At 42.8% G+C, this 72089-nt stretch overlaps 1 protein-coding gene across 1 annotated transcript; it reads right to left on the bottom strand.

The window, feature by feature from the left end:
- Positions 1-21936: 21936 nt before the first annotated feature.
- LOC147609323 (putative protein phosphatase 2C 55) lies at positions 21937-68832 on the bottom strand. Its single transcript, XM_086787558.1, has 4 exons — positions 67479-68832; positions 24456-24777; positions 24222-24368; positions 21937-22523 (listed from the first exon to the last, which is right to left on the bottom strand). The coding sequence occupies exons 1-4, from the start codon at positions 68306-68308 to the stop codon at positions 22239-22241; spliced, it is 1584 nt and encodes a 527-aa protein (XP_086643684.1). The 5' UTR covers positions 68309-68832; the 3' UTR covers positions 21937-22238.
- Between the last annotated feature and the right edge of the window lie 3257 nt (positions 68833-72089).

The following is a 72089-nucleotide window of genomic DNA, read 5'->3' as shown; positions in this document are numbered from 1 at the left end:
TGAGTATTAGAGCAAGTCTTGCATTGCGACAACAAGGCTATGGTGCACTATAATTTTTGCTGCAAATGATTATTTGGAGGTAAGTGAGTTGTTTATTTGCAAAGCTAAGAATACTTATGAATTCTTAGTAGAAAAATAAGAGAATGGATGTTGGGAGTACACTCTCCTCTTAGTAGGAGGAGAAAAAGAGAATGGATGTTGGGAGTACACTCTCCCCTCGAAAATGGGAGGCGCAAGAGTCCTTACCCATTTTCCAGTGGGGAGAATGTTGACATTGAGAGGAAGGGATAATTTAAGCTGACAAAATAGCTTTTGGTGTCTAACATTGACATGAAGAGTATGACAAACTAACTTTTACAATAAATGAGGGATGACGGTGACAAGTATGACAAACTACAAGTCATAAGGTTTCAATTCTTATTACAAGCGAAACATTGCTTGATCTTTTCTTTTTGAGAATAAGGAGCATGTGTGTGTGTGTGTGTGTGTGTGTGTGTGTTTTCTAGGTTGCCTATCCTTAGTGTTAAAATAAGAAAAGCTTTAGACTTTAGGTTTTTAGAGCTAAGGATGAGTTAATCATCATTACTAAAAATCAAGTAGTCCTAAGAGCAAGTGAGGAGGGTGTGTGTGTGTGTGTGTTCTCTAGGTTACCTACTCGTAGTGTTAGAACAAGACAAACTATAGACTTTAGTTTTTTAGAGCTAAGTATACGCTAATCATTACTAAAAATCAAGTAAATTCAAGTCTTGAGAGCACGTGACCTCATCATTACATACAATACATCAAATTTCATTCATGTTCACATGGCAAGATTGTCTAAAAACAAGATAAAGCCAAAAGTCTTCTACAAAGAGTACAAATAGAGTGAAGAACAATAGAGCTTTAGTAATGAACCAAGGTTGGACTCACATTGAATCAACACAGGAATGTGAGAGGGCATATTTAGTACATATAAAATAGAGTAAAGCACAACATAGATTTAATAATGAAAAAAGGTTAGCCTTGCACTGAATCAACTAACAAATGTGAGAGGGCATAGCCAGTACACCTACCAACTTCCAAAAACAAATCATAGTTAGAACTCTGTGTTTGTAGTTGGGAAGGCAAGCATCAATGCCATGACCCACATGGTATCATGGTCACCCATTTGATTATTAGTAATAAACTCCGGTTTGGACTCCTCCCCAAGTTCAGGTAAGTCCACCTCTTTGACTTCAACGGGTCTATCATAAGAGAATCCCTCTTGCTCCTCCTTAGACTGAGCTCCAAGGCAGACTACCGTCCATTCTCAACCACTATATATGTTTTGTAGTGGTAAGGGAGACTAGCCTTAAGTTCAATAATTCATCTTCCTTTGGCTTCCCACTATGCCTTAGCCAAAGGCCTTGTTTCGCTTACACCTTTTCGACTTAGAAATTTGTGGCTTAACTTTTGTTGGTGGGGCTTGGGGGCATGGGGTTCCACTCAAGCCTTACCAAAGGTTGTAATCTTCTCAAGCTCTTCACTCTAATTCTCCAAGAATTCTTTGTGCACTTTTGTGGCCTCAACATATCTTAACCATTGTGCATCTATCCATTGGCTTAATAACATGTTGTTACGTCTAGCCTGGTAGCGCTTTTGTCTTAACCATCTTCTTATGTACTTTCCTCTTGGTGATGCCTCACTGTCAAAGCTTGTTGTCAACTAAATTAAGCCTTGAATAAGAGAACTAGATTAATAACGACCCTAGAATAAACCATTTTTTGGTATAAAATAGACCTTAGAATGATCATCTTTATACATAAAGGACCTTAAGCAAAGTTGATTAGATTAGCTTTTGGAATCGAGACTTGGAAATGATCTCAAGAAGGGAAGAATCTTGAGAAAACCTCACAAGGATATGTTGTGGCTCGAGGAATTCAACTTGCTTGGAGTTTCGACTAGAGAGCTGTAATGTCTCATCAAACTTATGCTCACACTACTTCAAATGTGAATATGGTATATTTTTTTATTAAAATTGTGCTAATTATTTGGAATAATGTATTCATGTGTATTACATATGTTTGTTTGTAGAAGCCTGTGAAGGTACCACAGATTTACAGATTATCGCGTGTGGGTGTCATTTGTGGGGTGCACATTACACAAAGGTGGTCATTTGAGACCTTGACCCTTATTGGGAAAACGTGGATATGCTCCTGGCACGATTAGTGTGAGGATAGAAAGCAACTCTGAAGTGAAACGAGCAGGGTAGTGCTTGGTGTCAAAGTATGCATGTTGGTACTAGACATACGTGGCTCTTGACACCAGTACCTAGAGTGTTTATGCTTTTGGAATAGGTGAAAAGTGACTTCTAGGATTGTTTGGCACTTGTCTTGAGGTGGATATGAGACATGTATGTCTCATCCAGTCATCACAGTGGTCCAAGAGTGTTTAGGCTCATTGCTAAGTAATACCATCCTAGTCTAAGGATCACAATCGTGGTGGTGTGAGGAGATTAATGATGATAGGATTGTTTGACACTTGCACATTGAGGTGGATGTGCGACATTGTAGGGCTCATCTGGTCATCACAGTGGTCCAAGAGCCTTTGGGCTCATTCAAAAGTACCATCCTAATCTAAGGATCACAATCGTGGTGCAAGGAGATTAATGATGCATCATAAGGTGACATGGATGTGTTACTTGAATATTTCATATGTGATGTGTGAGATGGACATATGATATATGCATGATTTGAAAAGAACAGTATGACACATGTTTTCTTTTGAAATGATTGTTTTTACAAAGAAGTGTTTTAAGTGATGTGTGTAAATAAAGTGGTAATTTTCAATAATGGGTGTGTGAGTTTACATCGGCTTCATAGTTCCAGTGGTGTGGGCGGGAGGCTAGACCCATGGGATTGGATGGGGATATAGGCTGAGCCTATAGATCTAGTCGAAGTAGAAAAAGGATTGAACACTGGAAAGTGGGTACTCAAATGGACCCGAGAAGCAACAGGTACTTTTTAAACAAAATAAAATTATGTTATTAGAACAAGAAAAACTAGGATGAATAGTTAGTTGGCAAATCATAACAAAGATAGAAGAGTTGTCTTCATAATGAGAAAAACTAAGAATGAATAGTTAGTTGGTAAATCATAACAAGGATTAGAAGAGTTGTCTTCATAATTGAGGAGTCAAGACATTGTTATTGAGCCTCAGGAGCCGCTTCATGTTTCGTGCTTGTGAGAATTATGAAGGAAAAACACCTAGTGAAATCATTCACCTTTCCTATGTAAGGATTGTTCTAGTCAGACTGAGAGGAGCTAACGAAATAGTAAAGTGTTAGGACATTGTGATATGAGGCCTTGAGTGAGTATCTCTACACTTAGTGTGATTCTACTACTATAGATAGACAATATTACAAAAAGGTGTCAAAGGTGTATTAGTAGGTTTTGGTGTTGAAACTAATAAAGTTCGATGACATTCTATTACTTTGTGTGGTCCTTGGAAATGGTAATGCTATAGTAATCAAGTGGCCCATTGGTTGCACAATGCATAATCATTTGTTGAAACACATGCTAGTATATCATTTTGAAATGCATAGTAGGATGGTATCTCACTTTGCTTCCTATATAGCCTAGATAATATAAGTCTAAGTTCCTAACTTCTTGAACTTTTCCCACTTCCACCCAATTTTTTAAGGGTGCAAGCCTAGTTTTAAGGGGTGTTGTGGTGGTAAGACAAGCAATGGTAAGAGTACTTCTACAACACATATTATACCCCTCAGATAAGTGTGTAGCCATGGTTGCTATATTTCTAGCATTAACTTCATCTCTCGGAGGCCATGGTAATTGTTATTTCTATCACTAAATTGAGGTGTCGGAGGTGCTGGTAATGCTAAAGGTTATCTTTGCACATTTTGCAAAGCTAAACAAGATGTTAATCATCCCCACCACTTACATGCTCCTTTGGCTGTAACACCATGTTTCATGATTTTCTATTTGCATACAATATGAATAATATTGAAGCAATGTTTGTCTTGAAGGATGAAATTTTGTGCTTGTGTGATTTTACCTACACACAACACACCAAAACATGCTACATCATGGGAACATATGAGGATTTTCTTACAATCTTCTCGATGGGCTCACTCACCATTCTTGATTCAATTGATTCAATAGTGAAGTGTTTAGCCCCTATACTATCAAAATTTGGATTACTGTACTCTCTTTATTTTGATATAGACTTTGGGCCTAATGGCACTTCTGAGATAATTGGCGGGGTACAAAATGTTGACTTCTTGGCTTCTCTTCCCATCATGTTGTCATCAAAATTAGCAGCCTACCCACCAACAACACTCACCAAATGAATGAAGTCTTTGGGGGGTGATGGAAAGATTATATGCAAGTATGACTCATTGAGAGACCAACAAGAATATCATCTCAGCATATATGTTCATCATTTAACTTTTCTTGTAGCTCACACCTTGAGTTTAAGTATTTCATGCATGCAATGAAATCTCAAATTGTCTCCCAATAATTTAAATCTGCTCAATGGTGTATGGTTGTGTAGCTACACTTCATTTTGCACACTAGTGCAAACTTGGTGTAAAACTAATCTTAAAAGAATTTCAAAGTGTTAGTTAATCAACCTTTTCTTCTAGTTTGAGAGAAAAACTCATGTAAAAATAATAATAAAAGAATTTCAAAGTGTTAGTAAATCAACCTTCTCTTCTAGTTGATTCTTTTATTATTAGTTTTTTACACCAAATTGGTGCAAAACTTATAATAAAAGAATTTCAAAGAGTTAATTAATCAACCTTCTCTTCTAGTTTAAGAGACTGAAAACATTGCCAACTTTCTCATCCACCTTTAATCCTAAGGCTTGAAACTTGTTTATATCATCAACATTGGCTAGCCAATGGTTATATCTTCTAGTTTAAGAGACCAAAACCATTGGCTAGTCTTCTCATCCTAAGGCTTGCAACTTGATTATACAAGAAGCTATGGTTGGTTAAATTATTACTCCTAAGGTAACTTTTAGTTTTTTTTTAAATCACTTATTTCTATTTCTGTAGAAGTCTGAGGAATTTTGTAAGTGATTTCCTCGTATAGACTGTAGTTCGACAATCAAAGAAGAGTACTTTTGCGGCCATAGAAATCTATTTGATTTCTATGATATTGAAATATGTTTGACTTCTACAAGATTGAAGAAGAAAATTATCAAATTTCCTTTAAAAAATAAAAATTCCCATATTTGTAGAAATATTGGCATTTCTACAATTGTAGAAGTCTTTATTTGGTCTTATAGCAGAATTTTAGTTCTATGATCATAGAAATTGATTTCTATGGTCAATTATATTTGGCACATTGAAACCTGTGATTCAAAAATGATAAAAGAAGAATGATATATAATACTCATGGAAGTGACTTCTATGATCCATAGAAGTCACTTGCATAATTATGCATAGGAATCTGAACCAAAATCCTTATAAAGAGCAATTTCTAAGTTTTGATGTCAATTTTTGAGCTTCTCCCTTGTCCTAATGATTCTAAGTTTATACCAATCTTAATCTAAGTTACAAAAACAATAAAATAAACCACAAAAATCAAGAAAATACAACAAACAAAAAAATAATATATTGAGTTCTAAGATTTTTTCCAACACACACACAAACAACAAACAACAAATATTTATTTTGAGTTTTAAGATTTCTTCCAACACACACACACACACCCACACAAAACTAACAACAAATATTCATTTGAATTTTAATTTTTTTCCAACACACATACACACACACACACACACACACACACAAACAGAAAACAACATTCTTTTTTGAATTTTATGCCTTTTTCCAACACACATACACACAAACACAAAAATATCAACAAACTTGACAACCATCACGTTTTCAACATGGAGTTCTCTATTTTACCCAATTCCTTGCACAATATCCTCTCTTGTGCACATTATAACATCAAAAACTAAAAAAATAAACACACAACTCAACAAAAATCAACCAAAACTTATTGCCTTGCACAATATCCTCTCTTGTGCAGATTATAATATAAAAAACTTAAAAAATAAACACACAACTCAATAAAATTTAACCAAAACATGCAAGAAAAAAAGAAATAATATTTTGATTTTTATGCTTTTTTTTCTAACACACGCACAACAAAAACACACAAATTGCAAAAAAACTTGCCAAGCATCAACATTTTTGACATGGAATTCTCTGTTATACTAGCTAATGCATAGCACAATATCCTCCTCTCTTGTGTAGATTAAAACATCAAAAACTTAAAAAAATAAACACACAACTCAAAAAAAGTTAACCAATCACAAGTTTCTCAACTCTGGGCCATAGCTGCTCCAAAAAATAAACATACAAAACTTAAAAAATAAACACAACTCAAAAAAAGTTAACCAATCACAAGTTTCTCAACTCTGGGCCATAGCTGCTCCAAAAAATAAACATACAAAACTTAAAAAATAAATACACAACTCAACAAAAGTTAACTAATCACAAGTTACTCAACTCCGGGCCATGCTCCAAAAAATTAGGCTATAAGACAAGTAAGACAAATAAGAAAATAGGGCCATTCCCTAGTAAAATGGCACCAAAAATGAGTAGCCTTATATATTCAAGGGTCATCAAGGGACTTACATCAATATTGATTGCTAAACCTCCCAATGGACAAATCTACTCGTGCTCAAATATCCACTCTGTTGTCACCACACTACTGTGGGTACAAAGAAATACTTAGATGATAGGCTATGTGGGTGCTACCACCCTCACAACACTACTAATCTCACACACTCTTTTGATAGAGAAGATTAAGAAGAGAACTCTACCACTTAAGCATGTAAGAAACCCCCCTTTTCTATCATGCACAACCACAATTTGCAGCACTCTACCACTTAAACATGTAAGAAACCCTCCACCTCTCGACCCCCAGCAGCCCCCCCTGACCTAGAGTAGAGGCAACTGGCAAGTTCCGTTCGCCGCTTGATTCACCGTTTCTTTGAGCCGGTTGAGATGACCATTGCCGCTTCCCTGATCCCTTTCTATCATGCACATAACCATAATTTGCAACAATGAGAGCATCGATAACAAGAGAGCAAGAGAGCAAGAGAGAGTACACTCAATTTGGATAATAAGATTGTTTTATTTCTTATTATTCAAAAGTGTATTATATTTATGACCACTTTTTTACATGTGAATATGTCTAGGGTTCCTGTGGTCTAAAACCACTACTTACAAGGTGGTTCCAGCTTCTAAATTTATACTTTATAGAGAAAATATTGATTATTGCTTAGTCAACAAGCACTTAGTGTAGGAAAAAAAATTATTGTGCCACCATAAAAAAGGGCATATCATAAAATAATAGGTCATGTTAATCGTGTTGATTAATAAAAAAGAGGAAGAAGTTCTCTAGGTGTGAGCACTAGTTTATAATCCATTTCTCTTCAAGATTTCATAATGTTTTTTTTTTGTATTTTTAGTCTTTATAATACCTTTCCCTATGGTGCATATACACCCATTCTTATCAAAATATTTTTACAAAGCTTTCTTTACGTTGATTCAGAAGCCTTCTTTAAGTTGATTGATCCCATCAAAGTTAATCTTTACGTGCTTGCTTAAAACACAAGTTAATCTTTATGGATTTAAGTTGAATCCATCAAAGTTGATTTTTATGGCTTAAAACACAAGTTCCATTCATTATGAAAAATGAATGGACCTTAATCATATCAATTTTAAAGAATTGAAAATGTGAAAAGTTTGAAGTAGCTTAGGATTAACACCTTACACATTTCACATAATATTGTCGTCTCTATTATGTTTATCATTCCTTCATGTGCTCCTTAATCACACATACCTTAACCCCACTAATAAAGGAGGTCTAAAACTCTTCTAATAAGCTACGATTTTAAAAAAAAGCATGGCTAGCCCAGAATTCCCATAATTTTCTTTCAATGAGGGTAGATGATGGTGGAATGCATATATGAAGCTCTGCACTCGAGCTTGGAAGACAACCTATGGCAAATATCTAAAGTTATTACCTTGAATAATGACATGTTTAATTAATACATGCTTATTTTGCATAGACTAGTCATAAGCATAGACCAATCATAAGAACTTTGTTTTCACTCGAGTTTGGTTGATTCTTGGATAGCCACAGTTGAAGGGCAAATTGCTATGATGATTATGGGCTTATAATTTTTCATAAGCATGTTTTAGATCTACTACCTTCACCAACACATTTGAGTGTTTAATCTAGCTTTGGGTCACTTTGGCTCTATTATATATGGATATTTCATGTGTGCTTGCATGGCGTAAACATGCATGGATTTTCTAACCTGATATCCCAAAAAAACTTTGCTTAGCGTGCTTAATTGACACACATGTTGCTTCCAATGGTTGTGTTAAATGAAGGAGAGATGTGTAATGTCATTGTTTGAATTATTCATAATCCTATACTTCACTTTACAAGAGTTTCTTATTACATGAAAACTTTTATAACTTCCTTAGGTTCCTAGGTGACTTACTTAGGTGAAATGATCCTGTACTAATGGTGCCATGAGGGGTTGCTTGCCATGATGCCCATGGCAAATCTCATTCAATACTCAATTTAAAATTAGGTTTTTCATTGATGGCCACAAGTGAAGAGGGCAAACTACCTTGATAATTATGTTCTTAGTAGTTTTAATGAACAAGGCTTGGCTATTGTATCCTCATGTGTAATTATGTTATAAAACTTGTTTGGAGCATCTACTATAGTAGTTTTAATGAACAAGGCTTGACTATGGTATCCTCATGTGTAATTATGTTATAAAACTTGTCTTGAGCATCTACTATAGTAAAATTTAAATATTTCTTCAATTAATATGGTTAGTTAGGTTGAAAAGGAAAAATAATCTAATGACTATGGGATTAGTATTTGAAGTTTAAATCTTGTACCCTCATGTTATACAGTCTCAAACCACGTTACTATGGCTAATATTAGTTTGTGTATACAAGTTCCCATATAGGATGGCTAGTAATACTTTATGGTTAAATATTGGCATAACCTTGGTCTCATCTCATATCACGCCTTGGTAAAATAGTACATAATGAATATTATAGGATTATGGCTATAGGATTCATGTGACTACTATAATACTAGATACAAAGGTTGGATATGCTCACATCTAAACTATTCCTCCCGTGACACATCTATATTATTAACTTAGATAGTTTGTCATAGCTAGAGAGAAAGCTACAATGTGACTTTTCAATTACCATTAATGTGGTTTTTTTCTTTGGTTTCTTTCTTGCATACATAGTTTGTTTAAAAAAGGCTTCGTCTTTACTTAGGGACTATTATAAACCTATTAAAAATCCCTAAAACTGGATATTTATGTCTATTTTATCATTGCTTTGATAAACCAATAATTGTCATTATTATGAATACCTAGCCCTTGAAGAAGAAAGGAAATTAGTAGAGCTTCTAAAAGAATTTAAGGATTTCTTTGGTTGGAAATACACATATATGAAGAGAGCACCCCCTAGAAGTGGTACAACACATGATTCCTATTATTGAGGGATCAAGGCCAACTAAATAGAGGCTTTATCAAATGAACCCCAAGTATTTTGATATAATGCAGGAGGACATTAAAACACTTATGAAATCAAGAACAATGATTGGGTAACACCTATTGTAATTGTGTCGAAGAAAAATGAAAATCTGCAAGTGTGTGTGGACCCAAAAAAGGTTAATGCAGCCACATGAAAAGATCACTACCATTGTCGTATATACCAAACATGTGTTAGAAAGAGTAGCTACAAACAAGGAAGCTTATAGCTTCTTAGATGGCTTCTCTGGCTACTATAACCATTGTCGTATATACCAAACATGTGTTAGAAAGAGTAGCTACAAACAAGGAAGCTTATAGCTTCTTAGATGGCTTCTCTGGCTACTATAACCAAGTGTTTATTGCACCTAAGAATTAGCGTAAGATTGCATTCACGAGATAATGGGCGACATGCTTGCCTATTGGGTTAGCCCTTTTAGAGCATATAAAAAGCTCACTTGGAGAGACACTTTAGGTAGTTGAGCCTTAAGGTCATTAGGGTTTTAGAGCATCCAAACTTGATGATCAACATGAAACACAAACTCATTCATGATAGCGGCACATAACACAAACACTAGTACTTCTCTTTCAATTATGGAATAGTTTCTCTTTGCTTTGGATAGCATTCTGTAAGCTTATTTTGTATAGTTCATATTCATACCTTATCTTTGCTATCAAATCCTCTTTGCTTTAGATAGAATTATCCTAGATTTACTTATTTTTCATAGTTTGTATTCATCCCATACCTTTGCTATCAAATTGGAACTATTGATTGCTTACTCCAACTAGGTGATGCCTCCAATGAGGAAATCTCAAATTCCACCAACTCCATGCTAGAAATATTTCCATCGGTAAAACCTTGCCATTATCCCACCACGATGTCCATAGATTGCTTTAAAGGGATTCATTCTTATGGTGCAATGATAGGAAGCATTATATGCAAATTATATACATGTACCATATTAGTGTGTCATCCTACTGCATGATGCCATCTTTTACATAGAATCTTGTGTTATCTTGAAAAGCCTTGACAACATATTGCATTATGTGTATGTGTATGTGTATGTGTATGTGTGCTCTACTCCCAATGAAGAGGCATGACCATTCCCGACCCTCCATCAGGACCATTATTGGTACATAGTTTGGATTGCCCTCCAATTACCACCCACCTCTTCAGTCATGAAGGCAACTAAATCCAACGTTGGAAACCCCTTCCTCTCCACCACCTCATTTAGAATTGTCCATAATAGTACTTATGTAGTCGTATCCTCCTCCATCTCCCATGTTCGATGTGAAAAACATAGAAAACTCACGTCGATTTTTTTAAATTTTCCACGACCCAAAATCTTGCCATACCTACATGATCTAGCGGTGGGACTATCATAAACTAGGTGGTGAACACCCGCACTTATTGTGTGGAAAAGAAGGACCTACCTTTTGATACCATACTCAAAGAGAGTCTTCAACAACAATGGGGTGAAGTACACCAACATCTGCCAATAAGGCAGATGGACTGAGAGGCAGGGCCACTTTAATGATTATGTAGATAAAGCCACTGGACACCAAATTGGCCTACATAAGCTTTAAAAAATCCATATAAACTTGAAGGATGATCGGGCATATTATCTACACAAAGTGCTTTACACCTATCTCAACCAACATCAGAAGAAGGTGGCAAACCCATATCTCCTAGCCAAGGTTTTGAGGCATATCACATGTGTACTGCTACCCTCAGAAGCCACCCAAGAAGACCTCTCAGAGGATCTAGAGGAAGTTGGCCAACTCATAGCCAGCACTAAGGAAGTCCTAGCAGGCATGGATGTAGAAAAGAAGAAAGCGACAAGGATGAAATTAACTCTAGTGAAGGCAAGACCATGCAGAACAACCCACACTAGCCAAGAGAATACAAGTGAAGACCCGATGGAGTCACCATTACCTATCATGGTTCTTGGGCCCAATTTTATAATAAAAATAGAATTTGTCTCCTTCACAAAGCCCCCATCATCTCACAGACCTTCACATAGTGTGCAACAACACAAACTAGTTCAAGTTGCCCTTATTCAAGAGATTTCTATTAAAATACAAGAAGAGCCATCTGAACCCCTATAAGAAGAAGAAGTACATGTAGAAGAGGTACAAGTATCTCCACCACTTCCTTCTGGGAAGTAAGAGTGCCAAGTGAAAGTTGTCAGAGGTAGAGGACAAGAAGGCAAGGCTAAAGGTTCACAAGTCAAGGAAGTATAGGCTCCAACAAAAGTCATGCTTGTACCGTAACTTGACAGAGTCTCAACCCCAGCAGTATTAGAAGAGGTAGGCACATCTAGGAAGCACAAGAGAACTGAAGATGCAGAAGCCCAAAGGCCAAAGAGGTTTTTAGTTGAGAGACCTTACACTCCAATTATGTGACCCACAAAGCTCCCAATACATTATAGTTTATGTCTCCACACAATGCAAAATAGAGTTGAGTTTATTGGGAAACATGTCACCTTTAGAGCATTTTTGGGCAAAATGTATAAAGATGAAAATTCTTACATATGTCATCTGTCTCCCCCCTTGCTGCTGCTGCCTGCACAGGGAGATAAGAAAAGTGAATAACTAGTGGTAGATTGCCATATGCTCCAAGTTACAAAGAAGTCATTAAGTTTCCATTTAGTCCCCATATGTCTTTCTAAGCATATGCCCTCACATCAAAGAATCTTCCTTTGGACAAGAAAAAGCGTCGATAAAATAGAAGCATGCAAATAGAAAAATTTCAAAAAATGTTACGTGCTGATAATAGCAGCACATAAAGAGGCTAGCATCCTATGAAGAAGAGCTCCACAAAGCCAAAACAAAATTGCTCGAAGAGGTCACAAAATGATAAGCAGTAGAACAAGATCTTCTGAATAAAAAATGGGTTTATTAAATCACCTTAGTCAAGATAAAGAACCACATTGACACCATGAAAGCTGAGTTGGACAAAAAAAAGTGGGCACACATAGAAGAGTCCAAATGCCTACAACAGAAGAGTCATGGAGCACATTAAGGAGGAGCTGCAAAATGAGAGGGACGAGTATGCCACTACCCGTTTCCCATTAAAAAGAACAAGGAAAAACGTAGTAAAACATGGAAAAGGAGGGAGAAGTATGAAAAAAAGGGGGGCAACAAAAAGCATTGAAGCATGGAAAAGCAAGGAAAACAATGAACCAAAGAAGACCAGTTGTGGCTTGAAGTCTTGATGATAGGCATTCATGTTTTACGGATTCCATGGTTTACAAAGACACCTATATCTTTCGTTTGGGAACCTATAGATAATTTGGTACTGGACACAAGAAGCACCCCAAAGTTGTTTTTTCCTTGACATAAATTCCAAAGGGCAAGAAGGCAGTCCATTCCGATTCCTATGAGGTGTCAAGTTCTCAAGTTGTGCTTGTGATTTAAGTGAATGATTTAAGTGCCTTTAATTTAAATATTTAGTTGCATTTTTTATAAATTCCCTGTGATTACATTGATACCAAAGCAAAACTTTCCTTTAAACCAAGAAAATGATCCTAACCAAAGAATTCACAAGGTTATTAGTGTGGTTAAAGAAAAGGCCTCATAGGGCACTAGATCTCCCAGATTTTGAGATATTTTTGACAAATGATTTAGGATATATATATATACATGTATATACATATATATATATACATATATATACATATATATACATATATATATATTCCAAGTGAATTGATCAAGCAATTTATAAACAAACCCACTTTGACAACCATACAACTACTTGCTCGTGAGAGAGGACTAGCTATGGAGGAAAATCTAGCTTTGGATCTCAAAATATTTGGCAACAAGAGAACCTTCTATTGGTGCTCGAGAGACAAGGAAAATTTGATTCCAACATACATAAAAAGCTAAGTATATTTGGCAATGACAAGAGGACCTTCTCTTTGTGCTTAAGAGACAAGGAAAAGTTGACTGCAACAAACATAAAAAGCTAAGTATAATTTGAGTTCTGTAAGATTGTAATATTTGTTATTTTGTGTATGTAGTCTACAAGATTTTAAAATTGGTTATGTGAATATCCTACCCTTGTAAATTTGCAAGGAGAACGTGGAATATTTTTTAAATATGGTTTAGGGAAACAACATTCAAAATGCGATGAGGATGACCTTAGTCTTAAAAGAAAGAACATAGTTTGAAGGCCCATTAAAATATGAATAAGGTACCCCTCACTTGATGACTCATGGCATACTAGTAGGTTGTAAAAGCACATATGTGGTTTCTGCCATGCTTGGTTTAAAACATGATGTGGTGCTATAGGTGGGGAGAATCCACCTAGTGTGAGAAATCTATTTCCAAGTATGAAAAGCATGTCGCCTACTCAATGGCGATTTTGTACTAGTCACTTTCAGCATCTCCATCCAGTGACCTCTAGATTTTACAATAGCTCTTCTCGCATTTCATTTGAGGAAAAGCTTTGGGAGTGGGAGATTATCCGATGTTAAGAGTCGCAAGCACCGTAGACATCCTTGTTGTTGAAATATACAAGTGAATAGGGTGTGTGTGGGAACACACCCTTAGCAAGAGGCTGTAAAAGAGAATATGTAAATGAGTGAGAAGCTGTGAAAAGGTGAGAAGTATCTACTGGGAGAGAATAAAGGGTAGCATGAGAAGATTTAGGATGTGTGAAGATATTCTGGGAAGAGGTGGAGAGAATCAAGCAAAAGAGGTGGAGTGAATCAAGGAGAGATTAGTGGGATTAGATGCTTCGATGTAAACTCGATAAATTGAGGCATTGGCCTAATGAGAATTTGTTGGTTTTTGATTATCCATGCCTACATTAAGCTATCAGTTAATTGCTCACACTAATCACATCTTAATCATCATCTAATCTCTTTATTAATGATGTTGATTCTAGCATTTGATCCACTATAGTTCATCACATTGCTGCAAATTTAACATGGTATCAGAGCCTAGCTTAGAATCCATCAAATTTATGAGCCCATTATCTTGCTAATCACCTAGTTAATTAGGATTAGGAAAAATTCAAATTTTTTGCTCTTTTTCAATTAACCTCTACACCCCCAACTGGTGGAGGAGCTCTCTCTCCCTTCACACATAACATTGGCCTAAACCATTTTAGCCACACATAGCCATACTCCCCACACATAAGCCCATCAACTCAAAGCATCAAACCGCCGGCTGCAGCTACAGATTTCTGCGTTTTTTCAAGCGTCGCTTTTCTAGGCAAAACTGAGATCCCTTCTGCACCAAATACAATTAGTCTAATTCCTCTTGGCCGCCCCAATGGTTTTCAAGGGTGCTCTACAAGCTAGTGAAGACAGTTTTTTATTTCATCAAGTCTACAGTGAGATCCAAGCTCTGCATCAAATCTGCAAGTGACTTTGGTAAAACAAAGATTAAGCATTCAATGTTTAGTCAAATCTTATGTTTCTTGGCTTAATCCTCTACTACTAGACTAACTGCTATTGATGGCTTAATCCTCTACTAGACTAACTGCTATTGATGGCTTAATCCTCTACTAGACTAACTGCTATTGATGGCTTTGAAAGGAGTTGAACTCATTTGAACTCTAAGGCCCTAGATCTAGACTCCCCACATGCTCTATTTTTTACACACAAAATAGAGGATTATTTTGCTAATCAATGATTAATCAGTACTAATCACTATATTTTGGTACAATTGAGGGTTCAAATTAACCATTGGGTATCTAGTACAGATCCCTATAACTTCATATTACAATTCGGAGATGGTTTGATACTCCAACCATTCAGTACAGATTTGTTACCCTTGGTTTTATGTAATTCTTGGTGAATTTATGCTGATAAATCCGTTGTAATCATCACCTAAACACCAGATTGAGTTGTAAAAGGCTAGACACTGCCCTTGAATCTTGAAATTGGATCAAGAGGTAAGACCCCCTTCACATCATGAGCACGGCACAAGAGATAGCCAAATTTAGGGGAGCAGATTTATACATGGCAAACAAAAACCATGTATTTACTCATGAGGAAAAATCTGTGGTGGGGGCTAGTCGAGGGAAGAGATGAATGCCCAAAGGTGAGTGGGAAAAATGAGTGGAAGAGTAGGAATGAGAAAGCATTAGGACTTATCGCACTCAGTTTAAATGATAAAATTATTCATCACATCACAGGGATACAATGGGTAAAAGATGCATGGGATAAACTCAATAAATTATTTGGCACTCAAGCAAAAAATTCAAAGATAAATCTGTTAATACAATTCTACAAATTGGATATGAAGGAAAGTGAACCTTTAATCACACACTTAAAAAATATAAAAGCATTAAGCAACAAACTGACAGCCATTGGCAAGAAGGTAGAAGATGAGATGAGGCACTAGTAGTGCTGAAGAGTGTGGACAAAGGTGAATATGAAAACATTGTAGCAACCTTAAAGAATGTACCTGAATTGAAGTTGCATGAGATAGAAGGAGCTCTACTAGAGCAAGAGACTAAGGTCAAAGAGAAGAAATGGCTGGACTCAACAACTAAAGAAGAAGCATTCTTCACCCGAGGAGGATTCTCTCGAGGATGAGGACGAGGATGAGGACGAGGATGAGGCAGAGGATGAGGACGAGGATGAGGCAGAGTAGGAGAAAAGACCTTCACTTGCCACAATTGTGGGAAGCCAGGACACATGGCAAGAGACTGCTATAGCAAACCCAATGGAGAAGGAACGACATCAACAAACTTCATGGAGGCTCCTAAGGAAGTGGAGTCAGATCATCTTTTCTGTGAGAGAGAGAGAGAGAGAGAGAGAGAGAGAGAGAGAGAGAGAGAGAGAGAGAGAGAAACCCCACAACCCAATGTAACCCTGCCCCAACTGAGTAAAACCATCTCTGAGCCACCGATGATGTAGGCCATGTGGTAGATGTATGTGTGAGCACTTTAGTCAAGGTCACGGGCACTTGTAGTGGGCACAACAGCCTTTGTTCGTTTTTTTTTTCCTTAAAAAATCTTGGCCGGATGGCGTGCGCTTTAACAACGTTGCTGTTGCTGTCTGTGGTGACTGTGGGCTGTTGTGGCTTGCATGCGGCTATAGGTGCTGGGTGGGCTTGTGCGCGACTAGACAATGGCTAAGAAAACAGCCGTATGATAAAAAGCTGGTGCGACGCTGAGAACCGCGGCTGCAGCAAATCCGTCCAAAAACAGTCGTCGGCTGTGTTGTTTTTGCAAGGAACGACGACTTTGTTCACGCTCGGCGACTGCTTTGACATCCAATAACGTGGCTGTTTTGGTTGCTCGTGGCCGTCCATGCAAAGGCTGAGAACAGCGCGTTTCCACAATTGATGCGAACAAGATGGGCTGTTGCGCGCTCCTTCTTCTCCCACGGTGGCTCAGCCTATTGTGAGATTACACGCAAAGGATGAAGATAGAACAATGCTCTGATACCAGTGCGAGTTCACCAATAGACTTCCATGAAACCTGCTAGAAGAGATTAAGGCAACTCTTCACCCCACCTTAGGATATAGACCCTAGCCGGCTAAAATAGCCTTGGCCATCCATACATGTTCGGACTCCCCTGAACCACCCACTAGTCCTACCCTTGTCCTGACAGTGCCTATTGTTACCAAAACACTCGCGCAAGACACTTTAGATGGCTACCAGCGTTTCTATCACATTACACTGATGCATCCTCAAAGAGCCTAGTGAAATCCCTTGCTGCCCTCGAAAGGTGGGGAAGTTTAGGCAACTTGAATGGGAGGTGCTCTTTGATAATATCCAATCTACGAAGGGTAGAAAAAAAAGGGGGCGATTGGTGAGAGACCGATGAGGAGGGTCGTGGGTGGAGGAGGAGCTGGCAAGGGCGGTAAAAAAAAGGGGGTGATTGGCGAAGGAGATCGATGAGGAGGGTCATGGAGTGGAGGTGTGGGAGCCAATGGGCAAAGTGTCAAAATCCACTGCCTTAGAGGCACGTTGCAAGAAGAAGGCAACAAAACTATGGATGCACTAGAGGCAAGGGCGGGCGACAAGATCCTACAGAGAGGGCCATCTCTATAGGCAGTTCTTTGGGTAGCCTAAGCTGCGTTTTGCATCAGCATGTTTCCAGGAGTGTTTAGGGCTGAAAGAAGACTCCCAGAGCTTCCGCGTGTAGCATTGGTATTTTCTAGCTAAGAAAGGAGGCAAAAAAAGGAGGCAAAAAAAGCGCAAGTGCACAACGTAGTGAAAAAAACAGGTGCACGCTAAAGAAAGCAAAAGAGACAAGTTTAAAAGAAAAGTAGGCGCATGTTAATCTTAACGTTCATCATTGTCTCACAATTACGAGCTTCCCCAAGCTGCTATCATAGCCAAGCACACAAGTAAGCGAGGAGCAAAAGCATGCAAGGTAAACAATGTCTCTCTTCTTTCCACTTGCGTCATATATATAGTGCTTTTAAGTACGTGATTTTATATTTGGATATTCCTTGAAGCATAAGTACGAAGAAGTCTCCATCAATTTTGTTATTATTTAGAATTAAAAAAAGGTAACGAAGTCGACGTGCAACTTTGCAAGGTTTTTTTGGAGGTCTCAACGGAGTTCCAAGACTCGTTCTTTTTACGTAAGAGGCATGTACGTACCTCTATCGGCATTGTAGTAACAACTGGCTACTCATCATCGTACATGGAGTATAAAAGGAGGACTGTCCCGTAGTTCAATCTCACAAATCAGCATTTATACACATTTGTTTGTTTGTTTACAGTTATGGGTTCTTTGAAAAGATTTAGCCTATTGTTTAATTCTTGTACGGTTATGGGGCTTCTACTTGTTAGTGCAGCCTCGGCTAGCCATCCATAATATCCTTTCAAGAAGAATCCTCAGTTTCAACAAGAGCTAGGCTGTATAGACTTGGCCATCAACTTCTCAACACTGGCAACTTCGTAGCCGGGATGCTCTTCACATTCAATGTGACTAGCGGGCCTTCTCGCACCTCTAAGCACCTTGGGTTAACAAGGGGCTTCACCGTATAGTCCGACTATGTTGCCACGGAGACACATGGGCCAGAGGTGGCCTTCATCGAGTATGAGGACTGCCTCTACAATGGCACCATTCAGATCAAGGGCTAAGTTCACGTCTCCAACATGATTGAGGTGGCCATTGTGGGTGGTACTCGCAACTTTCAGGAACCTGGGGTTACCTCCTTGTCTCCCTCATCGAGATTGCTGATTCTTTCCAAGTCTTCTCTCATGAGCCCTACTTCCTCTATGGCCAACATTTATTTGTTTCGAGGTCAAATTATTACCTTGGGTAGCCTAAGCTGCTTGCAAAAAAGCAAGCAACTATAGCAAGCCACATGGCAGGCTACCAAGGCGCATATATATAAGCTATATAGCACTAAATATAGCAAAAAATAAAGGACACGCTTTATTAGACAGTGAAGCTATGAAGGTAGAAAAAAGCAAGCGCACAACGCAGTGAAAAAAGCAGGTGCACGCCATGAGGACCACTCTCTCGATGCAATGACCTTTGCTTGCATGAAGAAAGCTTATGGCAGCTGTGACAAAGAGTTCATGATAAGATTTCTAGACAAGGGTTGTTTGGAAATGATATGGTGCTTGGGAGGACTATGCTTGATATGTATGCCAAGTGTGGTGCTCTAGCCAAAGCACCACACTTGGCAATGTTATACATATCTTGCAATCAATGCACTCCAACATACCTCATCTCGAGAAAGAAGCTTCTCAAGCATGCCCTCTTTAGGCTTAGCTATCTAATCAAGCTGCCTTGATAGCCACTTGCAAGAGAAGCTTTGCCTGCATCTTAAATTTGTTCCTCATTTGAAATATTTTTTTGTAGATTGCGGCTTTGGTTACAAGGTTGAAGTAACTCGTGTGCATTGACAGGCCGTTATAGCTCTACATTAATCAACGATCATGAAACGATATCACATGACACTTGTCATCACCAAATCTACTTCAGTATCGCAAACTGACAAAGGTATTCCTATTTTTCTCTCTTTTATGTTCGAATAAACTAATGGCCACTTCCAACACTGAAGGTGTATCTTTGGTCCACTTTCAATACTGAGAGTGTTATTTGAGAAACGGGGGAAGGGTACATTCCCTTATGTTTATAAAAGTTTAGGGAGGACTGTGCCAACTCCCCGCCATACTATATGGATGGTTTTTTTTCACTTGCAAAAACAGGGACAAAATTCATATGACTTAAACGTGTAACTCAAATTCAGATGTACTAACTAATTTGTAATTGTACTTTTTGCGAGGTACTTCAAGATTTACATCGATCATAAACGTAGACATTCAATTCATTCGATAGACATGCTTATAGCACCCTTTCCAAGTATTTTTACAAATTCATGTTACAAAGTGAAGTTGAAGCTCATTGTCGGAGACTCATAACTTCAATGTGTGGACCTAGTTGATGTATAGAAATGTAAGTTAACTGACAATAAATCAACGAAAAGTAATGGAATACAAAATTAAATTATATGCACGTGGTATAGTGACTGTTGTGTTTGTATTTCTTATTTTACATGTATTCAATTTCAAACAAAGAAAAAGGATATACAACAATGTTTGGATTGTACTTGAATTTAGAGTCGTTAGGATATGGCATGGAAATTAATATTTCGGACATGGACAATTGTAAGATCTTTAAATGTCAATGTTATGTGATACGTGAGAACGCCACGTATACTAGTTCTTGTGCGAATGCTTTTTTTATCACGAGAACTTTTTTAAAAGTGTTGCTTCATTGCAAGTAATCTAGATCGAGCAGACAAAGACACAAGACCAACAACCAACAAAAAGACGACAAACAAAGATGATAAATATGTAACCTACTTCATCACTTGCTCTAAGAACCGGAAAAAATACATCGAAGTTACAAACGACTACCCAAAAAAAAATGCATGTTAAAAAACCACTGAATAGAATGAAGAAAAATATTAAAGCTTACAAATCCTTCCAAAAGAATTTCACATTCAACTACAAGCATAGTTATGGCTAGATCATTAGAACAACAACATATAGCATTAGAAGAAACAATAATTGACAAAAACGGATATAACAACTTGAAACGACATCCAATATAGCATCTTTGCAACCTGTTTTTTCAAGCTATTTTCGTGTCTTTAGTAGCCCAAGAGCGTCTATGCAAAACCTGATGTGCTGGTGTCCTTACAATTTTCCGTGCAATACCAATATACAAACCCTAGATTGGTGTTGTTGCTCGCCCCATTTCTATCCGTACCAACTAAATTGTTGATTTTATCGGTTGAGTTCCTAAGATTCAAAAATGGGCTGCTGTTTTAGTAAGATCTTCGGTTGTATTCGCCTATTGGAAATGGGATGGGTGTAAAACCAATCAAATGGCTCCTGCTCCTAGAACAAAAGATAGTTTAGGTTGTAAGAGATGTGAATCCACTCGTCCAACAGATTTTTTGAGTGTACGCGTCTACTTGGGAGCTGAAACTACTCGCAGTATGGGTCTAGCTTATCGCTTAGGCAATAGAGCTAGAAATAAATTAAAAATTAAGTAAAATTAACTCACTTTAATTCGACTCATAATCGACAAGAATTTGCGAATATTTATGAAGTATCTTGGTTTTATCAATTCAACTGCGTGGAGATTATATTCGATTGTTTGCACTCTTGGCTGCTACCCGTTTCTCATAAATAGCATGAAAAGCGTACTAAAACATGCAAAAGCAGGGGATACAAGCATGGAAAGCACACAGAAAAAACACCCCAAAAAAAAAAGAAGAGCGATGAATCGAAGACCGGTCCTGATTCACAGAGGGCATTCATGTTTTATGCAATCCATGGGTTACAAGAAACTGACACCTTTTGAGACATTAATGTTGTAATCTGCATAATCCGGTAAATAGACTAGACGCAAGAAACATCCCCAAAGCTTGTACCAGAATAACATCTCCTTGATAATATAACAATGAATGGAATGCCTTTCTTCTTGAGCTTTGATATCTTGACTACTTGCAATACTATCCAATGAATGGAATGTGTCTTTCTCTTTGGCAGAATTTTCTTTCTTCATATCTTTCAATTCAACTTCAAATTTATTGTTAAAGCCACTAAGGGTTGTGCAATAGTCTTCAAGGTTCCCTAAATCAGCAAAGTCTAAATTCAGCTTACAATTTTCTTAGTAATTGCATAAATTGTTGGACATTGTGTTATGTTCATATGTATTTCCAATCTAAAGGCCTCCATGCTCTTGTATGTGTCCCTCGTGTTTTTTCATAGACACGGCATCTACAAAACTAGGTAACCCCTGGGTAAAACAGTCTGGGCAGTGTGGACTAGTGCTACTGCTGGGCTGGAAACGCAGCAAATGGACCAAAACATCGCCAGGAGGCTGCTCAAGTTACACAGCAAAATAACAGCACAAAACTCGTCAAAATTACCTTATTTCGTTTGTATATTGTTCAAACCATTGGAACCACTCCTCCACTCATTCCACCTTTGGTAGGATTACTACTGCCTTCACCTATGACAGCCAAATGCACCCACATATGAACATGCCAAAAACCCTAACGTGCATGCAGGCACCTACCTTCAAGGCAACTGCCTTATTTTACATAGAACTGGGTCTAGTGCATGACCCCAAACCTTTACTGCTTTGAGCTTACTAGCAGAGAGAGAAAAATGCTAAAAGCACCAGACAGACAAGCTCCCTCTTTCATTTCACTACATAAGACACAATTACAGTTATATCATCCATCTTCCCCCCATAGAAACGGAAGCCCGCGTCTTGTGCAGCTGCTGAAAAGGGGGTCTGCCTGTTGCAATCCTGCGCCCGCACTCTAGCCAGAGATGCAATTTTTTGCGCTGTGATGTCTGGGCTCAGACCAGATCTTGTGGCCCGCACCACAATGCTTACCAATTCTGTATCGTACAGATTATCAAAGAGCCCATCTGTGCCAGCAACAATGACATCACCTACTGCAACGTCGACAGTGAAAACCTGCAGCATTATGCACACAGTATAAACATTGGTTAGCAACACATCATCTGATCTGTAAAGCGGCCTCTTATAACTGGGGATCATACCCACTTATGGGCTGCCCAATGAGCAAAGGATTGCATTCATTAAGGAAGGAAAGTGATTCATATGTAGAAGCAAGGCTTCGTATCCAGGATGCCTTAAGGCTGGCTTGGAGGCTTTTTAGTCGAGGTCAACTGTATAGAAGCCAGGGGGATGTCACTACCATGACATTTTCCATTGTTTCTCATGGGGTTATACGATGGTTTTGTACTATGCAAACCCATAGGTTGGCTTTATGAGTTATCTGATGGTTATCTACCATGGGACTCATGGATGTTCTAGGATATTATGGTTTCACTCAGGACTTGGTCTTGGATTATTTTGGGCTATTTGATGGTTAGTGTACCTGGGGCCCAGGGCTTAGTACAAGTATTGAGGACGGGAGATTGTCCAGTGCAATTTGCACATGCGGGTATGCATGTTTTGATTTGTGTGTGTGCACCCGGTTTTTTGTTCTGTTTGGACCATGCCCGCATGTCATGTGTATACGTGCCAGGGAGCTGGGATGCCCCGAACTACACACCTACAGGGCTGTGGTATGAAATTGAATGTTTATGAGACCTTCAGCTTGGTTTTGCAGGCGAATCCTTTGTAAATTCCATGGTACTTAAATGGTACAATGTGTGTTAATCATGCAAGCGGACACTTTATTCTAAAAGGCCACCCACCACATTAATGTGTTAGTGGAGCCTTAAAACATTTAAGTTTTAATATTTTTATCAAGATTTTTCCATTATTGTTGTACAAGGCCTATTTTGGGCAAAAAAGTGTGCTTTTGGGTTCGTATAAGCTGGTCAACTTCTTCTATTGCACACACACACTTCCCTAGGCTATGCGTAGGCTGTTGCACAGTACTCCCCTGGCGTGCAGTTGTGCTTCAGTCTGTACAGTCATCTGAAGCTTTCGTACACTGCTGTGCCTCACACCGTACCTCCATACTGTTGTGACTGCTGTTTTCCACCTGCAAACCGTACCTACTGAACCAGATTGAGTACCTGTTGTACCACCTGTACCTGCTGTACCATACCGCACCGTACCTCGTCAACCTGTTATTCGACCCCCATACTCTTCCGGCATAGAGAAAATTCTTTCGGTGCACAGGATTTTGAAGACATCTGACGCAAGATTCTTCCCTGGCAACTGAAGATGAAAGACATGCCGGAATTACCGAACCCGAGGACTCACGACCACGGTTTGGTAAAGTTAAGTGGTTCACATTTATTCTTCAGCCCGGTTTCAGCTTCCAACACTCTCCACCTTGCTTTTATGCTGGTTCAAGTACTCCTCAAGGAAAATATGAACTCCAAAAGTTGATAATAAGGATGCACTCACTTAAGGCTACAGAAGGAGCACTTACTTCTACTGCATGCAATTTGCTAAAGGCCAGACTTCAAGCGTGGCAGCTATTATGCAAGTTACTGGTAGGCTGCTCTGGAACTGAAGTCACTTGTGTCTCCAAAACTTTAGTTGTAAAAAAGCAGGGAGCACCCTTCTTTTAATTAATAAAAAAGAACTTTAGGTTGATGATCTCAATGTTAAATACACAGCAAAATAAACCTTGTGTATCAGCCTTGGAGCTACAAGAAGCATGGTCAGATACCATCCACTAGTGCATACCTCAGCAGCATCGGGAGGGTCACCTCCACCACTCTCCAGCTGAAATGGGACATTGAAATTGTGTTGCTGCACAGGAGACTTGAAAATCATTCGACCATTTCTCACAACCAAAAAACCACTATCCCCCAGATTAGTAGCCTGCAAGCCCTGTAACCACAAACTCCAACGTTAAGGGGTGTGTTCCTTACTACCAGCTTAGCATACAATTGCATCACCTCTAGGGAAATCCCTTACGTAGTCTGAGAGAGCAAGGATGCATGCTGTGGATGATCCCCTGCAAGTTGTCTTGGAATGAGCTATTTCCATTACACGCGCAGTGTCAATACAGCCTGCAGGCTCCTGCCGAGCAGCTATCAACGATTGATTCATGAGCTGACGAGCGTACTCTCCAGCATCAACACCCATGTCAGCCCAACCTCCAACTCCATCAGCAACTCCAATTACTTGCTTGTCAGGGCAAATGAAGTAGGCATCCTCCCCTCCTGTCTCCTGCTTTTCTGGATGGGGTAAACAACAAGCAGCTGACAAAAGCCGCAGTCCTTTGCTGCTCAAACTTCTGCAGCCAAACAAAGATGCAAGGTAGTCAGCCATGATGCAAAACTTAACCCAAATTTTGTGTTAATAAGTGAATGCTTCCTGCTGCTATGATGGAATATCCAAAAACAAGGGAAACATCATCATTACGTTAAGTAGTTTCCGACCATGCACGGCATACCTGAAGGTACTTTTAATAAAGACTGTAGTATCACAATGAGACAAGCAGCAGCAGAGACTCTAGCAAGCATAGTTGTCATGGTATGAAAATAAAATACCATATGGGAATTTTTGGTACGATATGAAATTTTCGGATGCCGTATGATAAAATACGATTATTATTTTTTAACACTTACAACCTATGGAGCTTCAAGCTTGAATGTGAGGGAAGGTTGGGAGGGGAGGAGTCTACAGTGCTTGAGGAACCAGAACATGGATATGTGTCTCCCCCAGTTGGATCTCCTGATTGTCTCCAAAAAAGAACCTAGATGGGTAATGCAGTGCATCTAGGGTGATAGGTTTAGGGACTCCTCTCTAGATCAAAATGGCCATGTCCAAATCTTCTCCCTCGTACATAACTTGAGAATCTAATTGTCTAGCCTACCTATACCAGGGATCTGAAGGAGCTATGAAAGCTCAGCTGTAGAGTTAGGGTTTCATGTGGGAGACATACACAGAGAGAAGGAGGGAGAGAGAGAGAGAGAGAGAGTTGTGGGGATAAGTCAACTCAAAGTATGAGTGTGTGACTCCCCTATCACACATGTATATTTGCTCTAGTACACATAGTGCACTTAGTACATTAAAAGTACTAAGTGTACTCTGTACTATAAAACTTATGGGCTTGTACACACTACAAGGGTGGGCATAATGCCTTTACCCCAACAACCTCCCACTTAAAGGCAAAGTGCCCTTAAATGAAGGAAAAGAAAAAATCAGGATGTACATGATAATATACAAGGCCATATCAAGGCTGAAACTGGCCTCATCCAATGCCCATCAAGTGTCTGCAATGAGCAAACCACTCTGGAGGCAAACTCTTTGTCAAGAGATCCGCCGGGTTGTCATCCGTATGAATCTTAACAAGCTGAATTTGCTTGTTCTCTATCACCTCTCTGATGAAGTGATACTTCACATCCACACGCTTCGTCTTTGCATGAAAGACGAGGTTCTTTGCCAACTGGATGGCCCTCTCACTGTCACAATGCAACAATGGAATATCCCCTGTATAACCCAAATCAACCACTAACCGAGATAGCCATAATGCCTCCTTGCAAGCCTCTGTGGTTGCAATATACTCGGCCTCTGTAGTAGATAAGGCTGTGCACTTCTGCATCCTCGATATCCATGACACAGCACCTCCTATGAATGTAAACACATAACCGGTAGTAGACTTCCGGTTATCTGGATGACCGGCATAATCCAAATCCGTGTAACCATGCACTAATGTATCCTGTTTGCCAAAGCATATGCACATATCCTGTGTGCCCTTCAGGTATCTCATGACACCTTTCACTGCTTCCCAATGCTTCTTGCCAGGTTTGGCCATGTATCTAGAAACCACTCCCACTGCAAATGCAATGTCCGGCCTGGTGGCAACCATGGCATACATGAGACTGCCACAAGCTGAAGCATACGGAATCTTGGCCATATCAGCCCTGTCACTATCCGACTGTGGGCTGTCCATAGCATTGAGTTTCACATATGGAGGCAAAGGAGTACTAGTCTTCTTCCCCCCTTCCATATTGAACCTCTGCAAAACTTTGCCAATGTATTCCTTCTGAGACAAATACAACACATGCTGATTTTTGTCCCGAAGTATCCGCATACCCAAAATGTGATTTGCATCACCCAAATCCTTCATATCAAAGGTCTCATGCAGCCTCTTCTTCAAGGCATCCATCTCTTTACGAGATTTCCCGGCAATCAACATATCATCAACGTACAAGATGAGGATCAATAGACTGCCATCCAAAGTTTTCTTGGTGTATAAGCAGTGATCTATGTCACTCCTCTTGAAATCCTGGGATTTCATGAATGTATCAATTTTATGATACCATTCCCTTGGTGCCTGTTTGAGCCCATAAAGACTCTTTTTCAGCCTGCATACAAGCTTCTCCTTTCCATTCACTGCATAACCCTCTGGCTTTTGCATATATATCTCCTCATGGAGATCACCGTGAAGAAAAGCAGTCTTCACATCCATCTTAATCAAATCCAGATCATCATGAGCAACCAAAGCTAATACAGCTCTAAGTGTGGTCATTTTGACCACTGGAGAGAAGATCTCATCAAAGTCCACACCATATTCCTGCTTGAAGCCCTTAGCCAACTTTGTATCTTGGCTTTGCATCAGGTGCAACTTTGAGCCTGTAAACCCACTTGCATGGCAAAACCTTCTTGGCTGTAGGCAAATGCACCAACTTCCATGTTCCATTTTTGTGCAGAGAATCCATCTCTGACTTCATAGCACGCTCCCAAAGAGCCTTGTCTGCCCTCTGTAAAGCCTCCTTATAACATGAGGGCTCCCCATAGTCAGTGAGCATCAAGTAGTCAACTCCTGGAACAAACTTGTCAGGGGGTCTGGAAGGTCTTGTGGACCTCCGTACCCAATGACCATCATTTGCAGGTTCCTGTCTAGCCTGCATATCACCTATTGGTGGCTCCTGTTCCATGCCATAAGGTTGAAAGATCATGCCCGGTATCTCCTGTAACTATGGGATATCCATAGGGATATCTTCTGCCATCTCTGGCTGTCCATTTGGACCATTTTCAGCACCATTTAAGGGCTGGTTTTGATGCTGTAATGGCTGATTTACAGCCCTTGGTTGTTGTCCATGATGTCCATCATCATCAAAGACGACTCTGCCAGGCTCCTGTTGCCTTGCAGGCTCCTTATACATGCATGTTTCATAAAAAATGACATCATTGTTGCGTATAATCTTTCTATTCACTGGATCCCATAGTCTATACCCCATTTCACCTCTGTCACCATACCCTAGGAATATGCATTTGTGAGACTTAGGATCAAGTTTGGTGCATATTTCCCTGCGTATGTGCACGTACGCATCGCAACCAAACACTCTCAAGTGCTTGTAGGACGGAGGCTTCCCTGTCCATACTTCCTCTGGCACTTTCCCACCAAGCCTCGTGTTAGGTGACCTGTTTATAAGATGAACGGCTGTCATAACAACTTCAGCCCAAAAACCATGAGGTAACGCAGCATGTGACAACATAGAACGGACCTTCTCCTGAATGGTCCTGTTCATCCTCTCTTTTGTCCCATTTTGTGGAGGATCATAAGGAGTAGAGAGCTCCCTCTTGATGCCTTTAGCATCACAAAAGTCCTGAAACTGTTTGGACATATACTCTCCACCATTGTCGGAACGCAAAGCCTTCAGTGTTGTGCCAGTTTGATTCTCAACATGAGCAACAAACTTCTCAAACACAGAGAATGTATCACTCTTCAAACGAAGAGGATAAACCCACACCTTGCGTGTGGCATCATCAATAAAAGACACAAAATATTTTGCCCCTCCCAAAGAAAGCTGAGGCATCTCACATACATATGTATGCACAAGCTCTAACTGAGCATCTTTCTGTCCAAGAGCTTTCTTGTGGGGGCACTGGAGTTGCCTGCCATATATACAATGCTCACAAAACTGAAAACTTGAGAACTTTAGAGAAGGCAAGTAACCAAAACGAGATAATTGCTCCATTCCTTTGACACTCATGTGTCCCAACCGGCTATGCCACATAGAGATTTCTGGCAGATCGGTTGCATTTACATTAGCATGGTGACAAACACCAGTATGCATGAAGTAAAGAGTGTCCACCTTAGAGCCTCTGGCAACAACCCTGAGCCCTTACTAATTTTCCACTTTCCACGACCAAATGTAGTAACATAATCAGCATCATCAAGCTGTCCAGTAGAAAGCAGGTTCTTCTTGATCTCAGGCACATGCCTGACATCATGGAGCATAAGCTGTGAGCCATCTGAAAACACAAGCCTCACATCACCTCTGCCAAGAATCTTGCATGCATGGTTGTCACCCAAATAAACTACTCCTTCATTGCCTGTAGTATACCTGACAAACAAGTCTCTGCAACCTGTGACATGAAAGGAGGCACCTGAATCAATGATCCATGAGTGCATACCATGACCATCTCCTGCAAGAAGTGAATGGGCATCAAGTGAAGACGTGAATAGGACTTCATCCTCACTGTCACCTGCATGTGACACATTGACTTCTTCAATCTTGACTCCACTTTTGCCCTTTGGCTTTGCATCTTTGGCTTCATCTTTGTCTTTGTCCTTCCCTTTGCCCTTTTCCTTTTGATCATTCTTCCATTTGTAGCATTGCTTTTTGATATGTCCCTTCTTGCCACAATAATGGCATTCCAAGTCCTTTTTGGAGCGGGACTTGCTCCTTCCCCGTTCTTGGCTTTTACCCCTTTGCTGGGATCTCCCACATGCATTCATTGCATTGGACTTTCCAACAGAGTTGTTCTTCCTGTTCATCTCCTCTTGAAGGAGAGCACCCTCCACATCTGCATATGACAGCATAGCATTCGAATTGCTAGTGGTTGTCCTAAATGTGTCCCAACTCTCTGGCAAAGTGCATAAGAGAAAGGTGGCTTTGAACTCATCGTCCATTGCCAACTTTTGATTGATGACCTGGCTAACAACACCATTAAACTCATTTAGATGGGCTGTCATAGACGCCCCTTCCTTCATTTGAAGACCTATGAGTTTCTTCAACCAATACACTTTGCTTGAGGCACTTTGCTGGGCATACAAGTCCTGCAATCTTTGCCACATTTCCCAAGCTGTCTTCTCTTCACGAATGCTAAAAAGTAAAGAGTCTCACACAGACAACATGATAGTAGATCTTGCCAGCTCATCCATATCTTCCCATTCTTCAGCAGTAAGAGAAGCGGGCATTACACCGCTTTCTTTGATGGGCTTGTGCTGCTTCTTCTGGAGCAACACATTATTAGCAGTTGTTCTCTCAAAGTTTATCTCCCACTGCGGAAGCACAAATGCAACTCTACTCCCACTGTATGTGATAAAATCACCAAAATCTGGTTGCTGCAGATTTAGGACAGCACCTTAAATGTGCTCTGTTCCCCTTCCAAAGTATTGTACAACAGTACTAAGTGCTCACCAATGATGTACCAAATCTGTACCGGCAAGTACAGCAGCTGAAAATGAGCCTTTTCCTCACTCAAATCAATGTACAGTCATGCCAAAACTTATACAAAGTTGTACCAAATCTGTACCAGCAAGTACAACAACAATAAATGCTCTCTTGGCTGTCCAAATGAGTGAAAATCAGACTTTTACAGTCCCCACCACTGCATACAACAGTCCCGAACAGAAATTGGGCAAAAGCCCCTTGTCTGCAAGTGGATTTCTGAGGATTCAAGGCATAAAAGTCTTCCCTCCTGCTTTGCCAAGCTCAACAAGCATAAAATCTTGAAAAGCCCTTTGATTTACAGGCACATTGAGTGCTTGAAAGGCATCAACACATTGCCCAAAGCATCAAATGCCAGTGCCTGCATGCAAATCAACCCAATCGGCACAAAAGCCCTTTGATTTGCACTCCAATTTCCTGCAATTTTGCCCCAAAAGTGAGATTGCTCACATCATACAGCATGTATGAATGCCCAATGGCACAATTACATCAAAAGCCCCAAATTTTGACATCCAATTTCCTGCAAATTGATCCTGAATGTGACCAATGTCACCCAATTTTGCCAATTTTGCTCAAAATTTGAGCAATTTGGCACCTGTACCTGCTCAATTGATAATTGTACCTGCTCAACTGCAAATCCCAAAAAAAAATTTGAAGCAAGTACCTCTGAAAATTTCTATTGTTACAGGAAAGAGGGGGGGTCGTGCTGATGCTGCTGCAGTCTGAAAAAAAAACTGCCAGGTACAGTCTCTGGATCGTGCAGGTGGGCGTCGAATTTACTGATGCTGTTGCTGCCTGAAAACTGCTGTATTGGTGCAGTAGATGTCGCCGGACGAGCTTGAGTCTAGATTCTGCCGATGCCTCCTCCTAGCACAAATCGGCCGTCAAGCTCGCTGCCGTGGCCGATAGCCTTGTCAACGCAGTTCACCATTTCCGTCTCGTTCCGAAGTTCAGAACGTGGAGGGTCAAGCCGTCGACGGCCGTCATCAACCACTACAAGTTCCAAGCGTGACCAGAGTTCCGGCAGAAGTTCCGGCGGGAGTTCCGGCAGAAGTTTCGACAGCGTGTCTCTACCTATGTCGCCGACTGGACGGAGGCTCGGAACCTAGCATCACATGACCGTGCGCCTGGTCTTGGTAACCGAGAGACCAAACCGGGTGCCTGGGAAACCAGCTTCAGTGAGCTCTCCGACACTACCCTTCGCGATTACTCTCGGCTGCAACTGGCTGATCCCCGCCGACCAGTTCTGCACACAGGCGACCAGCGACCAATGAAGGAAGAGGAAGAACGCTGCGGCCATGCTGCGCGCTGCCCTGCACTGGAGTATGGTGTGTGTGAAGCGAAAGCTACTACCTCCACAGTCAGCTTGTCGCAGTCAGCACAGTAGTCAAATTCGTAACCCTAAAACCAGTGCTTTTCGATGTAGAAACCCTACCACTCTCTACCACAGGGATCTCCTGTAGCCAAAGCTCTGATACCAGTTGAAGGAGCTATGAAAGCTCAGCTATAGAGTTAGGGTTTCATGTGGGAGACGTACACAGAGAGAAGGAGGGAGAGAGAGAGAGAGTTGTGGGGATAAGTCAACTCAAAGTATGAGTGTGTGACTCCCCTATCACACATGTATATTTGCTCTAGTACACATAGTGCACTTAGTACATTAAAAGTACTAAGTGTACTATGTACTATAAAACTTATGGGCTTGTACGCACTACAAGGGTGGGCATAATGCCTTTACCCCAACAGGATCTCCAAGTGATGTAGCAAGATTCTTTCATTCTACCAATCAAGTGTACACTACCAATCTACCTTGCCAGATTTTTTAGGTCTCTCAACAACCCCATATGGAATACTAAGTGGACACGAAAGTTGCCAAGTATTGCAGGCATTTTTCTCGGAAAAAAAAAATTCTCGAAAAAAAGTATTGCAAGCATTTGGGATCTTCGTTAAGCAAGGTTTCTATATTTTTTTAAGCATTTGGAAATTTTTTTTCAAAGTTTTTTTTTTGGGAGGGGGGGGGAGAACAACTCGTACCGTACGGTACGAATGGGTTCGTACCAGTACGAGAAACAACTATGTTAGCAAGAAGTTGCTATTGCACTCGGGCCGACTTTTATTTTTAACAAGCTCGCACTAGGCACGTTCCTTTTTTACTCTCTCATCCACCCTATGGTAGTGCATGGCGCACCCTTCCCACAACAAAGGTACAGTGTAATGAAGCGATTTAGGAACTCCCTGTTAGAAGTCATCTCCTGTCTGTACATATACACCAGGGCCTCTGTTGTGGGTGTGCGCGCCCGGATTAGGTGTTTTCTCATTTTCCCCCCCACTCCATATTTTTTCCTATTTTTATGCTGTGGGAGGCTGCCCTGTGCATGTCGGCTACCTCTATATGCTGGCCGATTGCTCTTTGGGTCTCTCCAATGCTGGCCGACTTCACACATGCTGGCCGGCTAGAGACATTGCAGTCAAGTGTCTACACAGGTGCTGTTGGCTGTCCTACTGCTGGCCGACTGCACATATGGGGCCATATAAAATGGCCCCATGGCCCCCCACTTGTTGTATCATATATTCGAGATTTTTTTGTGTATATAGAGCAGAGTTACACGCCTCTCTCTCCCCTTCTCCATTGCTGTATTTTCTGCAGTGCACTTGCTCGTGTTCTCAGATTTTGTCATCATCTCCGCTACATATTCTGACATGGTATCAGAGCTCTAGGCTCTTGATAGACCTTGGGAATTGTGTGAGCAAGAGGGGGACTGTTTTGTTACTGATTGGTGGACTGTTTTGGACTGTTCGGGAAGAGGAGAAGAAAGAGGAAGGCAGGCTGATTTGTTGGACAGCCACTTGCAGGTTTAAGAAGTTCTTTTTTCCCACCCACCGACCCTTTTCAATTACATCCCCGCAATGGCAGATTTACTTGAGATGGCTAAGAAGCATGTGAAGATCCCGACACTCCCCACGTTCCCAGTGGACCGTCAATTGGACGGGAATAACTACGGCATTTGGAAGGTAATGATGGAATCTGTTCTGGAGTCTTATGACCTTGTTGATTTCATTGTTGTTGGGGTTCCACGGCCGGAGGTAGAGGAAGGAGAGTTACCCTCGATTCAGAAGGACCGCGAGGCACAAGCACAGGCACAGTTGTGGGATCCTGTCAATGCCAGGGTCTGTTCTTTCATCTTCCTCAACTGCACACCGCAGGTAATCAATCATATAAAGCATATGATGCTGACCAGAGGTATATGGTAGCATTTGGCTTCTCTTTATAATAGGGTATCACCCATGAAGAGGATTTCCTTGGAAGAACAAATGCGGGTTATGAATCCTACAAAGTCATCGACAATGCGGGAGCACATTAACAAGCTGCAGGCTCTTTAGCAGGAAGTTCTTCAGGTTGGGAAGGAGATATCATCGGAGGATATGGCCATCACGTTGCTGTCGCATTTGCCTTCTCAGTACTCAGCTTTCTACTCTTCTTTGATTACCACTGGGTGGCAGGCTCAGCACCATCACATGGGAGGAGCTTGTGCCCATGGTCTTGGACTAGGAGGAAAGATTCACGAACCCTCCACAGGGCGGAGGTTTGGAGGCCTTAACTGGCCAACGGTCCAAAGGCCGGAATAACAACAAGAAGGGCAAAGGAAAGGCTTCATCGAAGAAGTCTTCTGAGAAGAAGTCTGATGCAAACCGAGAGATACTGAAGGCCGAGAGGACCTGCAATGATTGTGGCGAGAAAGGCCACTATTGGAGGAAGTGTCCTAAGCGGACTGGGAAGAGTGTTGATTCTTCAGCTTCAGCTGCAAAGACTCCAGCCTTTGTGCACTTAGAGATGATGGACTCAAATGCTTCTCTTCTTCGAGCGAGGAGGCAGTTGGCTTCACCGCAAAGGCTACCCGAGAGTGGATTCTTGACAATGGTGCTTCCAGGCACATGACTCCTTCTCGTGACTTCTTTTTGGATCTGAAATGGCAGTCAGGTCGCATTTTCATTGGCGACAACTCCACAATTCCGATACACAGTGAGAGCCGGAGGGAGATTATTCCTAGCCGGAGGGAGATTATTCCTGACGGCAAGGGGGGTAAGCATTCCTCTCATGTTCTTTACGTCCCAACACTTGGTTTTCATCTATTGTCAGTGCATGAGGTATGCAAGATTGGCTTCCGGGTGGAATTTGAGGAGCATTCCTGACGGCAAGGGGGGTAAGCATTCCTCTCATGTTCTTTACGTCCCAACACTTGGTTTTCATCTATTGTCAGTGCATGAGGTATGCAAGATTGGCTTCCGGGTGGAATTTGAGGAGCATTCAGTTCTTTACGTCCCAACACTTGGTTTTCATCTATTGTCAGTGCATGAGGTATGCAAGATTGGCTTCCGGGTGGAATTTGAGGAGCATTCAGTTGCTCTAAGGGACCAAAGATTGGCTTCCGGGTGGAATTTGAGGAGCATTCAGTTGCTCTAAGGGACCGAAAGACTGGCTAGGTTGTTTGGGAAGGCACTGTGAAGAATGGTATCTACAAACTCTCCGCACTCTCGTCATTGACAGGTTCTCAGGTTGGTGACTTGTGGCACTTTCGGTTTGGCCACTTAAATGTGGATGCGCTGCGACAAGATTTTCGGGACCAAATGGTGGTTGACTTGCAAGATGTTGGCAGCAGGCAAGGACGTTGCAGTTCTTGCATACGTGGTAAGCAGCACAGGGAATCCTTTCCGAAGCAGGCTTCTAGGTGGGCTTCGAAACCATTGGAGTTGGTTCACACTGACTTGTGTGGACCTATGCAGACACCATCCTTAGGAGGATCTCTATATTTCATGCTACTTGTTGATGATTGTTCCAGATTCACATGGGTCTATTTTCTTTCTCAAAAGGACCAAGCTTTTGCTCGATTCAAGGATTCGCATGTGATGGTGGAGAAAGAGTCTGGATTGCAGTTAAAGACTCTCAAGGCTGACAAAGGAGGTGAATTCTCTTCAAATGCTTTCGTCAAGAGGAAATTGGCCAATACACATTCGCCTTCAGAGAATGGAGTGGTAGAACGCAAGAACAGGACTGTGGTGGAGATGGCGAGGACGATTCTGGAGCATCGTGATCTTCCTCGTCCACTTTGGGGAGAGGCTGTGGTTACGGCTGTCCATATTCTCAACCGGTCTCCGACGACTTCAGTACCTAACATGACTCCCTTTGAGGCATACTTTGGCAAGAAACCTGATGTCTCCAACTTCCGTGTGTTTGGGAGCGATGCGTATGTACACATTCCGAAGAAGCAGAGGGGGAAGCTCGACTCCAAGTCCCAAAAGCTTATATTTGTGGGATATAACTCTTTTTCCAAGGGATATAGATTGTTTGATCCAGAGAGGAATGAGATTGTTGTCAGTAGGGATGTAGATCGCACATAGTCCGTGACAAAAGTCATTCAGCGGAGCTTTCATAGGTAAACTATGTTTTGATGTCTCGTATCATGCGGGACAAAGAGCCCACTTCCGTCAAGGAAGCCCTTGCACAGGATACTTGGAGGAAGGCCATGCAAGTGGAACTGGATGCCATCGAGAAGAACAACACTTGGGAGTTGGTTTCGAGGCCGTCAAAACGGTCAGTCATTGGTGTCAAATGGGTCTTTAAGACCAAATATGCGTCAAATGGATCGGTGGACAAACACAAAGCCAGGCTCGTGGCTAAGGGTTATGCTCAACGGGCCAGGCATCGACTATGAGGATACCTTTGCACCGACAGCGAGAATGACCACGATTTGGACCATTCTTGCCCTTGCTTCTTCTCAGAGGTGGCCTGTGTATCACATGGATGTCAAATCTGCGTTCCTTAATGCTGACCTGTAGGAGGAGGTGTATGTTGAGCAACCTCCCGGCTTTGTGGTTCTAGGATCAGAAGGGATGGTTTACAGGTTACGGAAGGCCTTGTATGGTCTCAAACAGGCTCCCAGGGCTTGGAATCAGAAGAGTGATTCCTTCTTTCTCCGGACTGGATTTCAGAGATCAGTTGCAGATCCCAACCTGTATCTTTTCAGGAACGCAGCATGGTTACAATAATCATCCTTTATGTGGATGATCTCATTCTCACCAACGGTCATGTGGAGCACATTGGAGTGACGAAGGCTGCCTTGTCAAAGAAGTTTGAGATGAGCGCCGACTTAGGCTTACTCCACTTCTTCTTGGGATTGGAGATCTGGCAAACCCAGAGGGGGTTTTTTGTCTCTCAATAGCGGTATGTTCATGAGTTGCTTGAGGCCTTTGGGATGGAGAACTGCAAGCCTATTACCTCGCCGATGGACCCGAACACAAAGTTGATAGTGAATGATCCTTGTGAGCCAGTTGATGCCTCTCAGTATCGAAAGTTCGTTGGTTCATTGATCTGGTTGCTGAACACCAGATTGGACTTGAGCTTTTCTGTGGGACTGTTGAGCTCATTCATGCAGACGCTGTTGAAGTCTCATTGGGACGCACGATTGCGGATCTTGCGGTATCTGCAGAGTACGAAGGATCTTGGACTCTTCTACACAGGAGGGGGATTGATGGATGGAGTCCGACCCCAAGGTTGGAGTGACTCAGATTGGTGGGACGGAGATCAAAACACGAGGAGATCTACTTCAGGTTCCAGTTTTACCCTCGGCTCAGGAGCAATTTCTTGGAGCAGTAAGAGGCAACCAACTATTACCTTATCATCGACAGAGGCAGAGTACTGGGCTGCTTGTGGTGCTACTTGCGAGGTTGTGTGGCTGCAGAGGTTGCTTGGCGAAATTGGGTTTCCACAGAAGGAGCCCACCGTCATCCAGTGCGATAACCAGAGCTGTATAGCTATTGCTCGAATCCCGGCCTTTCATGCCCAAACCAAGCACATAGAGATACAATATCACTTTGTACGTGAGAAGATCTTGGCTGGTGACATCTTGCTACTTTATTGTTCGACGGAGGACAATGCGGCGGACCTCTTCACGAAGTCTCTACCTCAGGCTATGCTCCGGCAGCACTCCAGCTCCCTGGGGTTGGTTCCACATCTAGGAGCTAAGAGGGGGTGTTAGAAGTCGTCTCCTGTCTGTACATATACACCAGGACCTCTGTTATGGGTGTGCCCGCCCGGATTAGGTGTTTTCTCATTTTTCCCCACTCTCCATATTTTTCCCCATTTTTCTGTTCTAGGAGGTTGTCTTGTGCATGTCGGCTACCTCTGTATGCTGGCCGACTGCAATATGGTGTGCTCTCACACTCGCCGACTGCTCTTTGTCTCTCTACTGCTGGCCGACTTCACACATCCTAGCCGACTAGAGACATTGTAGTCGGGTGTCTACACAAGTGCTGTCGGCTGTCCTACTGCTGGCCGACTGCACATATGGGGCCATATAAAATGGCCCCATGGCCCCCCACTTGTTGTATCATATATTCAAGATTTTCTTGTGTATATAGAGCAGAGTTGCACGCCTCTCTCTCTCTCCTTCTCCATTGCTGTATTTTTTGCAGTGCAATTGCTCGTGTTCTCAGATTTTGTCATCATCTCCGCTGCATATTCTGACACTCCCTTGGGTTTACAAAAGTGTAAGAGACGTCTAGTGTACTAGGCAGCTTTGCGGTTTGGTAGACTGAATAGATTGGAAAAATTTTAAACGTAGAGGGGTTTCTCTAAAAGGTCTCATACTCTCAATACATCACATGAGGGAGATATCATCACCGCCTTACCGAGGATGGTATTTGTTACGACCCTGTGTTTTTCCCTCTGGACAACAAGCAGGTGGGCACTGGCACAGGCACGGGCACGGGCACGGGATGGACACGTGTGAACAAGCATCAAGTTTGAATGTGAAAAGGAAACCTATAAGTGTGGCCAGCCCAAGTGTGAGAGGGGACAAAAAGGATTTTTAAAGTCATAAGGTTTTTAAACCTTTGATTGCTAAAAATATTATTACTATATTTTGAAAAGCATGCGTTTATTCCAACCTTTGCTTTTTGACGTTTTTTTTTTGAAAAGCGCATTGTTTCTATAAAGAGGGCGAAGATGGCGAGCCGTGAGGAAGTAGCCGTGTGATGGTGAGGCGCATCACCTTGGAGTCGAGAGCAGGGGGAAGGTGGCCGGATGGTCTTCACGGGCACATCTCCCAGAGCACTGTCGCTGTTGGGCGTTGTCGCCAGGTACAGCCATCGCCGCCTGGTAGAGGTGCTGCCGTCGGGTATAAGGCTGCCACCACCATCTGCTACTGCCGCCGCCATCTGCTGCTGTGCATGGGCGCTGCTGCTGCTGCCGCTACCATCTGTTGCTACTGTCGCCTGATGTGCTGCTACCGCCAGGTGTTGCTGCTGCTGCTGCCGCCGCCAAGTACAGCCGCCCCCGCCGCTACTGCTGCTGATCCTGTTGCCGCTGCTGATGATGATGCCGCAACTGCTGCCACCACAGGGTGATGTTGCTACTCCTGCCACTAGTTGCTGCTGGGCGCTGTCAGGCAGGCTGTGAGTAGCTCTAGGCGCCAGATGGGTTGTTGCAAGCAACTGGACACCAAACAGGCTACCAGCAACCATCAACCAGATAGGTGGGCAGCCAGGCAAACGTCAGCCAGTCAAACAGTCAGTTGGACAGTTAGGTGGACGCCAGGTGTGGGAAAGCGGTGCAGAGGATGGGCACACAGTAGTGAATTTGGCCAGGTATACTGGTGGACGTGGAGCAGATTACTTGTATGTGACAGCCAGGCGGGTTTTCTTGCATCATGGAGCAGACCGCATCGCTGAGGCATCTCCACAGCCAGACTGGACAAGTTTAGACTAGCATGATAGAAGCAGGTCTATGGGTTTATGGCATCATGATTGGATGGTGCATATATGTGGATTTATCTGTCATGGAAACAGGACATTGGTCTTTCGAGAAGAAACAGGACTTTGGTATCAAAGAAACAGGCCTCTGGTTTATGGGATACAGGTCTATGGTTTATCAGATACAGGTCTTTGGTTTCATGAGTTTCTCGAGGTTACATGCAAGCTGTGACTATAGGAAGGACATATGGTTTGGTTCAGCCTTACTGTTGTTTGGGAAAGGGTTGCGGGATCCATGATTGAGATGGAGAAGACCTTTTCAAGCAGGGAGGTGTCGTACAAGTGTGCCTTCTCTATGGAATGCTTTGCTGTAGTAACGAGAGTTCTTATTTGGAAAGTCCTGGGTGAAAAGCTATAAGGGATCCTATTGGTAAAGGATTCGACAAGTTGTACTTTGTACTCTTATTTGATCAAGTAAAGAAATACCGCAAGGGGCGCCACTGCGTTTTGGGGTCAATCGGTGTCCTTGTACTATTTGCAGGAGCATTCTAGCTCCTCTGTTTGTTTTCCTTTTCCAGGTTCTCATGGGTGATGAAGTGTTTTGTGTGCAAGTGTTTGTTCCACCGCCCGTCAGATTTATGAAGGCCGGTTTCATGGTTCTATCGCCGGGATATCGTGGACTTTTTCAAGGAGGCAAGCCCGTGGTTGTCACATCAAAAGCTTCAACATGAGGAAAGTGAAAAGGCAGTGCAGGGTTATGTGTCTTTGAAGCTTAGGAGAAAAGACACCAAGGACAAGAAATAGTGGCCAGGAACAAGAAGCAGTTGAAGAGTTATGGTGCAAGAGATGGGTTGAAGGCTTTGGCTTTCAACACTTTGTCACCAGTGGTATCTTCACGGAGACTTCATGGGTTCGGAAGGCAGCTTCTTTCTATGTTTAGCAATGGTGATCTACTATGCTTCATTGGGACTTGTGCTTACCACTTGGGTGGAGTGCAAGCACGTTTTGGGTGCCTATGGATGTATCAGATGAGGCTCAGATGGAAGTGGAGGAACTTGATGAGGTTCTTATTCTCGAGCAGATACTGGCACATAAGGAAAGAAAGGTACGAGGTAAAGTTTCCCGTCGCTATCTTGTGAATTATTCACTGATGGATGCGAAGTGGATGGAGGAGGGTGACTTGGCAGATTCACCTCAGGTATTGCAACTTTATCTTGACGCCTTTGAGTTGGAGCCGATTCTTGCTACGGTTCATTCAGGTTCAGCAGAGCTAGGGTCTGGAGCATTGCCTGATGCTCAAGAGGGGGGTAGCACCTCCGCTCCCTTGTTACAAACATGCTCAGTTGTTATCTAGGTGTCGCTTGGTGACATCTTTGTATTCACCCGAGGTACTGAGGCTAGTACATCTGCTTATGGGACTTCTATGATATTGTGTACTAGTCACATGAGATGGTAAAGTTGGGTACGGTTCACAGTCGGCCGCACCATGAACTATAACTGCAACTATGGATGGTTTTTGCCTTTGGAACTAAGGTATGACTGAGGAAGATTGGGACATTGATCTTTGTCATATGGTTCTGGCTGTTCTTGACCACAGGATCGGTCAATTGGATATTGAGATGATGCTATTTGTGGAGTTGGTCTCCTTTGGAATGGCATGGTTTGGTTGAGCTCAAAGTCTGTAGCAACCTGAGCTAACACTTCAAGACTCTATGAAGGGCATAAGTCTTGCGAGCAGCCCTAGAGATTGGTTTGGTTCATATATGGATTGAACTCTATTTGTGCATGTACACTTTTTGAGGTATTATTGTATTTTGGTGCCATTAAGTCCTAGTACCCTTGGGAATACATGGGTAATACTTTGGATGTGTCAGGATGAGATGCATGTATATTGGTATGATACATCAAGTACTTTATTATGTTCATGGATGCATCACTGAGTGTGGCTCTTGTGGGATGGCCATGTGCAGAGTGGGTAATGTTGGGGTAAAGGCATTATGACCACCCTTATAGTGTGTACTAGCCCATAAGTTTTATAGTACATAGTACACTTAGTACTTTTAATGTACTAAGTGCACTATGTGTACTAGAGCAAAACATGTGTGACAGGGGAGTCACACACTCATATTGTCAGTTGACTTATCCCCACATGTCTCTCTCTCTCTCTCCCTTCTTCTCTGTGTATGTCTCCCACATGAAACCCTAACTCTCTCCCTTCAACTGGTATCAGAGCCTAGGTCACCGTAAGCTGCAACGTGGGCAGGAGCTATTGGGCTGAAGCTTGTGTAGGTGCTAAGGCACATGTGTGTATCGCTGCTGTGTGCTGAATAGGGCAAACCAGCTCGAGGTCAACGCCAGCATTGGAGATGCTACAGGTGAAGCGCAGGCAGGTAGCTTGCAGGTGTGTGTCCAAGTAGGCATGGCTGAAGGTCGACAGCCTGAGCGTGTGAGCATTGGAGACAGCGCTGGACTTTGGGAGCAAAAACACGTGGTAGCGGGCGGCAGCAAGAAGCCGGCGAGCGAGGAGGAAGGGCAGCGGCGCCTCACGAGCACGCACAAGGAGTTTCGCGCGCAGCTGGAGGAGTCGGGCGCCGTGCGGGAGAGGCTCCGTTCCAATCGGTAGCTAACGTGTCACTGTTTCGTCTTCTGGCAGCTCCCGTCCGTGTGCTTTGTCACGGCCTCCACTCCGCCGTCTGTGACTTCCCAACATCAGCCCTTGCCCGTTTGCTGCACAGTCGCCGCTGCCGGCTTCAAGGTATAGTCGCCCTACTCGTCTGCACGTTGCCGGTTCTCCCATGCTGCCTGCGTTTGCAGCAGCCTGCCGTCTACGACTTAGTCCGGCAACCACCTCTTCGTCATTAGCTCCCGCATGCGTAGCTCAAAGTTCGCTCATTGCAGCCTGTGAACTCGGCCACACGAGTCAGCAAATTCGACACCCCCCCTTTTCTGCAACAGAAATCAAAAATTGTTTGAGGTATTTGCTTCAATTTTTTGGGATTTGCATGTCCATTATCATCAATTGAGCAGGAACAGGTCCTAATGGCTCACATTTGAGCACAATTGGCAACAATTGGGTGACATTGGTCACATTCCAGGTCAATTTGCAAGAAATTGGGTGTCAATATTTGGGGCTTTTGCCCTAATTGTGCCATTGGGCATTCATACATGCTGTATGATGTGAGCAATCTCACATTCGGGGCTAAATTGCAGGAAATTGGAGTGCAAATCAAAGGGCTTTTGTGTCAATTGGGTTGATTTGCATGCAGGCACTGGCATTTGATGCTTTGGGCAATGTGTTGATGCCTGTCAAGCACTCAATGTGCCAATAAATCAAGGGGCTTTTATGTATTGGATGTATATGTGGCCAGGGGGAAGCATTGTGAAGACTCTGGATGCCTTCATGTGCATTAATGTACCATTCATGATCAGAAATTGATCTGAATCAAGGGGCTTTTCAAGATTTCATGCTTGTTGAGCTTGGCAAAGTAGTAGGGAAGACTTTTATGCCTTGAACCCTCAGTAATCCACTTGCAGTCAAGGGGCTTTTGCCCAATTTCTGTCCGGGACTGTTGTATGCAGTGGTGAGGACTGTCAAGGTCTGATTTTCACTCATTTGGACAGCCAAGAGAGCATTTATTGCTACTGTACTTGTTGGTATAGATTTGGTACAATTTGTACAAGTTTTAGCATGGCTGTACATTGATTTGAGTGAGGAAAAGGCTCATTTTCAGCTGCTGTACTTGCCGGTACAGGTTTGGTACATCATTGGTGAGCACTTAGTACTGTTGTACAGTACTTTGGAAGGGGAACAGTGTCAAATCCCCACGGATCTCCCCTCGTGATCGATCTTGGTTCGAAACTCGAATCCTGCAAACAAACGAACAACAAACAACAAAGGGGGTGCAGGCCTGACTCACCTCCCAACCATGACAGCCGTGGGCAAGCCCACAATCTTGGCTGTCCCCACCGAGCCACGAGCTGAGCTAACTAGGTTGACGTACCGACCAATCTCCTCCTCGCGACGTCCCATACCGCCACGAAGCTGCCCTTGCGGACCTCGAGACTGCTGCCAGCCTTGGCTACGTAAAGCAGGTGCACATCTGCACTAGAACCAGGCTCCAAGACCATAGAGCTCTCACAAACTCGCGAGACTCTCTATATTGCAATAACTAACCTTGGCCACCCTTTTATAGGCTCTTGGCCGGTCATCGGGCGTCCACACTTGGCCGTCCACCCGTCCATACTTGGGTGCCCGCCCGTTAGTATTTCCCTAACTCAGCTCGTCAATCAACCTGCCTAGTTCCAAGCTTCCCCAAGCCTCGAAACTAGTCTTGCATGCGTATAGCACACGGTAGATACACACTGTGCACATGACATACTCCCCTTCCTCTAAGAGCTCACTCCTGAGCTCACTAAAAAGCCAGGGTAATCTCTCTGAAGAGAAGTCAATGTCTCCCATGTAGCGTCCTCCTCAACACGATACTCCAACTTGATCTTGTATTCCGTGATAAGCGTATGACGCAATCTTCGTTCACGAAATCCAAGAATCTTTTCAGGTTCGTGCGGAACAAATGTCATGTCCTGGACATCTATAATTTCTTGAGGAGTAACTAACTGATCTGCTCCACCCAGTACTTCCTTAAGTCTACTGACATGAAATACAGGATGAACTTTCACATGAGAAGGCAAATCCAATTCATATGCAACTGAACCAATCCGTCGTGTAACACGAAATGTTCCACAGTATCTAGGGGATAATTTCGGAGATCTACCTGTCCGTAAAGTCTCGGAATCTTTCGGAACTCGCAAATACACCATCGTTCCTTCAAAGAACTCTCTAGGTGAACGATGTCTATTAGAATAACACCTGTCTCGGTCTTGAGCACTTCTAATAGATTCCTTTGCAACTTGTAACATTTCCTGTATATCTTGTAAAAAATTACGTGCTGCATCATGCTGAAGTCCTGAGAATCCTACTGTAACAGGTGATCTTGGTTGAAAACCATACATAAGCATGAAAGGACTAAAACCTGTACTCGTATGCTTAGTACTGTTATATGTAAATTCTAACATAGGAAGATAATCCTCCCATGAACTCTGGCTTTTGGATACATATGCTCGAAGCATATCCTCCAAAATCTGATTCACTCTTTCAGTCTGGCCATCAGATTGAGGATGATCAGAGGAACTCAAATTCAAAGTTGTTTCCAACTTCTCAAAAACAAGTTTTCAAAAATCACTCGTAAACTTAGAGTCCCTATCACTGACTATGTCTTGTGGTAACCCGTACAGTCTAAACAATTGCTCGATAAACTGCCGAGCTAATTGCGTAGCTATAATAGTCTTCCGGGTCGGTAAAAATCTAGCCATTTTTGTCAAGCGATCTACCACAACCCAAATAGAATCGTGGCCTTGATGTGTTCTTGGCAATCCAGTAATAAAATCCATGGAAATACTTTCCCATTTATTACCTGGGATTTGCAAAGGATGCAACAACCCAGCCTGTCTAAAGCGTTCAGCTTTATTTGCCTGACAAATCTGACACTTGAGAACATAATCTTCTACATACCCTTTCATCTTTGGCCAATAAAAAGTGTGTTTCACTAATGATAGTGTCCTGTGTACCCCAGGGTGTCCAGCAGAAGGGGCGTCGTGACACTCCCTTAGAATCTTGGACCTAATGTCCGAGATCTGTGGTACACAAATTTTGCCATTACGGAATAGTAAACCATTCCGAATCATCCACTGGTCTCCTGCAGCCTGAATGGTAGACTGCTCAGTCATCGAGTCTTGGTCAATCAATGAGCTCCCGTCCTGGATCTTCTGCCAAAATGGACCAAAATAACTATCAGTCCTGCAAAGCCCTCTCAATGACTGAAATAAGTCAGTAGAAAGTGAACGACAATGTATTCACCTCTCTAATCCGACTAAGCGCATCTGCAATTCTATTCATGGACCCTTTCCGATAACGGATCTCAAAATCAAAATCTTACATTAACTCTGCCCAACGAGCTTTCCTTCCTCTCAAATCATCCGCATCACACACATACTTGATTGACTGATGATCAGTCAATACCACAAACTTGGAGCCATATAAATAATGTCTCCAAACCTTGAGAGCATGAATCACAGCATAAAGCTCCTTCTCAAGGGTTGGCCAACGAGATTGAGTGTCGTCTAGCTTTTTACTTTCAAAAGCAACCGGTCTACCATCTTGAAATAAGGCAGCCCCGATAGCAGTCACTGGCATCAATTTCGAGAACATAAGGCCGACTAGGATCAAGTAATGCTAGGATAGATGCTTTCTTGACTTTATCTTTCAAAAGTCTGAAGACCATATCCAAATCGTTATTCCAAGTGATAGGCTGATTTGACTTACGTCCACGACCTTTCAATAAGTCGGTCATCGATAGTGTGAGCTGAGAGTACTCCCGTACAGATTTCCGAAGAAAAACAACAAAACCGAGAAAAGAACGAAGTTGTTTCACTGTTCGCGGTATAGGCCAATCCAAAACCTTCTGAACTCGATCATAGTCAATGCTCAATCCATCTCTAGTGATCTTGTGTCCCAAGTAAATCATGTCGGTCATAAAGAACTCACATTTACTCAACTTAGCATATAGTCGATTCTGTCTTAAAATAGATAAGACAATCGTGAGGTGTCTGACATGATCCTCAAGAGTACGGCTATATATCAAAATATAATCCAGGAACACCACCACAAATTTCCCCAAATGTTCACGAAAAAGATCGTTCATTATTTGCCGGAAAGTGGCTGGAGCATTGGTTAACCCAAAAGGTAATACGAGAAACTCGTAATGGCCATACCTAGTCCGAAAGGCGGTTCTTTCGACATGCCTTTCATGAATACGTATCTGGTGATAGCCAGTACGTAAATCTATCTTCGTGAAATATTTCGCTCCTGCTAACCGGTCAATCAGGTCATCTGATCTAGGGAGAGGATAACAGTTCTTAATGGTCAGCTTGTTCGAAGTATTGTCCTTCTTTCTTCTAAGCAACACAGGTGCACCCCAAGGTGATTTACTTGGACGGATCTGGCCCATCCTCAAATAATCTTCGAGTTGTTTAGCCAACTCATCTTCCTCAGCTTGGCTCATCCTATAAGGTGGAATACTGACAGGATGAGCACCAGGGATCAAGTCAATACGATGATCTACTACCCGTTCAGGTGGTAAACCCGATGGCAGTTCCTTAGAAAATACATCTTGAAATGAATCAAGTATCTTCTGTAATTCTTTGCTTTCAAACACACTCAATTCATTTACATCCATGGAAGGGATGAGAAAAGAAGAAAGTGGAATCAATACACAATGGAAAGCGGTGTACAAAGAAGAATTCATTATATTTCCAAAATCAATTGTATTTACAAGAGGTCCCTGAGAGGGATGGATACAATCATCTAAAATACTATACTTGGTGTCCCTATGCTGAAAAGAAAAAATATGACTAGACCAATCTATCTGGACTTCAAGAGTCTTAAACCACTCAATCCCTAATAACAAGTCTACATTTTCCAGATGCATAACATAGCATTCCAGAGTATCTTTGTAGTCCTGAATCTAGATTGGAAGCATCTCCACCTTGCGATCCCAAACTTGTCTTCCCGCAGGTAGGCGTACCTCATAGGTATGGTCGCTGAGTGTCATATCAAGACTCAATTTCTCCACAAGTTTGTAGTTAACAAAGTTATGCGAACTGCCAGGGTCTAAAAGAATGTGAATTTTATGGCCATTCACTTCTCCATAAACTCGGAGAAGATCATGCAAGCCAAATACCTTAGAATTGAACAGACAATCATCACAAGTACTAGGGCGAGAAAGTAAAGTAATTGACGTACCTGTCAAAGACAACTGGTTAGCTGCCTTCGGCTTGGGTCCTCCGTTTGTCTTGGTACCCTTTTGCTTCAGACACTCGTTACGCATGTGTCCTTTTTCTTCGCAGATAAAACAACGTCCTTCCTTCTTGAGCTTCAAAGCCCGAAGGAGTCGTTTCTTCTTCGTTGGTGTCGAACTTGAACTTTTCGAAGGTTGGTTGTCCGAAGACTTTCCCTCTGACATGTTAGCCATAGATGCGGAGAACTTTCTTTTATGCTTGTTCCCGTGCTCGGTAACGGGTTTCGACTTGGAAGAGACCATCGTATCATCATAGATACGAGCTGAATGAATGGCCTCATCCAATGTTTTACATTTGTTATTTTTAACCTGTAATCGGTACGAGTCTGGTAAACCAGCTACGAAAAACCCCAAAAGAGTAGTAGGATCCATCTTTGTAGCTTTCATCTGTAAGTCACGAAACTTCTGGAGGTAGACCTCATAAGTGAGGTGCTGCGAGGTCATGGTCAAAGCTGAAAACCGGGCAACAACATCGTAATCATCCTCTTTCTTGAGGAATTCTTTCTTGAAAACGTCTTCAAATTGTGCCCAAGTCGTTGGCTTAGGGTTGAGTTCCTTCCACCAAAGCAAAGCTTTGCCGGACAGGAAACCTGCTGCTAACTGGATCTTCTTTCCATCATCATATGGATGAAACTGAAAGTGAACTTGCCACTTATGTAGCCAAGTGTCCACGATCTCCTTGGTGCGCTGCTTTTGCTCACCTCCGAACGGTTCCGGGGTAATATTGGGGCCTAAAGCTGAAGCCAAGGTATCCACACCCAAGAAAGTAGAGAGGGTAGTGGTCAATAGAGCGATGGAGTTCTGCAAAGCCTGCATCTGGGCTGCGATTTGTGCCTGATGTTCCGTCGAAGAAGCTTCGAGAGCTACTTTGAACTCTTGGAAATCTGATTTTGACACAAAATCGTCAAAAAGATCGGCATCGGTACCTTCCGTAGCCGGCAAGCCTTCGCGTTCCACAAGGGGCTCCAACTCCCATTCTTGAGTCGACATCGTGAAAAGGGTACGTGGAGAGAAAATTTGATCTTTGCACAATAAAAGTGCGAGCGAACTTGAGAGCTTGAGAGCTTGAAAACTTGAGAACTTGAGAGATGTGTGGCAAGAAGCCCACTTCAGGGGGTTTATAAAGGTTTCCTAAAAGCCAAAAAATCTCCAAAAGCTAGGCTTAGCTTTTGCTTTGCTTTTGTGTTTTTTTTTTCTTGAATATATATATATATATATATATATATATATATATATATATTCTCTTTACTTAAAAAAAATAAAACACCTTGGAAACCTTAGAGAGTTCTTTTAAAACTTTTTTTTTTAAAAAAATTAAACTCAAAAAAGAAAACGAAAGCTTCAAAAAACATGCTTTTCTTGTTTTTTCTTTTTTTTTCCCATCCCTCCTGGATTAACCGGCGCTGTCTGCTGACGTGGAGTGCTGCCGTCAACCCTGTTGTCCGGTCGTCGCTGCTGTCGTCACTGCTGCCGGCGCCAGAACCTTCGCACCAGCCTGCGTGTGCGCCTGCGCCAGCCGGATGCGCTACCTGCGCTGAGCCGCCTACAGGGCCTGGCTGGGCGCCTGCGTAGGCCTCGGCTGGCCTGGGCACTGCCCGCCTGGCCTGGGCACCAGCCCACCTGGCGTAGCCTAGGCGCCTACGTAGCTTGGCTGCCTGGCCGCCTGGCTTGGCAAGCCTAAGGTGCCTTTAGCCGCCTGTAGCCCAACGCCAGCAACACCTGTCCCAGCCTGCAGCGCCTCATCTCAAAAGCGATCTCACTCTCTTGTTCGAACCAGAAAAGCAAACGTGCTTTTTCTTTTTTCTCTTCCTGCAATGCATGCGACTGCACCACACGACTCCTCTTCCTTGCAAAGCAAGCGACCCTTATTACACTACCATCTCCCATCAACATGGGGTTCTTTGATGAAGAAAAAACACATACTATTCTGAAATCTGCAGTATGCATAGAAAAACAGCACGCTTTTTAACACATACCGTTCTTCGACCTCTTCTTCTCTACCTACCGACTTGCTCGTTCACGAGGTATGCTCTAATACCATTGTCAAATCCCCACGGATCTCCCCTCGTGATCGATCTTGGTTCGAAACTCGAATCCTGCAAACAAACGAACAACAAACAACAAAGGGGGTGCCTGAGTCCTGACTCACCTCCCAACCATGACAACCATGGGCAAGCCCACAATCTTGGCTGTCCCCATCGAGCCACGAGCTGAGCTAACTAGGTTGACGTACCGACCAATCTCCTCCTCGCGACGTCCCATACCGCCACGAAGCTACCCTTGCGGGCCTTGAGACTGCTGCCGGCCTCGGCTACGTAAAGCAGGTGCACGTCTGCACTAGATCCGGGCTCCAAGACCATAGCTCTCTCACAAACTCGCGAGGCTCTCTATGTTGCAATAACTAACCTTGGCCACCCTTTTATAGGCTCTTGGCCGGTCATCGGACGTCCACACTTGGCCGCCTGCCCGTCCATACTTGGGTGCCCGCCCGTTAGTATTTCCCTAACTCAGCTCGTCAATAGTGGAGTCAAGATTGAAGAAGTCAATGTGTCACATGCAAGTGACAGTGAGGATGAAGTCCTATTCATGTCTTCACTTGGTGCCCATTCACTCCATGCAGGAGATGGTCATGGTATGCACTCATGGATCATTGATTCAGGTGCCTCCTTTCATGTCAAAGGTTGTTGAGACTTGTTTGTCAGGTATACTATTGGCAATGAAGGAGTAGTTTATTTGGGTGACAACCATGCATGCCAGATTCTTGGCAGAGGTGATGTGAGGCTTGTGTTTTCAGATGGCTCACAGCTTATGCTCCATGATGTCAGGCATGTGCCTGAGATCAAGAAGAACCTGTTTTCTACTGGACAACTTGATGATGCTGGTTATGTTACCACATTTGGTAGTGGAAAATGGAAGATTAGTAAGGGCTCATTGGTTGTTGCCAGAGGCTCTAAGGTGGACACTCTTTACTTCATGCATGCTAATGTTTGTCACCATGCTAATGTAAATGCAACCGAGCTGCCGGAAATCTCTATGTGGCATAGCCGGTTGGGACACATGAGTGTCAAAGGAATGGAGCAATTGTCTCGTTTTGGTTACTTGCCTTCTCTAAAGTTCTCAAGTTTTCAGTTTTGTGAGCATTGTATATATGGCAGGCAACTCCAGTGCCCCCACAAGAAAGCTCTTGGACAGAGAATGCTGAGTTAGAGCTTGTGCATACAGATGTATGTGAGATGCCTCAGCTTTCTTTGGGAGGGGCAAAATATTTTGTGTCTTTTATTGATGATGCCACAAGCAAGGTGTGGGTTTATCCTCTTCGTATGAAGAGTGATACATTCTCAGTGTTTGAGAAGTTTGTTGCTCATGTTGAGAATCAAACTTGCAAAACACTGAAGGCTTTGCGTTCCGACAATGGTGGAGAGTATATGTCCAAACAGTTTCAGGACTTTTGTGATGCTAAAGGCATCAAGAGAGAGCTCTCTACTCCTTATGATCCTCCACAAAACGGGACAGCAGAGAGGATGAACAGGACCATTCAGGAGAAGGTCCGTTCTATGTTGTCACATGCTACGTTACCTCATGGTTTTTGGGCTGAAGCTGTTATGACAGCCGTTCATCTTATATAGAGGTCACCTAACACGAGGCTTGGTGGGAAAGTGCCAGAGGAAGTATGGATAGGGAAGCCTCCGTCCTACAAGCACTTGAGAGTGTTTGGTTGCGTTGCGTACGTGCACATACGCAGGGAAATACGCATCAAACTTGATCCTAAGTCTCACAAATGCATATTCCTAGGATATGGTGACAGAGGTGAAATGGGGTATAGACTTTGGGATCCAGTGAATAGAAAGATTATACGCAACAATGATGTCATTTTTGATGAAACATGCATGTATAAGGAGCCTGCAAGGCAACAGGAGCCTGGCAGAGTCGTCTTTGATGATGATGGACATCATGGACAACAACCAAGGGCTGTAAATCAGCCATTACAGCATCAAAACCAGCCCTTAAATGGTGCTGAAAATGGTCCAAATGGACAGCCAGAGTTGGCAGATGATATCCCTATGGATATCCCACAGTTAGAGGAGATACCGGGCATAATCTTTCAAACTTATGGCATGGAACAGGAGCCACCAATAGGTGATATGCAGGCTGGACAGCAACCTGCAAATGATGATCATTGGGTACGGAGGTCCACAAGACCCTCCAGACCCCCTGACAGGTTTGTTCCAGGGGTTGACTACTTGATGCTCACTGACTGTGGGGAGCCGTCTTGTTATAAGGAGGCTTTACAGAGGGCAGACAAGGCTCTTTGGGAGCGTGCTATGAAGTCAAAGATGGATTCTCTGCACAAAAATGGAACATGGTAGTTGGTGCATTTGCCTACAGGCAAGAAGGTTTTGCCATGCAAGTGGGTTTACAAGCTCAAAGTTGCACCTGATGCAAAGCCAAGATACAAAGCCAGGTTAGTGGCTAAGGGCTTCAAGCAAGAATATGGTGTGGACTTTGATGAGATCTTCTCTCCAGTGGTCAAAATGACCACACTTAGAGCTCTATTAGCTTTGGTTGCTCATGATGATCTGGATTTGATTCAGATGGATGTGAAGACTGCTTTTCTTCACGGTGATCTCCATGAGGAGATATATATGCAACAGCCAGAGGGTTATGCAGTGAATGGAAAGGAGAAGCTTGTATGCAAGCTGAAAAAGAGTCTTTATGGGCTCAAACAGGCACCAAGGGAATGGTATCATAAATTTGATACATTCATGAAATCCCAGGATTTCAGGAGGAGTGACATAGATCACTGCTTATACACCAAGAAAGCTTTGGATGGCAGTCTATTGATCCTCATCTTGTATGTTGATGATATGTTGATTGCCGGGAAATCTCGTAAGGAGATGGATGCCTTGAAGAAGAGACTGCATCAGACCTTTGATATGAAGGATTTGGGTGATGCAAATCACATTTTGGGTATGCGGATACTTCGGGACAGAAATCAGCATGTGTTGTATTTGTCTCAGAAGGAATACATTGGCAAAGTTTTGCAGAGGTTCAATATGGAAGGGGGGAAGAAGACTAGTACTCCTTTGCCTCCATATGTGAAACTCAATGCTATGGAAAGCCCACAGTCGGATAGTGACAGGGCTGATATGGCCAAGATTCCGTATGCTTCAGCTTGTGGTAGTCTCATGTATGCCATGGTTGCCACCAGGCTGGACATTGCATTTGCAGTGGGAGTGGTTACTAGATACATGGCCAAACCTGGCAAGAAGCATTGGGAAGCAGTGAAAGGTGTCATGAGATACCTGAAGGGCACACAGGATATGTGCATCTGCTTTGGCAAACAGGATGCATTAGTGCATGGTTACACGGATTCGGATTATGCCAGTCATCCAGGTAACCGGAAGTCTACTACCGGTTATGTGTTTACATTCACAGGAGGTGCTATGTCATGGATATCCAGGATGCAGAAGTGCACTGCCTTATCTACTACAGAGGCCGAGTATATTGCAGCCACAGAGGCTTGCAAGGAGGCATTATGGCTATCTCGGTTAGTGGTTGATTTGGGTTATACAGGGGATATTCCATTGTTGCATTGTGATAGTCAGAGTGCCATCCAGTTGGCAAAGAACCCTCTCTTTCATGCAAAGACGAAGCATGTGGATGTGAAGTATCACTTCATCAGAGAGGTGATAGAGAACAAGCTAATTCAGCTTGTCAAGATTCATACGGATGACAACCCGGCTGATCTGTTAACAAAGAGTTTGCCTCCGGAGTGGTTTGCTCATTGCAGACACTTGATGGGCATTGGATGAGGCCAGTTTCAGCCTTGATATGGCCTTGTATATTATCATGTACATGCTGATTTTTCTTTTCTTTCATTTAAGGGCACTTTGCCTTTAAGTGGGAGGTTGTTGGGATAAAGGCATTATGCCCACCCTTATAGTGTGTACTAGCCCATAAGTTTTATAGTACATAGTACACTTAGTACTTTTAATGTACTAAGTGCACTATGTGTACTAGAGCAAAACATGTGTGATAGGGGAGTCACACACTCATATTGTGAGTTGACTTATCCCCACATGTCTCTCTCTCTCTCTCCCTTCTTCTCTGTGTATGTCTCCCACATGAAACCCTAACTCTCTCCCTTCAGGTAAAGCATCAAGAGGGACATATGTGGAAAGTACTTAGTGGATGTATAGTTTAGATGAATTGAGTGCTTTCATATGCTCATGTTGTACCTTTAGTCGTGGGTCCTACAGGGATACCCATGGGTGTAAGGCTTACGAGCAACCCTGAGACTGTTATTGTAGAGTGGGTAGAGCATCTTGAGGAGCATATTGTTTGTGAAAGCATATATGTGTCATGCATATGTTTGTCATTGCAGAATGATGCATGGTTTTGTTTTTGGCTGACACAGATTACGTGTTTCCACTTGATTTTAGACTTTTACTACAAGTTCTGAAAGAACAAGCAAGAGTTGTTTGTCACTTCGATGTGACGGTGTGGCCTTATTGTTCAGGATGATTGTTTCATCACCCAGATGCACTGGAGGGGCATTGCTTTTGGTCATATGGGGACTCTTTCTTCATTGGATGCTTACTGTGTTATTGAGTGCAATCGAGGATGCTTGCTATTTTTCAAGAGGGGGTTATGTTACGACCCTGTGTTATTGAGTGCAATCGAGGACGCTTGCTATTTTTCAAGAGGGGGGTATGTTATGACCCTGTGTTTTTCCCTCTGGACAACAAACAGGTGGGCACGGGCACGGGATGGACACGTGTGAACAAGCATCAAGTTTGAATGTGAAAAGGAAACCTATAAGTGTGGCCAGCCCAAGTGTGAAAGGGGACAAAAAGGATTTTTAAAGTCATAAAGTTTTAAAACCTTTGATTGCTAAAAATATTATTAATATATTTTGAAAAGCATGCATTTATTCCAACCTTTGCTTTTTTCTTTAAAGAGAGCTAAGGATGGCGAGCCGTAAAGAAGTAGCCATGTGGTGGTGAGGCGCATCACCTTGGAGTCCAGAGCAGGGGAAAGGTGGCCGGATGGTCTTCACGGGCACATCTCCTGGAGCACTGTCGCTGTTGGGCGTTGTTGCCAGGTACAACCATCGCCGCCTGGTAGAGGTGCTGCCGCCGGGTACAAGGCTGCCGCCACCATCTGCTGCTGCCGCCGCCATCTGCTGCTGTGCATGGGCGCTACTGCTGCTGCCGCTACCATCTACTGCTAGATACCATGAAAGAAAGTGAAGCAAATAGGAAACACAGATGTAGGCCTAGGTACAAGACCTGTAAATGCTGGAAACTTATATTTATTGCTGAAAACTGAGCATGAGGGAAGCCCATAGGTGTTGTACAATGATAAGATGCAGAAGAAGCTGCTAATGACCTCGAGAATGCGGAAAAAAGAGATGAAATGGAAAAAAGGGGAAAAGCCCTTATATACTCCCCAAGAGAGTTGGTCGCCTAGCTGTAACAGGCTAAACAGCTCCACAATAGCATAAAAATGCTATAAAAGCAGTAAAAAATAGGAAAAAATACCTAAATAAATATGCACATGCAAGGCCTCATAAATGGCTAGTACAAGCATGAAAATGATGCAATAGACCCTCTGGAGATGATATATAATCCAACATACTTCGTCTAAAAGTGCATGGGATATACTTGCCTCTTTAGATCAGATCCACAATGAAGCTCATGTAGCTTATCTCCGAAAAAAACTTGACTTGGAGCATATGACTGAGGGTGATTCTATGGATGAATTTCTCACCCGTGTTAAGGATTTGCGAGAGCAGTTAATCAATATTGCTACCACTCTTCGCCTCTTGAGGAAGAGAAATACAGATTTGTACACAATTGATGATTTGGTAGCTCTCTTGTTACATGAAGAGCAATCTCGTTCCAACAAAAACAACATGATAGATACAGATCAGGCTTTTGCTACCTCCTATCATGGCAAAGGAAAATCTGGAGCTGGTTCTAGTGCTAAACCTAAGGGCAAAGCACAAGCCCATTCAGATCCTCCTAAGGCTAAAGAGGAGAAGACTAAGAAGAAGAAGAGATGCAACTATTGTTGGAAACTTGGTCATGTAATTGAGGAATGCAGGAAGCGTAAAGAGAGAGAGAAAAAGAAGTTGTAGCAAGGTCTTGCTGCAACTATAGGTGACAGTGCCGAGGAAGCAAATTTTGCATATGATGGCTATGCCTTAACAATCACATGCACTAATCTACCTACCTCTTGTTTGTCATTGTCATGCTGATTGGTATTTTGATTCAAGTGCTATAAAGCACCACTTCGTGCAAGAAGCTGTTTGCTACTTTAAGAGATGCACCATCCATAGTAGCAATGAAACACAGTTCAGACTTCACTAAAAGTACGAAACGTTTCGGTTTTTAAAAACGACTTTTTTATCTGCTGTTTTTTTTTTAAAAAAAAAATTTGAAGTTTTAACACGTCTCAGACTTTAGTTTGACATATGCAAATTGCAATGTCTTACTTTTATTTACAATTTTGTAAGTCTATAAGTTCGAGTTGACATGTTGTTTGTTGAAAGTCTTATAAAGTTGTGTAAAGGCCCTCGGTGCGGCCATGCACAGGAGTCGCAGCGGCACTGCTTATGGGATTGCCCACAGGCACAGCAGGTCTGGCAGCGCGCTCTCATGATGGTTTTTGCAGGCTCGCCAGGTGAGATGATGGTGACGTGGGGTGCGATGGCTTGGGCCACGGACAGCGGCCCGGCCCTTGGATACGAGGACGTCCCTAGCAGTGTGACCATCCAGGTCTCTGACAGGGCGATGGCGGTGGTTCCGACGCCAGACTTCTCTTCGGCAGTCTCCCAGGAGGGGGACGGGCACAGATGGGAGATGATCAGCAGCATGACGGCTTGGCACATATGGAGAGCCCGATGCAGCGAGGCCATAGACCGCCAGGCAACTCCACCGGCGGAGGTCATACAGGCCCTCTGGGTGGACATCATTCACACCTTGAGAGGACACTGGGGGAAACTCCAGGGCGACTCGGATCGCATGAGAGATCGCCGCAAGGCGTTCCTCTGCACTTGGCAGCCTGGCCCTTTCCTCATCGCGAGGGGCGAGGATGTCACTTGGCACTACAGGCCTCCAGTTTGGCTCTTCTCACCTCCCGCATGTACTACTAGGTAGCCCCCCCCAAAGAGCGGCCAGCCACGGGGGTGGAGCTCCGGTGTTCACTGTGTTTATTTTTTCTCCTTGTGAGGTGAGCTTTGTAGCCTTATGGCGTTTTCTCATTAACTAATAGAAGGATTGTTTTTCCCCCCAAAAAAAAAAAAAAGTTGTGTAAAGAAGGTCCCTGTTTTAGGGTACTAAAACACCCCCTCCCCCCTCTCTGTTATGAAGCTTTTTTATACTTTTGCGCCTGGCAATGAAACGTTTTGAAACAGTTTGAAACAAAACCTTTTTTAGGAAACTCCTGGCTACTGGGCACCATCAGGTGGTACACTTCTATGTGCTAATAATGCATCATATGCTATTAAAGGCATTGGCAATGTGGAGTTGACGTCATGTAGTGGGGACACATTTACTCTTGTAGATACTTTGTATGTACCTTGAATTCGCAAGAATCTTATTTCTGTCTCAACACTTGCAAAAGCTAGTCTCAAAATCCAGTTCTCTGATCATTGCTACTCCATTTATGACAGAATAGATTTTGATGTGCTTAAGCTCTCCAGTACATTGAGCAATGGCCTTTATAGGCTTGACATGTATGACAAGGGTAGTGATTCTCATGATGATGCTATGGTTGCTTCCACATCACAAGTTATGCATAACACTGAGCTATGGCATGCTCAGTTTGGTCACCTTAATTTCCCTTCTCTTATGTGTTTACAACGTCAATCTATAGTTCATGAGTTGCCACCTATGCAGCTCCCACACAAGCATGTATGCAAGGGATGTATGTTGGGAAAGATGCATCGCCAGTCCTTTCCAAAGGATGGCACTGTGGTCTGTGTGAGCTACTTGGCAATTGCAGCTCGTACATAGTGATGTATGTGGCCCTATGAGGGCACCATCTTTTGTAGGACATCTATACTTTATGACTTTCATTGACGATTACACTCATTTTTGTTAGGTGTATGGTTTGAAAGCTAAATCAGATGCATTTTCAGCTTTCCAACAATTTCTCCCTATGGCTGAAAATACTTGCAGCCATAAGCTCATGATATTACTTACAGATCAAGGGAGGGAATATTTATCACATGAGTTTACAGCTTTTATGCAATCACGTGGTATTTCTTATCAGTGTAGTACTCCTTATACACCACAACAACAGAATGGTGTGGTTGAGCATCGTAATCGTACACTTATGGAAATGGCAAGATGTATGCTTAAAAGCAAGGATTTTCCATCCAAATTTTGGCTTGAAGCGGTCATGTGCGCCAACCTATGTGTTGAACCGATGTCCCATTAAAGCATTGAAATCTATGACAACTTATGAGGCTTGGAATGGCAGAATCCCTGTAGTCACTCATGTGTTTTTGGATGTCTGGCTTACGTGCATGTACCAGCACAGCAGAGACAAACTTCAAGCAAAAGCATTGAAATGTATTTAGCAATGAGGGCAAGGGATACATGCTACATGTACCTTCCACCAGGAAGATTATTGTGTCAAAAGATGTCATCTTTGATGAGTATGCATCTCAACCCACGCTTTCATGTAGACTACAGCCATCAACTGATGCCCCAAATGTCTTTGATACATTGCTCCCATTATTTGGTAGAGGTGCTAAACCTATTGAGCCTGCTTTGGCTCCAAATCAGCCCCATGTTGCTGCTGAAAATCAGCAAAATCAGTAGCCCAACATTCCCCATATTGCTCCAAATCTACCATGCTTTGATCAAGATGGCATGGATGATGCATTGGTTGAAGAGGATGCAGCAATTCGTGACTCAAAGAGAGTTCCCCGCTAGCTCATTGACACCTTACGTGTCAGCAAGCTACCTACACTTATGCCAGGTCATACACGCGCTGCCTCTCGACATGCATCTCATTTTGTTGACACAACTCTTATTGTAAGCCCAACGGGGCATGGAGTGACAGACTCAACCATGTGTCCAAGAGATAAAGATAGAGAGAGAGAGAGAGAGAGAGAGAGAGAGAGAGAGGAGAGAGAAGGGAATAGGAATCTTGCACAGTACAGCACATTGAGTGGGGAACAAGCCCCGTCCCCTTTCAAGAATTTATTCAAGAACAATCCACGGACACGCTGGCCAGGATCAATACAATCAATGAATAAAAAACAACAGTTATGCCGATGTAGGATATCCCAATCAATGTCGATGTTGAGGCACGAGATCTCTCATGCCGAGCACACCACAAGGATGACCCACAAGTATCTCTCACCGGGCTAGTACCAAATCTAATATCCAAATCCAAATCGAAATCCAATGAATCCAAATGCAAATCCAAGTCCAAGTCCACATCCAAGTCCACATCCAAGTCCAAGTCCAAGTCCAAATCCAAGTCCAAGTCCAAGTCCAAGTCCAAGTCCAACGTCTAAGTTCCATGTTTCATACCCAAACTTCATGTATATCCAAGTTCTATGTGTAAGTTCCATGCTTCATGCCCAAGGTATATATCCAAGTTCCATGTGTAAGTTCCATGCTTCATGCCCAAGTTCCATGTTCATGTTCAAGCTTCATGCCCAAGTTCAAGCTTTCAAAGCTGGACGGCGGCTAGGCGGAGGCTATAGCGGCTACGGCAGCTCTGGAGTGGCTGAGCTGGGCAACGAGCAACTCTGGAGTGGCTGAGCTAGGCGGTGGCCGGGCTGAGCTGAGCGACGGCTGGGGGTGGTGGTTTAAGATGAGGGTCTCCTTACTCTCCACAAGTTTAATGCCCAAAACAAGAGGGCTCTAGCTTCTTTTATACTTGGGAAGCATAGTCACATGAAAACGCGTTTCTGGAGTGAGATACCCCGAAACGCAAGAAACATTTCAAAACGTTTCAGAAACTCCTAATTTTTTTAGTTTCTCAAAAAAAAAAGTTTCTCAAGGTTAAAAGTTCCGAACTTTAGAAACCTTGGCGTTTCTTAGCCGAAGGCTGAAACGTTTTGCCCCGAAACCTCAAAAACCCCAAAATGTTTCTAGTGACTATGTTGGGAAGGGCCTTGCTTTTTGCCAAAAAGCCATCATGCTTTTGCTTTGCCTTTTTATGCTTTGTCAATAAAATATTACTCAACTTTAGGTGCTTTGCTTTTCTAGCTTTAAGGCCTTGCTTTTTTGACCTTACAGCTGCTTTTTGAGAAAGTGCCTTTTAGCTTTTTGGTCCGGCTCAATCTCCTCATGGTGCCCTTGGCTCGCAGTCAACCTTGTTTGACTTTTTGCTTTTTCTTGCTTTTTAACCAAGAATGGTGCTTTTTCTTAATCAAACCTTATGGACCCTGTTCCCATGTCTTCTTCCACCTATTTGGTGTCTGGGCATGGGTTTCATCATGTGAAATAGAGCTAGGAGGGCCAAACAGTTACACTTATTGCTACCGCATGTAATGAGGAGCCACTTTCTCATTTTGATGCATTGGAGAATGATAATTGGGTTACAGCCATGCATTCGGAGTTGACCTCCATTGAAAAGAATGGTACATGGGAGTCATAGTTGTTTCTCGTACGCGTACGAACAGGTTCGTACGTACGAGTCATACGGTACGATACCGTACGAATTCGTACGATATCGTACGGTACGAGTTGGTTTTTTTTTTCCCCAAAAAAAAATTTTTCCTTGAAAAAAAAATTCCAAATGCTAAAAAAAATAGAAACCCTGCTTCACGAAGATCCCAAATGCTCGCAATACTTCGCAACTTTCGTGTCCACTCAGTATTCTATATGGGGTTGTGGAGAGACCTAAAAAATCTGGCGAGGTAGACTGGTAGTGTACACTTGATTGGTAGGATGAGAGAATCTTGCTACATCACTTGGGGATCCCTGGTATAGGTAGGCTAGACAATTAGATTCTCAAGTTATGCACGAGGGAGAACATTTGGACATGGCCATTTTGATCTAGAGAGGAGTCCCTAAACTTATCACCCTAGATGCACTCCTCGTATTTGTGCAAGGACGGTCCCTTAGTCATAAACGCTACACTGGGAGACCTTTGGTATTGCATTACTCATCTAGGTTCTTTTTTGGAGACAATCGGGAGATCCAACCGGGAGAGACACATATCCATGTACTGGTTTCTCAAGCACTGTAGACTCCTCCCCTCCCAACCTTCCCTCACATTCAAGCTTGAAGCTCCATAGCTTGTAAGTGTAAAAAATAAAAACCGTATTTTATCGTACGGTATCCGAAAATTTCATATCGTACCAAAAATTCCCGTACGGTATCGTATTTTCGTACCGTGACAACCATGATGGGAGTTATGTGACTTGCCTGAAGGCAAGCGTGCTATCAACACAAAGTGCAAGCCCGATGGCTTGATTGATCACTGTAAGGCTCGTTTAGTTGCCAAAGGGTATGCCCAACATTTACTATGAGGAGACTTTTGCGCCTACTTCCCGTATAACTACCATATGCACTATTGTTGCATTGGCTACACATGAAGGTTGGAATGTGCATCAGTTGCATGTCAAAACTGCTTTTCTGAATGGTGATTTGCAGGAAGAGGTTTATGTATCACAACCTCTTGGATGTGAAAACTGCTAATCTGAATGGTGATTTGCAAGAAGAGGTTTATGTATCACAGCCTCCTAGTTTTATTCAGAAAGGTGCACAGCATAAAGTATGCAGATTGCGTAAAGCACTTTATGGCCTCAAACAAGCTCCTCGTGCTTGGTATCAGAAGATCATAAGTACTTGCTCTCTAATATTTTTCAGAATAGTCCTACTGAGAGTACTCTCTATGTTCGCAAACAAGGGGATGATTTCATAATCTTGAACCTTTATGTGGATGATTTGCTAGTGACTGGCCCTGATAAGGAACAAATTTCAGCTTTCATAGCTGAATTACAGCATGCATTTGATGTTACAGACATGGGGCTTTCGCATTACTATTTGGGTTTTCAGTTTATACCAGTTGAGGGAGGCATCATGCTATCTCAGAGAAGATACATTGAGCAGCTCTTAGAAAGGTTCCAAATGACAAATTGCAAACCTATTTCTACTCCTATGGAACCAAGCTTACAACTATCACTTGAGGACTCTTCCGAGTCATTGAGCAGATTTATGCATTGCCCTGGCACTAGGGCAATGGCAAGCAATGAAGCGTGTCTTTCATTATCTATCTTAAAGGCACTCAGGACTTTGCATTGTTTTATGGCGCGTCTTCTTTATGCTTTGACCTGCCTACATTGATAGTGACTGGGCTGGTTAGGCATAGGTTCTAAACTGATGGTCCGCGTGACAAAAGTAAAGAAACTAGGTGGCAACTTGTTCAATAATGTGATGACCTGGTCTTCCTGAGACTTGACAGAGCCAATGGCGGCGTGTAGAGAGTTAGGTGGTACTCTAGAATAACCACTAATACACGGCACAAGTGTAGGACCCGGCGAGGGTACTTGCCCACCGGCACACTGTCGCCACCACTGAGAAGGCCTAGGCTAATTTGTACCAGTGCCTTGTTGCTGGTTGCTTGGTGGGGGACCTTGTAGAGTAGGTGCTGGAGTATTACTCCATCTCGACCACCAATTTGGGGCATTACTACCACCTTGGTTGTTCTGGCGATTCGTGTTGTTGGTGTTGGGGTTGGTACCTCTGTTTCTGTGGCTTTGATGCCACACTCATCATTAACATGTCCAGACATCTGGCAATGAGTACAATATCTAGGGAGTGGATGTCGAGGCAGTGTTTTTGTGATCCGCTCGGACCACATCTGAGTTAGACTTTGGCCACTCTTCCAAAAGGAAGAAGAAATATTGAGCTAGACGAGAGGCAGTCTGCATATGGAAGCTTCTATCCTCCTTCAGATCTATCACTTACCTGATGATCCATCCGTGCCAATTATCGAAGCCCACCCAACTCTTCCGTGTGGCCATCCGGTCACTTGGATAGTCGATAGTGGAGCTACACACCATATGGCACGCAATGCCGACATTTTCATCTCTTAGCATCCTGCTACTAAGGGTGAAGTTAGATGTGGCAACAATACACTAATGCCCATCAAATCTATTGGCACTGTATTATTTGACACTACCACAGGCCCCAACCAGGCAACCTTGGACAATGTCTCTTGTTCCTAACTTGGGCCTCGATTTACTTTCTATATCCCAGCTGACCCAACTCGATCGTGGCGTTTACTTCAACAAGCGAGTTGTCAAGGTGATTGATGAGACTACCGGTCTCACTGTTGCCCGAGGTCAAGCAGAAGGATGGCTTATACCAAATGTCTACTTTTCTATCTAAGCCATCTTTCAAGGGTTCTGAGTTTCATCGGCTTCGTGCCTATGTGACCAGGGCTCCTTCGCACACTTAACGACTATGGCACTATCACTATGGTCACCTGCCCCCTATGACATGCTCTATGAGTTGTCTAGGGACCAGTTGGTTGAAGGCATATCCCGCCTCAAACTGACCAAGGACGTTTGCCACCCATGTCACATGGGTAAGCAACATCGTACACCGTTCCCTCAGCATGCTACTCATCGTGCTCATGGTATCCTCAAGTTGATTCACTTCGACTTGAGTGGGTCACAGGCCTACAAAGTCTTTGATCTAAGATCGAACAAAGTCTTTGTTTGTCGAGACATTGTCTTTGATGAGCGGGACTTACTTCGCCTTCCGATTCTCCGACTGTGCCACATGAACCTAATCAGTCGACTATTACTCCGCCGCTTGAGGAGCCTTCCTCCTCCCGACTGCCACCCAGAGACCTTTACCCCGCTTGTACCAACAAACCATGCGGGATTCAGGCATGCTTTCCAGCAATACCCCCTTGGACGGTCCTCGTCGGTCCCCCAGGCTCAATCCTCCTACCTCACTTGCCTTTGTGTTTTCAGCAAACTATGTGGCACATGATGAGTCAACATCGTGGAAAGAGGCAATCAAACAGCCCACCGGGAAACTCATATGACTCACTAACTCTAGACCTAACATTTCCTATTGCACATCCATCTTAAGTCAGTATTTCAATGCTCCTAAGGAGCCACATTGGAGTTCAGCGATGAGGGTTGTTCGCTATCTAGCAGGTACCTATATGTTCGGACTTCACTACAATCGTGGGTTCACCATGCGTGGTTACACGGACTCCGACTTGGCCGGTGATATCGATTTCCGGCGTTCTCATGGTGGTTATTTGTACTCACTTGGATCTGGCCCTTTCTCTTGGTCTAACAAGAAGCAGGACACCGTTGCAGGTTCTTCACTTGAGGCCGAGTACTGGGTCCTCTATGACACCACCATTGAGGCTATGTATTTTCGTCAGCTTCTTGAGGAGATGCGCATTTCCATGGACAACGCTACTACCATCTTAGTCAAACTGCGATTGCCCTCACCGGCAATCCTATCAACCGTATCAAGCACATTTCATGAAAAAGATTTTTTCTAACCGTATCAAGCATGTTGGTGTTCATTTTCACTTTACTAGGGAACAGGTTGAGCTTCGTACCATCAAGCTCCAATACATTCCTACGGCAGACAACCATGCCGACATTCTTACAAAGTCCGTCAATCGGCCTATCCTCGAGCATCTTCGCGAGCGGATCAGCATTGGTCCTCCACTATTACCCTCAGGATCTTGAGAGGGGCACCATCCTCACCATTTTTATTATACATCATTGTTGTAAAGGACGCATGAGTAAGTGAAAACCCTGTGAGGGCATTGCTCATGTGAAAACCCGCTCCATAGCATTTACCATCTTGCATCCCCTTGGCATTGCATTCTATGTTTTGTGTTTGGGACACGGGACGCATGTGTGAATGAAAACCCATATGGACATTCATGCATGTGAAAACCCCTTGCATTGTGGCATTGATCCAATACAACCCAAACTCAAAAGACTCTACAAAAGACGAAGAGACGACCAAACCTACCCAAAGCCAAATACTGCATCATGTTCCTCTTCATCTTCTTCTCTCATGGTCCCCTTTTAGCCTGAGAGGGGGTGTGCAACAACCAGCCCAAAATGGCCTATCACATGCACTCTGCACTGTAGTGCATGGTGACAAGATGGCTCATCATCAGTGCAACATTGTACAGCACAGCAGACCCTTTAGGATTTGATATTTGTCGTACGTCGTGACCCCATTAATCCTCAGTCAAGGATATGTCAGGCACGAGCTACGTAGGTCATTCCTCAGCCTTAGAGAGTCAGTCAATCAGTCAAAGTCCCTTAACCCACTTGAAGAGAATCATTCATGCATATAGAAGTCATAGAAGCCTTAGGGTTTGCATCAAGACATGTTTGCATTTTGCATGGCATTCATTCCATATGCATTTAGACCACCTAGACCATTGCAAAATATCATCCAATATTTTTTCCCATATTTTACATCATTTATCTGGAATTTTTCCATATTATTATCACCATTATTCATTTAAAGCAAGACATGAAGCAGTCAACAATCGGCCAGCTTTCAGCCAGCCGACCTGCTCATGAAGAGCATATAAATAGCATCACTTGTTCATCCCATCATTCATTCAGATCATTCAGCCATCAAGCCTTCAAGCGCTTCATCCTTCAGCACAAGGAGCATTAACGCTTGAGCATTCAGCATATCATCAACAAAACACAGCATCAAGCAGCATTCAGCCCATACAACACCTTGCGTTTTCAGCATCTACACAGTTTTCAGCATTCATACACTCATCATTTTGCTACAACCCTTCCGGTGAAGGTAAAACGCATTCATACATTCAGTTTCAGCATTCATTCACAGCCTAGAAACAGTCCCAATCTGGCCATATCTCAGCCTCAGATTTGCAGCCTTTAGCCAGCCGACTTGCTCATGAAGAGCATATAAATAGCATCACTTGCTCATCCCATCATTCATTCACATCATTCGGCCTTCAAGCGCTTGATCCTTCGGCACAAGGAGCATCACTTGCTCATCCCATCATTCATTCAGATCATTCAGCCTTCAAGCGCTTCGTCCTTCGGCACAAGGAGCATTAACGCTTGTGCATTCAGCATATCATCAACAAAACGCAACATCAATCAGCATTCAATCCATACAGCACCTTGTGTTTTCAGCATCTACATAGTTTTCCGCATTCATACACTCATCGTTTTGCTACAACCTTCCAGTGAAGGTAAAACGCATTCATACATTCATTTTCAACATTCATTCACAGCCTAGAAACAGTCCCAATGTCATGTGCATGAAAGATGCCATGGACATTCTCAGGTTCTAGTCCAGAAGAGGCAACCAAATAAAGAATATGAACCAGATAGAGCTAGGACTTGGAGCACAAGGTGCAATATTTGGACTGGAGAAGGACAAGGATGCACTGTCGGCTGCACCAGATAAGACTCCAGGAGCTGTCGGCTGAGGCGGCTGCAGGCATATCTATGTTTATAGATTTTATGATTATTTTTTGTCCAGTAGGCTGACCGACTACTAGTCGGCCAGCACTCCAAGAAATCCAAGAGGGTATAAAAGGCCAAGGAGCTCATTGTGTAGATTCATTCACCCCTTTATGGAGTGGATCCTTAGGGTCCCAGATAGGGACAGATTTTGGTGATGTTCACCTTTTCCAAGAGGGCAGCTATTAGGAGTACCTTTTTGTACTATATAAATATATTGAATTTCCAGCATCTCTCTCTCTCTCTACTCTCTCTTCATATCTGCGTTTTGCATCAGCATGTTCCCAGGAGTGTTAAGAGCTGAAAGAAGACCCCCAAAGCTTCCGCGAGTTACACCCAATCAGCCCATATCTCAGCCTCAGATTTGCAGCCTTCCTACACTCCATTGGAAGAGTGCATAAGCTTGAGATCGGTCATCATTGGTGCTTCTACAGCCGTGTACAGTTCAGCCCTGACTCTTGGTCTTTCAAAGATCTTGTGTTTGGCTTATCTACAGTCCAAAGTCAGTCCTCAGTCATTCTCTTCAAGGATCTCTCTCTCTCTCTCAGTTCAGCCCTGACTCTTGGTCTTTCAGAGATCTTGTGTTTGGCTTATCTACAATCCAAAGTCAGTCCTCAGTCATTCTCTTCAAGGATCTCTCTCTCTCTCTCTCTCTCAGTGCTAAAAGTGGATTGCTAGACTCACAAAACTGAGGATAAAGAAGGTGGTGTGAGACTTGTGTGACAGGATCCCTTATTACGCATAATTCCACGGCATGTTGCATGACCCAAAAAAGGCCGCCCAAAAGGTCCTCATTAAAAAGGCCTAAAAAGGTTTCTTTGACCAAGTCGGCCAGGCCAGCCAACCTGATCGAGTGGGGACCCACGCTATATAAAGCGTACGCACAACCCCCTCCCACAACACACACATCTTCATCAACCTACCACTGCAACAGCCGTCGGCTCTAACCCCTGCACACAGCAGCAGCCCGGCAACCAACAAACATCATTATTGCATATCACGGGTTTTCCACCAGCGCAGCACACCACAGCAGCAGCCTGATGATCATCGATTATCATCATCATCATCATCATCATAACAGATTCATCACCGCATATCAGCAGCCAGTGCTATACCACCTGCGCAGCACACAACAGTAGCAGCCCGGTGATCAACACCTCATCTTCATCAACCTGCATTCAGCAGAGTACTGCAGCAACCTGGTGATCATCGATTATCATCATCACAGATTCCTCACCGCATATCAGCAGCCAGCACTATACCACCTGCGCAGCACACAACAGCAGCAGCCCGGTGATCAACACCTCATCTTCATCAACCTGCATTCAGCAACGTACTGCAGCAGCCCGCATCAACACACCATCCAGCCTGCTCCCACAGCACCTTGCTTCACCACCGACAGCAGCACCCTGCCCTCACGCATATCTGTGTTTTGGCAACCACCTTCCTCGGGATCCCTGCTCAACACACTGCTCTTGTGCAGTCTTGCATTCGCAGCCCTCGACATCACTCGGAGTGCCACCGCTGTCTTTGATGTGAGCCTTCATCATCGACCGAGCCTCTTGCACCGACTTTGTCTTTTGCTTCATCGCCAGTCTACTACTCAGAGTCACTTCATCAGTGCCTCATTCACATGCCCTCTTATACTGGATTGCATTCACCATTATACATACTCATTTATCCATTTCATGCTGTGTTGATTTGCTCTGATCTCTAGAACATCTGGTCCTTTCGTCCTTTTGCCCTCACACCCTTTACACGTTCACACCGTTCACTTCAAGGGGGGTTTGTTAGCCATTTGGCCTCTTGAAAGTCCTTGTGTAAACACCTCTACCCACGAGCACTTTTTACTATGGCTGGACAGAGGTTTTTTCTCGTGGGAATACACCCTTGTGTGTTGGGACCTAAGCCTTAGAGCATTTAGTATTTAGTACTTTGTATTTTCATTATCATCAAGTACATTTTCCAACGCGTCTTACTCTCAAGTTTTCTCTATCTAGCCTCTGGGAAGTCCTGGTGTGAACCTCTACCCACGAGCACTTTTCACTCTGGCTGGACAAAGGTTTTTTCCCCATGGGAACATTCAACACACCCTTGTGTGTTGGGCCTTGAGCCTTAGAGTATTTAGTACTTAGTACTTTGTACTTTCATTATCATCAAGTAAATTTTGTATTTAGTACTTAGTACTTTGTACTTTCATTATCATCAAGTAAATTTTTCCAACACATCTTACTCTCACGTTTTCTCTCTGAGCTCAACTGTGTGTCTCTGTGCATGTTCTCTTGCAGAGCTCCCTCACATTAGCCAACACAAGTATGTCACCCACCTATGTTACTCAAAATAGAAGCAGCAATTAGCAAGTATGCCGACAAGGACTTACCTTTCTCTGCGATTCTCTCTGACTTCAACACTATCGTTGTCTGCAGAGCGATCAGACATCAAGCCTGATTGCCTTGTAGCAGCAGCGCCACCACGAGTGAAACTGTAAACTGCTCTTTGAAATAATTCCAGCACCACTGGCAGTAGACATGGTCCCAACCGCAGAAAATGGAAAGCTACAGAAGTGCTAAGAAGCCACCGGAGCTGTGACTTCTCTTCACTTCTCTCCTCCCTGTTGTAATTGGAGTCTTTAATCTGTCCTGCATCTTCCAGATCACATGTCCAACTGAGCCTGGAAAAGTCGATAGACCTGAGATGATTGAGACCTGATTTTTTTGTCTCCTCTTCCCATGATGACGTATTCCTCTGATAACCCCATTGCTTAGTGAGACCTAATGTCGATATAGAGCTTTCTGTCTGGATGGCAAGAAAGCATACATGGAGCCTTGCCTCCAGCTTTAGATGTTTTCCCTTTTTGTTCCTGTAATGTGAAGAGGAAATTGTCCACCCTAGGGTTTGCTTTGATCTGTCTGCTTGATTTCTGTCCAGCAAAGCTTGGCATTGATTATAACCGAAGCTTTGCCATACTGGGCCATGCACCGAGGGCGTCACAAGCACACTGGATGCAGTGTGCGGAAGCTTCCCTGGATTAGCCAGTTCGGACAGCTTGCAAAATGACTCTGGACACTCGAACTGGGAAGAGGATTCTCCTGAAATGTAGCTGAACGATGGCTTGGTGTTGAAAACAGAACGCGCAAAAATGGCTCTCAACCTGTTCCGAGTCTCTGTCTGTGAATGCAATGTTTTACACAGCTGATGCAGAGATGGCATTGTATAGCATGATAGGGGTAGCAGATAAGAATCCCCTATCACATGGCATAATCCCTAAAGACAATCAGAGAACGCAGCAAGCAGTCTCATGAAGAACCTAGTGCATCCCAGGCATAGCTCCATAGAATGCCTAACGCTAGCAGAGACCCTAGTTAGAAGCATTGATTCCAATCTCCCACTGGTAAATCCCTAATCAGAGACTCAGAAACTTGCAGAATCCATCAATTTTCCACTACTGTCTCGACAGAAACCCTAATCACAGACTGGTTTTCAGCTCCGCATAATCCATAATGCTTCGACAAACCCTCACAGAAGCACCGGTTTCTATCAAACAAAACCCTAATCAGAAACGGAGACTTGTAGATGTGCCAAAGATTTTATTCCGGAGCCTTCTTCTGATGTCGATTGCAATCTGTGATGCATGTACATGCGCCATGGCGATGTCGATAGGGCCACGATAACGCCTGACAGGGTCCAGACTCGAGCCCAAATGGAAATTCAAACAATGAAAAGTGAGAATGCTCGACAGTATACACGTCCACGAGATCTTTTAAAGGAAACTACACTTAGGTCTTTACACATCAGGGCTGGGCATTTGGCTTTTTTTTATGATTTTTTAATTCACTCTAGCAATAATTATAATCTCTCCCAAAAGTATTGACTAAGGTCACATGAAGGGAAGAAATAAAAAATTAGCCCACAATACACTGCCACGTCATCATTCTAGCCATTGGAAGTGGATAACAATGTCACTTCACTAGAGCTATGGTGATATAAAATTAGACGGAGGCGTGATTTTTTTTTGGCACGTGCCTTCTTATCGGCATGTTTATTCGAAAAGAGGGAAATTTTTCTGCAAGCTTTTTTGGAATTTGCGAGCTTACCTACAAGATCCATCTATAAAAAATCATACTCATATGTATATGTATTATGACGTAACACATGTATCTATATTATGATGTATTTCAAAACCAAAACTTTTATTATAATAGAGTGAGACACCCAAAACTTAGCTAAAGGACAATCAAGATTGATGGTTACATTAGACATAGGACTGATAGTTATCCAGAGACAATGAGATGTAAGAGTTCACAACAAAATTTGAGCAAGAGGGTATGTGATCTTTGAAACATATGTAGCTAAAAGCACAGGCTGATGTACAAACATGTGCTCATTTTTCTCAAGCCCCAGGACAATAAAGAAGTGTAATATAAATGCTTGCATTCTAGGTACAGTTTGTTGACAAATTCTCTTTTTTGGAAATCTAAGCATGTGCGCAATAATTCCACCTTTATATGCACGTCATATATACAACCCCCTCCTTCTCGGAGCCAAATGTGGTCACATGAAAGAATGTAGGGTCCAGTATAGTTTCTCCCATGATTGCATCAGCATTATTGATTCCCTTTTTTAGCCTCCTTGGATATCATAGGCCTCCACCTTAAGCGTTGTGTTGTAGCTCCATGAGTCATGGGTGTTGATGGTGATCCATGATGTGCATCATTTTAGGTTAATGCTAATCCTTGAAATGCATCATTTTTTGGTGATGATGTGTGTCCTTGATGTACATAGTTTGATATGTGTCCTTGATGTACATAGTTTGATGCTCTTCTAAAAATCTACGCGAGCGCGACCGTGATCGTGAATTCTCCACTACCTGAATGAAAAATTTGTCTACATGAATGGCTTTGAAAGGGGGATAAAACCTCAGCACAGTAGCATAATTGTAACCCAGCACAGCTGGTGGAACCGCTTCATGCTCACCCCAGAGAAATGCAGGCTAAAAATTTACGCGCGATCACAAATTCTCCATTGTCCGAATGGAAAATCTATCTGCACAAAATGGCTCCGAAAGGGGGGTAAAACTTTAGCATGGCTGGTGGAACCCCTTCATGCTCACCAACATAGAAATTAGGACAAACACAAACACTTTGTAGGCTGAAAATCTGCGACGTGGCTACGATTACAAATTCTTCACTGCCCAGATTCTCTCTCTCTCTCTCTCTCTCTCTCTCTCTCTCTCTCTCTCTCTCTCTCTCTCTCTCTCTCTCTCTCTCTCTCTCTCTCTCTCTCTCTGTGTCTCTCCACAATGCAAGATCTTGGATCGTGTGATTTTAGTTCATCGTGTGATCTTGGATTGTGTGATTTATGTAAAGCCCTATTGGCAATTTAAGAAGTTGGATCGCGTGATTGTAGACGCCCATAATCCACAATTTTAGTGCCTCTCCCAATCCAAAATTCAAGATCTTGGATCGTGTGATTTTAATTCATCATGTGATTTTGGATCCGCGATTCAAGAAGTTGGATCACACGATTGTAGATGCCGAGAATCTACTATTTTAGTGCTACACAAAGAAGCCATAGAGTTTGTATACATGAAGAATTTATGGGGGATCTGAAGGCGGGGCCTTTCAACACTTGAACATAGGACAACTTATGATTGGTAATCTCTATACAATTCAACTTAGATAGATTAATCGATTCATGATGACATAATTCACAATCGATGATTGGAGATCTTGGATCATGTGATTTTAGTTCATCATGTGATCTTGCATCATGTGATTTATGTAAAGCTCGATCGACAATTTATGAAGTTGGATTGTGCGATTGTCCATGATTTTAGTTCACCCCATTCGACAATTCAAGATATAATTGTGCGATTCAATATTTAAAATCATGAGATTTTAGTTCATTGTGTGATCTTGGATCCTGTAATTTATGCTCGATCAGTGATTTAAGAAGTTGGACCATGCGAATGTAGATGCCCACAATCCATGATTTTAGTTTATTCCATTCCATGATTCAAGATCTTGGATTGTGCGATTCAAGATTTTGGATATTGTGATTTTAGTTCATTATGTGATCTTGGATCGTGTGATTTTTGTAAAGCTCAGCCATCGATTTAAGAAGTTGGATTGCACAATTGTAGATGCCCACAATCCACGATTTTTGTCTCCTAATCCATGATTCAAGATCTTAAAGTGCCTGATTCAAGATCTTGTATCGTATGGTTTTAGTTTGAACATCGTATAATCTTGAATCATGTGATTTATGTAAAACTCATCAGTAATTTAAGAAGTTGGATCCGCACAAGATTGAACATGCCTACAATCCACTATTTTAGTTCATCCCATTCCATGATTCAAGATCTTGGATCATGTGATTACATAATGGATCAATCAATGATTTAAGAAGTTGTATCGCATAATTGTAGATGCCAACAATCCACTATTTTAGTTCATCTCATTTCACAATTCAAGGTCTTGGTGGATCGTGTGATTTCAGTTCATCATGTGATCTTGGATCGTGTGATTTATGTAAAGCTCAATCGGCAATTTAAGAAGTTGGATCACATGATTGTAGATGCCCACAATCCACCATTCCACATGGTTGTAGTTGGATCACATGATTGTAGATGCCCACAATCCACCATTCCACGATTCAAGATCTTGGATTATGTGATTCAAGATCCTTGGATTGCGTGTGATCTTGGATTTTGTGATTCATGTAAAGATTTTTTGATGATGTAAGAAGTCAGATCACATGATTATAAATGCCTACAATCCATGATTTTAGTGCCTTTTAATCTACAATCGTGTGATTTATGTAAAGCTCGATTGGCGATGTAAGAAGTCGGATCACACGATTGTAAATGCCCACAATCCATGATTTTAGTGCCTTTTAATCCACGATTCAAGATCTTGGATCATGTGATTCAAGAGCTTGGATTGTGTGATCTTGAATCGACAATTTGAGAAGTTGGATTGTGCGATTGTAG

Source organism: Cibotium barometz, chromosome 51 (genome assembly GCF_041138505.1).
Source record: "Cibotium barometz isolate CiBa-2024 chromosome 51, ASM4113850v1, whole genome shotgun sequence".
Classification (NCBI taxonomy): domain Eukaryota; kingdom Viridiplantae; phylum Streptophyta; class Polypodiopsida; order Cyatheales; family Cibotiaceae; genus Cibotium; species Cibotium barometz.
This window is presented reverse-complemented; position numbering and strand designations above follow the sequence as displayed.

Coding starts and splice junctions, on each gene's coding strand:
- LOC147609323 (XM_086787558.1), bottom strand. CDS start 68,308: ATGCCATCTCTGCATCAGCTGTGTAAAACATTGCATTCACAGACAGAG. Junction 24,778..67,478: donor AGAGAGAATCGCAGAGAAAG/GTAAGTCCTTGT, acceptor GTTTGGCTGCAG/AAGTTTGAGCAGCAAAGGAC. Junction 22,524..24,221: donor ACCCTCCCGATGCTGCTGAG/GTATGCACTAGT, acceptor ATAATGCTGCAG/GTTTTCACTGTCGACGTTGC.